General features: G+C 39.0%; 2 protein-coding genes and 1 long non-coding RNA gene across 5 annotated transcripts in view; 2 read left to right on the plus strand and 1 right to left on the minus strand.

The window, feature by feature from the left end:
* Nucleotides 1-20,790: 20,790 nt before the first annotated feature.
* LOC307003774 (uncharacterized protein) lies at nt 20,791-38,163 on the plus strand. Its single transcript, XM_079622565.1, has 6 exons — nt 20,791-21,109; nt 21,180-21,348; nt 25,459-25,651; nt 28,091-28,238; nt 34,309-36,109; nt 36,906-38,163. The coding sequence occupies exons 2-5, from the start codon at nt 21,269-21,271 to the stop codon at nt 35,451-35,453; spliced, it is 1,566 nt and encodes a 521-aa protein (XP_079478691.1). The 5' UTR covers nt 20,791-21,109; nt 21,180-21,268; the 3' UTR covers nt 35,454-36,109; nt 36,906-38,163.
* Nucleotides 38,164-54,153: 15,990 nt separating this feature from the next.
* Nucleotides 54,154-57,190, minus strand: LOC307003793. Its single transcript, XR_013798811.1, has 3 exons — nt 56,127-57,190; nt 54,795-54,891; nt 54,154-54,620 (listed from the first exon to the last, which is right to left on the minus strand). It is a non-coding gene; the product is annotated as an uncharacterized lncRNA (long non-coding RNA).
* A 10,393-nt stretch (nt 57,191-67,583) lies between these two features.
* Nucleotides 67,584-72,089, plus strand: part of LOC307003780 (uncharacterized protein) — an 11,566-nt gene continuing 7,060 nt past the window's right edge. Inside the window, exons 1-3 of one of the 3 annotated variants that reach the window (XM_079622583.1) lie at nt 67,584-67,610; nt 68,030-68,060; nt 71,857-72,010. In XM_079622583.1, coding sequence (XP_079478709.1) covers nt 71,920-72,010 — 91 coding nt within the window. In that variant the 5' untranslated portion in view covers nt 67,584-67,610; nt 68,030-68,060; nt 71,857-71,919. The other 2 variants (XM_079622584.1, XM_079622585.1) reach the window with 2 other exon arrangements.

A 72,089-nucleotide genomic window follows, 5' to 3' on the forward strand; every position in this document is an offset into this window, starting at 1 on the left:
CCTTCAGCCGAAAATGTAAAGAAAAGGAAACGTCCGAAAATGAGCTGGAGGAGGACATAAACTATAGCCGCTGTAACCCAGCTAACAAAAATAAGTTGTCAGAACGTTTTGCTAACATTCCCATTAGGTTAGGAAAACGTTATTTCGGAATGTTTTTTAAACATTGAAAATGTCCAGTTTTTTTAATGTATCAAGAACGTTTCTTCTTGGTTAATATGAACGTTAAAGGAACATTCCATTCACTCATTTTAAAAATGTTATTAAAAGATATTTCTGAATGTTTTTTAAACGTTGGAAATGTCCAGTTTTTTTAATGTATTAACTCTCTGATGGTCTTCATTTGTGTAGACACTCGTGATCTTTGGGGTCTCCAGGGACCCCAGACAATAACGAAGAGCAAAATAAGTAAATTTGTAACAGAAAATTCGTTTTTTTTTGTTTTTTTTTTTACAAATGTAATTTTACTCTGTTTATTAATGTTGTTTTTTTTGCAGTTTTTGGAGGATTTGATATATTTATATAAATAAATGAAAAAAAATTGTTTTAATAGGTTTTTATACAAAAACAGCAGTTTTATGTAAAATTCACTTAATAAAAGACCCACATTTCTAAATATAATTTATGGGGATAACATGGATGATTTTACATGGTTTAGTGTAAAATCTTTGCCCATATTTTGGAAAATGCAGTTTAAAAAAAATTAATAAAATCACTTTAACCACTAGATGGCTATAGAGCTCCACTATATGCTATTTGACTAACTGAAATATATATTTTCACAAGTTGGATTCAGTTGGATTCATATCTAAATATTATAAAATCAAAATTATAACAAAAATAAAATACTTTTTGTCAAAGTTTAGCATTTTTTTGTACTAAAGAAAATGTGTTTTTCAGTAATGTTACATTATGATTAGAATAAAACCTGAACAACATGTTACAAAGAAAAAATTTGGATTTTATAATTTATTTCAATCATCTGTTTTTAATATAATTCTACAATTTGAATCAACATTTCAGTTACTAACTGTAACAGAACAAAAATGAACAGAAATGAAATATTACATATTGAGTAAAAATAGCTACATGACATGAACAACAAAATGGAATGAACTGAATAGCAATAACAAATTTAATTTAGTCAACAACAAAAAAACACAGTAAAGGAACAATACTAGGAACAATAATTGGTGGTCTCATCTCAGTTTACAGCGCACTGCAGGCAGCTATGCATAGTAAACTGCATGACTTCTGCAGACAGGGTCGGAGCAGGTTTGGCACTACACCGTTGCTTTACCATCGGCCAACGAGGTGTCTTTCTTTTTGCAGGACAAGTGGCTACCATCTGCAATATTACAAACACACACACGCACACACTTAGTTCAACTACTGTTTGATTGCAAAATAAACATGACACTCACTTTATAACTACTATTCACTTTTCAATAAAAATAGAAAGAAAGAAAAAATGACCTTATCCAGGTTGTCCACTCCTCCTTTGGATTTGCTGTAATCCAGGATGATCTGTGGCTTCTTGTTGTCTCTGCTGCTCACTGAGGCCTCCCTGTGCAGTGTGCTCAGCAGAAGCACATTTTTACTTTTTCTTGGACAGTAAGACACAAGGGACTGTCTCCATAAAGGTAAACATTGAAGAATAGCGAGCTCTGTCTTTTGTTACTAGCAGGGCAGGTGGGAGCTATGGCTTATTTTTTCGAATTGTCCCGACCATTGTGATTCTCCTTTTTAGTAGCTCCTGGGAAAGGGCATGAGAAGTGAAAAAATTGTCACAGAAGATTGTGTGACCCCGCAGGCCTTCGGTGACATCAAGCATAACTCTCATCCCCTGGTTCTTTTCCGGCTGTCCACTCACAGACTTACCCATGTAGACTTGCATTTGTCAGGCGTAGCTTGTTTCAGAATCACATGCTGCCCAAACTTTGATGCCGTATTTCCCTGGCTTACTAGGTATGTATTGCTTGAATGGACAGCGCCCTCTAAACGGCACCAGGCACTCATCCACCGTGACATTTGGGCCAGGATTGAACATCATCGGCAGACGTTCAACTCATTTGTTCCACAGCAGCCGGATTGCTGCTAATTTGTCATTAGCACGTCGAGCAATTCTTGTTTGCTTGTCATCAAACCTAATGACCCTTGACATTTTCCGGAAGGTTTTCAAAGGCATGACTGCACCAAAAATTGCCCTTCCAGAATCTGGGTGCCATACACTTTGCATGTCCTCACTGTCAGAACGGTAAACCCCAGCAAGAATGACCACACCAATATAGACCTGAATGTCTGCCAAATCCAGATCCGTCCACTCATTAGCTTAAACTCGTCTCCCCTCCACATTTGTAATTTCAACCACAATCTCTTGAATTTCCTCAATCAAAAATAACTCAAAGGTGGATTTGATGTCCTCAGCATGAGAACATGCATACCTTGTCATTTCTGGGGTCATCTGCAGTGCTGTCTTTGAATATTTTGCAGGGGGTGGCAATGATGTCCAGCAAATCCTTCAATTTTTTGAGCGGTAAGTGTCTGGCTCCTCATCAGCATCCTCTTCATCTGAAGTTTCCTTGTCCGTTCTGATGGGATCTTGGTCCTGCTCTGGGTTGTCTCCTGTTTCAGAAGCTTAATTTCTTTCAGAAGTGTCCTCTGATCCAGCATCTTCCACATCTTCATCACTAGAGTCTAAAATATAATCCAGGGTCTCCTGAAGACTGAACTGTTCTGCCATGTTGTAACAGAATGAACTGTGAGCTGCATAAGTCACAGTTATACCTGAGCTGCAGTCACATGACTTTGTTTTTTTTTTAAATGTGCAGAACCAGACAAAATAGTCTGATAGCAGAAAAGGTAATCTGCCTCAAACTCTTTGATCCTGGTATTAGAACTGTGAGTGTGTGTGTGCGTGTGTGTGTAGCATGATAATTTTGCATTGTTGGAAGTGCCACTTTATTTCTGTCATTTCTGTCTATGTGGTCTGCGCTGTTGCTGATTTTGATGATGAATTTTGTCTATTTTGAAGACCACGAGTGTCCCTATTTTTTTCACGCCAACATAAAAAACCGATATCAGTCAAATGTTTTTTGTTTTTTTTTAGATCTAGAAAATGTTGAGCCATAGAAAGTTTCATACCATTTGGACAAAGATAACTTTTTTTTATTTGAGCAAAAGTCATTTGCGGGTTAAAAAGACCCCGAAGACCATCAGAGGGTTAAGAAAGTTTTTTTCTTGGTTAATGTGAACGTTAAAGGAACATTCCATTCACTAATGTTGAAAATGTTATGAAAACGCTATTTCTGAATGTTTTTTAAATGTTGAAAACGTCCAGTATTAATAACGTTTTCAAACGTTACAGGAACATTCCATTGTAGCATTTTGAAAACGTTATGAAAACATCATTAATGAATGTTAAATCATCCAGGTTTTTCTTGGTGTATGTGTGAACGTTATAGAAACATTCCATTCTATCATCTTGAAAGCATTATTTCTGAATGTTTTTTAAACGTTACAATTTCAAATTTATCAATATGCAAATATTCTCCAAACATTGCCCTGGGTACTTCTTCATAAACTTAAGTATCAATTCAAAGCATAACATTAGGTAAAACATTACTAATTATATTGTCAACACCAAAAACTGCAAGACACGCAAACTTTTTGAAAATTTTAATATATTTTACACTTTTCATTCATCCTATTTTCTTTTGTCTACCTTTTGCCAAAGATAAGTGCACTGTAACATAAATCTGAATGAAAATAATGTCATTATTGATATCCTACTTTGCTTTTACATTTTATATACTTAAACATTCCACAAACTGAAACATTTAAAAACATGTCAAAATACATTTTGTGTAAAAAACAAAAAAACACCAATTAAGTGTGTTCTGTGTGTCTTCTGTTCCAGAAAGCTGTGCTTCGGGCTGAAGTGGCACCTTAGATTGTAGCATCTATTAAAACAAAACATAGTATTAGTATATAGTATATTCTGTGTTCAATTTGCATTATTTGATTATTATTTATACAACTACAAAAGCCTTACCTTATCTCTGTGTGGTGCAAACTTCAGTGTTTCTGAAATTAAGTCCTCAATTACTTTCTCCAACACCTCAGTGTGTGTTCGACGACAGGCATCTTAAAATACAGTGAAGAAACCCAAAACCCAAACATGTTACTGTTAATTACAATAAATTAAGCTTAATTAATTAAGACTTTAAGCATACAGTATGTGCAATACACTGCTGATTTCCTCAATACCTCATATACAGTATTTGGCCTAGCTTGCTAGAGTTTGTCTTCAGTGACTTACTATAAAATGTTAGGAATTTGAAACAACTGAAAAACAACTCACGGATGATCACGTTACATAATTCCAGTTCCTGGAAATTCTTCTTTCCTCTGCGGCCTTTTAAGCTGTATTGGGCCCATAGAGAATTTGTTCCCAGTTTTCTCAATACTCTTCTGATGGACTCTCCAGGTGTGTTACCTCCCATGAGGCTCAGACAATTGATCTGAAAATAAATGTAATGCTATATTATGCTGCACAGCAATATCTGAACCAAGAAAAATACAACTTTGTGCATAATTATATAAATTAATATGGAAAACCCAGGGTTGCTTTGGTGTTTGGTTTGTTGTCCTGTGCTTAGCCCACTACACCACTCCACCTCACCAAAGACAACACACAGCTGAAGTTACAACAATGCATATGACACTGTGTTCCAAGTGCAAACTCTTAACAATCATGAAATACTAACCGCTCTCTTTTTGTAGTCTGGATCCTTTACAGTTTTTCTCGATTGCTTAAACACATTTCCATTAACACAAATCCATAACGTCTCACCCAATTCCCCAAACATCCTATTTTCAGGTCAAAATTAAGCTCTACACTCAAAACCATTCACTTTTGCTGAAAAAACAAACTTTGCCCTCAGACAGGACACACAAGCCCTCAAACACACACACACACACACACACACACACACACACACACACACACACACACACACACACACACACACACACACACACACACACACACACACACACACACACACAACAACATAGTCTTACACACTGGTGAGATCAATTCAAAACAACATTTCCAAAACTGTAAGTTATGTTGCTTGTGGCCCCTCAAAAACAGTGGCGGCTGGTGAAAAATATCTTAGGTGGGGCTGTCATATTCAGCCGGTTTCAATAGTCTGGTAACCATGGGAGTATTAGGCCTACTTTCTGCCCTTGGTATGTGTATTGTGCTTTGATGTTTATTTTGTTCTATTCCATAACCCAGTCCCAGTGGTTCTCAAACGTTTTAGAGTTGTACCCCAAGAGGCTTTAATATCCTTGTGTACCCCCACTCTTCAGTCAACCCTTTTTCAGTAAGGGACAATATTTGCCCCCCTAAATCGATTTTTTTCAAGTGCATTTTTACCTTTACAAATACCTTTATAAAATAAATAATGCTTTGAATTTAAAAAAAAGTTAAATAGATAAATATACAATGATGGTAAAAACGAAGTGATGCTTTTAAATATTAAATGAAAACTGCCAGTAGGTGATGAGTCATCGAGTCATTCATTCAGTAACGAAGCAAGTGCTGTATTTATGAATGAATCATTGAATCATTGACTCTAAAGATTCGTTCACAATCATTGCTGTGTGCTGCAGTTCTGCTGTGGCTTTCATTGGAGCTATTCATTTATTGTAAAAATACTGACAACTGTGTTGAAAATGAACATCACTTAATATTAATATTTTGTTTGTTGAACTGTTGTATAAATTTAAAATCAATTTCACTTTTGCAATCGAGTGGATCTTCATATAATGTGATCATCATTAAACACAGGAACTCACACAGTGTCTTTGTATCGAAGAGAGTTTGAATTATATCGATCTCCATGCACAGCCTGTGTCTATATTTGTTCTTCATGCTAGTAAGTGCTAACTTAAATCCCTACTTTTACAAAGGTAACAAACATTGTTGAGAACGGCAGTATAGCGCGATTTGCTGAGGAAGCAATCTGTACGAGACCTGTCATACACGCTGCTTAAATGCAGACAGTTTTGACCGCAAAAGATGAGGTAATTAGGTGTTCAAGCACGAAGTGCTGAAAACCTATTGTAATTGTACCGATTTTTATTATTATTATTATTATTATTCTCCTGTAAAACGCATCGTGCAGCCCAAACCGTAAGTGCTAGAGACTTGAAACTTTGCCACAAGGTAGTACAAAAATCGAGGAGAGGTTATTAAATTATGAGCCCGATTGGCCTATAGGTGGCGCTATAGCAATCAATTGCGCGAAACTGCTCATAACTCCTAGACCGTATGTCGTAGACTCAAGTGTCTTATATCATTGGAAAGCTGACCACCTGACGTAAAAAATGTATATCTCCGATTTCATTTCCGGTATGCAAATTTTTTCGCCATTTTGAATTTTGTCAAAAATCTACTTTTGCAAAGTAGTCCCTGGTTTTTTGCCCGCTCGGAACCAAACCAGTGCAGAAATGTTCTCTGGAGTCTGAAGATCAATAATGATCGAAAAAAAGTTGAAATTTCGATTCACGGTCGCTAGGAGGCGCAAAATTAACGTTGTGGGAGGAGCCTATTTGACTAAAATGCCTATAACTCGAGAACTAAATGAGATAGCTTCACCAAACTTGGTACACATGTGTAGGAGGTCAATCTGAAGTCACGATAAAAAAACCGAGTCGATTGGCCACATGGTGGCGCTATAACACAGAAAAAAACATATAAAGACCTGACCGTTTGTCCGATTGACTTAAAATTTGGTATGCAGTGTCTTGGCCCAAGGACGCATGTATGTTTAAAAGGATATTGGCGTATCTCAAAAAATATGGCCGCCATTGGCCAATGAAGTTGAATTACCTATTAGACAAGGTTAACGGAGGCCAATCAGAACGAAACTCGGTGGGCGTGTTCAACTCATGGCCCCAGAGGTCTGTAAGAGTTTTGAAAGAAATCGGACACTAGTTGGCGCTAACGAGTTTTAAGGCTCTGTAATCACGTGGTGTTACAAATATCGTCACAATATGCATATCATTTGATAGATCTCCTCATGGTAAACATATTTGCCTCAAGAACCACTGCTGTCAATCAAACCGTTTATTAAATATTCACGAATATGTTAAAAACCTACTTCTGCGAACTAGTCCCTGGTTTTTTGCCCAATCAGAACCAAACCAGTCTAGGACAATTCTCTGGACTCTCTAGATCAATAATTATCGAAAAAAGTTCAACTTTTGCAATTTTCATATGAGTATAACGAGTCATTTAGAAAATGGGCGTGGCAAAATACACTCAAAAGCCTATAAATCCTAAACAAAAACTCAAAACTTCCCAGAAATTGCTAGGCCTATGTGTCATAACATGCTGAAGAAGCACGCCGAGTTTCATGGAGATCGGACCATATGTGGCGCTATAACTGTTAAAAAGCTTTGAAAACCATGTATTCCCTATGGTGACTTGCCTGTATTGGCTGTAAATGGTATTTTCCATCTCTGTAATCACGTGGTGTTAAAAACATCCACATAATATGCATATGTTTTGATAGATCTCCTCATACTGAACAACTTTGCCTCAAGAACCACTACTGTCAATAAAATTGTTCATTAAATATTTGCTATTATGTTAAAAACCTATTTTTGCAAACTAGTCATATTGACATAAGTGGTTTAATACTGCCCCCTTCTGGTCACTTGGTCATACTACTCACTAATATTATTCTATAATTCATATTTAGACTTTATAAAATCACTATTTTAACATTTACAATCACATTTTGACAAAATTCATCTATTGGAGTATTACTATTGACAATTGTATCACACAGAGAAATGGGAATTGTTAAAGTGAAAGTGAAACGGAGGCCGCCATTTAGGCCACGCCCCACGCAGTACAAATTCACTCATAACTCGAAAACGGAAAGTCGTTGCGCGCTTAAATTTTGATGGTAAGGTCCTCTCCAGGCTCTTAATCGAAATCTATTGTCGCGGAGCTCAGGAACGCCCCCCCCCGCGAATGTCGAATTCGCGAGACCTCCGAATTTGAACGGCTGTAACTCCCGAACCAGACCACCCCGATCCTTGTGGAATAGCTTGTTGGAAAGGGCCCGTCCCCGCCTAGCTTCGATTCGATTTTGGTGCTATTTGGCCCGGGCATTCCCGAGATATAAGCCAAAAAAGGATTGCATTTGAACGGGAATAACTCCCGGCCCCAATCGCCCACCAACACCGGGATGGTCTCATTACACAGGGCACCTCGAGCACTATCTAAGCTCCGATTTTCAGATTTTTTCGCCTTCTCGTTCCCGAAATATAAGTGAAAAACCAAATTTCCTTCATTCATTCACTTCAACCTGAAGATGGAGGCTGCAATAACACTGTTGTCCACTAGAGAGAGCAGCAGGATTATATTTGTAATCTTTTTATCAGCTTTCAGCATTGACTAACAAACAAATGCTTAAAGCTATATCTTTGTTATTTTGATGGACGTGTAATGTGTGTAAGCATGCATAATGGAGTTAACATGGAAAAACTGGTTTGGTTTAGTGCAAAACACTGGTAAAAATCAAGACTTGTAAAAGTACATGTTAAAAGACTATTAATAAGTAGAATGTCCAGCAGAGGGCAGTAGAAGACCACTTATTGGCTCACTTTCATTTTACATGTATAATTTAGACACTAAAAAATCCCTTCTATAACAATTACTATTATAACACAATCATATTTTGTCAGAGTTTATCACTTAATTTGTTCTGATGCTTCACATAATTGCTAGCAACATGGTAAATCATGGTAAATAACGCTAGAAACATGGTAAATCACAGTAAATAGGGTAAATCATGCTAGAATGTGGTGTATCATGGTAATCATCCTGTAACATGGTAAATCATCCTGTAACATGGTAAATCAAGGTAAACAAAGATAAATCATGGTAAACTATGGTAAATCATGCTAGAATCATATTAAATCAAACTAGAATGTATTCAATTGTTGTAAATCATGCTAGAACAAGGTAAATCATGGTGAATCATACTAGAACTTGGTATATCATGGAAAACTATTTTAAATCATACTGGAACATGGTAAGTCATGGTGAATCATGGTGAATCATACTAGAACATAGTAAATCATTATAAATCATCATAGAATATGGTAAATCATGGTAAACTTTGATAAATCATGGTAAACTATGGTAAATCATGCTAAATGTATGGTAAATTGTAAATCATGGTAAATGGACTTTTCTATCTATTTATGTCAGTGTTTAAAAGCTTGCTAAATACAACTTAATGTCTTAAATGCTTTAATGTGCTCGAAGGCCTTAAAGGCTTGAACACCGATAAATGCTGCTTGCAGCTTTAATTTGTCATGTATTTACAGCATTTAACCTGAGAGAAATGCATGCTCAGTTTAAATCTTATTTTAAGATGAGGTATTAACGTTAAAGCAACGGCAAAATTCAGCATTTTGTTCCCGCACCACCTTCTGTCACCTCACGGTTTGAGAACCACTGCCTACATATCTTTGTAAAGCAAAAAATAATAATAATATTACAAATAATTATTGTTAACCACCCAGAAACAATTTAACACAAACTGCATGATACCAGTGCTCTGTGAAAAAGTCAGTAATTATTTAATGCCATATTACAAGACTGAAGCTTAAACAAAAACAAACAAATTGCACAAACTTTCCATTTGCATTTGAAATTTAACTCAAAAAGTTTAGTTACTTTCTCAGACTGATCCCTCACTTCGGTAACTGTCCATGTTGGATCTGTCCCTGTTGTTTTAAAAAGTAATCACGGAAAGCAAAACAAGGCATTAGCATGACGCATCCAGCTAGCCAGGCCGATAGACCGCTGTCTGATAGGCGCTTGAGCGCGGGCGCGGGCGGACACGCGCAGCTTGGGGCGCTAACAGAAGCGCCCATAGCTGACTAGATTTGAGCTCGCTGATTGGCTACAGTTTATGTCAAACATGTATATCTTAAATCAGCAATTGGCTAAGCTGCTGCACAGACCCGCCTCTCTGGGGCGATTTCTCCAGCGCCCCAGAGCTGATGAGACGTGCACGCAGGTGGAGGAGACGTGTTGAAAAAGCAGACATTTTTAATTTCCGTCATATTTTAACATACTGGGTGTATTTAATATCTTAATCCCACAAATACTGACAATTTTTATGTATGATTTATGTATGCATTTACTTATTTATTTAATGAGTGTGGCTCATAAACTGTGGTCTGGCTCGTGGGGGGGGGCGGCGCCCTAGCGCCCTCTATTGGCCAGCCGCCCCTGCTCAAAAACCTTTTTACATGATGAACACAAAAGACACAACAAATGTATACACTGGCACATTTTTATTCATTTGTTTACTACACAGTACAACACACACACAAATTATTCCACCTCAGCATCCCGTCTTTGGTCTGGGTCAGGCCAGAGAATCTCAGATGAGGATTTACGACCTTCAGGTGAATTTTTTTCTTTGCATGATTCAGAAACAGATTATTTGCAGACAACTGTAAGAAGCCATAGTGTGAATTGCCTCGACTGTTCCCCGAGGTTAAGTGATTATGCCATAAACACAACATTGTCATCTCATCAGAGATAGACGTCTTGATGATGTTTTCTATCAGAAAGAGGAACCTTAAAAAGATACTTTATCAGCTTCAATTTGAAGAAGTCAAAATAACTACTGTTTTTGTAAACAATTTTATGTTTTTTTAAACAATTTTAAGTTTTTTTCCTTTGTGATTTAATAAAGTATTTACAATAGAAAGTTATTAATTTGAAAAATGTTTTACTGAAGAAATGGGGACTCAAAATACTGAATCTACCATCTATAGCAATGACCATCATCAGAATATATTTAACACTTAGATTTTTTTTTAAAGTATTTGCTCTGCATTTGTGTAATTACTATTGTAATGGATATTTTTTTGTCCATCTAGGAACAACGTGATGTAAATATGAGACGGGCCCTCGTCCTTCGTGCACTTCCTGTGCACCTGCGTGAAGATGCCTTCAAGTTCTTCAGGACCTGTAATGTAAGTGTACTGTCCTCACGATGAATCCCTTTGCCTAGCTATTCAATCAGCTTAAACATATGAACTACCGGAATTCCAAAACTACTAGAGAGAATACAATGCTGAATAAAGTCTTATTTTGTGTTATTTTTGGACCAAAAAGTATTTTCGATGCTTCAAAAACTTCTAACTAACCCACTGATGTCACATGGACTACTTTGATGATCTTTTTATTACCTTTATGGACATGGCCAGTATACTGTATATACAGTTTCAATGGAGGGACAGAAAGCTCTCGGACTAAATCTAAAATATCTTAAACTGTGTTCCGAAGATGAACGGCGGTCTTACGGGCTTAGAACGACATGAGGGTGAGTCATTAATGACATTATTTTCATTTTTGGGTGAACTAACCCTTTAATAACGCGCTCAACATTCAAAAGGTAAATAAGGATTTCCCACTGTCATCTCAGACTGAGCTCATGCGTCATCCTCGCGCATTCAGCCAATAAAGTGTAGACCTATGTATTTTATAGAACATTGAGTCTAGTACTATATAAATTACAAAGGTTTATTGGCATCTTTATTTCAAACGACCCGACCGACCGCGACCCGAATATCATAAAAAATATTTTTGGATGACTCGTAACCGCGGGTGACCGCAGGCACCCGCTCATTTTGGATCAACCCACGCATCACTGGAAGTACTGTATAACAATTTAACTTTTTGTAAAAGCACTGCCGTTGTTATCTTCCTGTGAAATGCAATCAGTGAGTGCTAGGTTTCCTCGATCATTCGTCTTGTACAGTATATAACGTTAGTAGTTTTGTTGTAGAGTTCTGGTGAGGTAGCGTATAGTTAACCCTTGTATGGTGTTCGGGTCTGTTTAGATGTCATCTAAATCGTCTCTCACAAATGTCTCCATGTTACAAGGCACGCTCCCTGTGCAAAACTCAACTGTTTAACTCTGGGGGAGTTGTAAAATGAGCCTATTTCCAAAAAAAGTGGAGGATCCCTTTACCCGTTCTATTTCATCAGATACGATCTGTAAACAGGGCTTTAAGTGTAAAATACCGAACTTGTCCTTTAAACATATGACATCACTCAAAGAACTCTACAAGAACCAGGGGCGTATTCCAGAAAGCAGGTTATATGAAAACTCAGAGTGAACCCTGAGATGAGGGAAACTCTGAGTTATCCATTCCAGAGGGAAACCCTAACCCAGGACCAGCTCCTCTGCTTCTGTCGGACATGGTGGAGGTGAGCACCACTTCATGTTCATCTACTCAGCAGGATGTTAGGACACAGATGTGTGTTAAACAGCATCTGTTGGTGGTAAAAGCTACTACAAGTTAAATTATCCACTGAATAAACTTTTACTTTGTTTAATATGTGAAATAAAACCAAAGTGAGGAGCCATCGTGAGACTGTTTTTATATTTCATTTTCAGCCGCTTTAAAATTAAATTAAATAGCCTAAAATAAAACATTGAACAACATTCAACCACTTCCTCAAAGGCTAATATAAAAGAAAGTGATGTTAAATTCAAACTGTAAAGACGACCGCATCTAAAACTCTTTCAGTGATTTTTATTATGGCTGCAGCCAGAAAATGTCTGCTTCCTGTTTTCTCCCCTGTTGCCATGGTGAATCACAGTACCGGAGCTCCATTGATGATGGCTTTTTACTAGTCGTCAGGCACAAGCTCAACTCAGAGTTAACATACTCAGAGTCGACTTACCTAACTCAGATCAGCTGTTCTGGAGTTCAGGGTTAGGCTCAGAGTTTGTTGAACCTCCTTTCTGGAATACCCCCCAGGACCTGTTTATGAAGTTTACTTGAGTTGTTATTCTGCAAACTGACATGTAGAAATTACATAAAAGAAAAAGTATAAAGCATTCCACTAAACACAAAGTATGCTAACAGATAGGTGTGAAACTAACATAAGATATAACCATATGTAAAGAAAATAGTTTAAACATGTAGCTTAGTTGTAGTCTAAGTGCTAAGTGACAGTAATGTCTAGACATCATTAGCATGATTTGTATCCTTGAGGGGCTGAACTCATTCTTGTATTATTTGTGTTTTATAGTCAGCAGATGGTCCAGACCTAACGGACACTCCGGTGGCTCTCCTGACATCGTCACGGATGACACTATAGGAGGATCTTTGTACACATACGCGAGTGGTTGTGTGGCAACAAAACAAACAGTATACCGGGTTGTAAAGACACGACGAGCACTTTCAAGAGAGTTAGCGGGCGAAATCCACAATATATAAGCACTTTAACATCTGAAGACCGGAGGAGGTTTGGAGAGAAGCTCAAAATTTGTATTGGTGAAAAAAATCAAAGTTATTCAAAGCCCATATGAGATCTGGGATGACCAAAAACGTTGGTCCGACTCGCCCGTGTCTTGGCCACCAATCTGCTGGGGAGACATTTATTCTTATTTAATAGAAACCCCTGGACCCTTCACTCATGAAAGATTAAAGGCTTTCAAAAGTCTGGAGGCCTGTGATTATTTTGTTTCTCGAAAAGTTGGGCCGATCTTTTCTGTCAAACAGAAAGCAGTGATCGTGCTAAAAGCAGAGGTTAGACCTGGCCAAGCAGAGTCACAGCGTGATTCGCATCTCCCGTAGGTGATGGCCAAAGAGAACGGCGAAATAATCACTGCTCATTGCAACTGCAAAGCCGGGTAAGGCTTCATTGATCAGTGTTCTTATTTATTTATATATTGCTCTGGATCGCGTGTGGGACACCTGAATCAGAACGCGAAAACATATGACTCGGTTGATTTGACTCAGTTTTATTTTTTTATTCAATCTTCTATAAATACATAGTCACTAAGAATTACCATGAACAAAATGAGCCTCACAAACTCGATCAGAAGCTGCAGGAATCCAGGCTTTCTTCGGAGCGTCCAGGTTCAATCGCCTAATTGCACGCAACCATTTATTTCATTTTTCGCGATCCTTTTCGGAGGGAATTCGAAAAAACTTTTTATCAGGCTACAGGATACTCCACTGTTTTTTCATATTAAACTATGTTATTCCCTTAAGTAAGATGAGTTGATACATACCTCTCGTCTCAGTGCGTGCACTCAAATCGCTCTGGCGCGCGGTGACACTTTGATATCACTTAGCTTAGCCCAGTTCATTCATTAGGATCCAAACAGAGATGAAGTTAGAAGCGACCAAACACCTCCACATTTTCCCTATTTAAATACAGTTACACGAGTAGTTACACGACCATGTATGGTGACAAAAAAATAAAACGTGGCGCTTTTCTAAGCGGGTAAAATGGATAACTATAATGTATGGCAGAATAGCACTTGTATCATCACTCCTGTATTACTGCGCCTGTTTCAGGAGTGATGATATTACTGCGCCGAGTCGAAGTGTTCCCAAGTGCTATTCCAAAACAATCTCTGTTACCTTAAATTTTCCGTTTATCACTGTAAAGCTGCTTTGAAACAATCTACATTGTTAAAAACGTTATATAAATGAAGATGACTTGACTTAAAAACTTTGTTCTAAGAACGTTTTCTCTCAACATTATGAGAAGAACACAAGTACGTTCTAAAAACTTTGTTCTAAGAACATTTTTCGCTCAACGTTACGAGAATGTATTTTAACTCTATAAACATTATAAGAACGTTCCAGAAACATTATTTCAGGAAAGTTTTTTACTAAGATTTACATAACTTTAGTGGAAGTTATGGGAACGTTCCGGTTAGCTGGGAAGCTTCTCAAACTTAAATGTGCGAAAGTAGAAAAGGAGATCTTGAAAATAAAAAGTGAACGCAAAAAACTAGAACTTGTTAAATTAAACCTAGAAATCATTAAATTACAAAAGGAGTTAAAGCGTCTTGGCTACTCCTTTAACATTGTTGAAATGTAGGTCATCATCGACAGTTTCATTGCCAATTGTTTGTTTAAGGCTAATGGTTAAAGTGTGTAGGCTAATTGCTGCATCCTATTCTGTTCATTATTACATTTAATAACTTGTTTGCAACACAGCAATATTTATGCTTATATTTTTATTCTTCTTCAATACAGTATAATTAGTATATTTATTTGTTGTGTGTGCAGACACCATGAAATAAATGTATATATTTTACAAGTATGAGTTTAGGCTACTTTAAAAATAACATATTCGGATGTGTAATTGAATTCACAACTGAGAGATATTAGATTTGAGATACAGTTCACAAGTGAGACGAGGAATACAAATCTACAATGAATGGAATTTAAGTAAATTCCATTAATTAATGAAAAATAGTAGTCTTTTTATTCTAGACAATTTGTGTATGAACTTATTGGCAAATACTGACAGGTTATATAAAATTGTAAATTATGTGTTTTAGTGCAGTTTAAAGGGGGGTCGCACACTGGACGAGAAGTGCCGCGTCGCACAGCGCCATGTCTTTAAAATTCGAACACATTATTCTCTATGAGTGTACACACACCGGCGGCGCCCAGCAACGACTCAGGACAGTGTTCAAAATCCTACCACGCCACAGAGCGCCATTTACATAGTTTTATATTAAATTTACATTTATTTGTCTCAAATTGTTGGTAATATATACCGACTTCACCCTGTGCTGCAATATACATTTAGTTTTACATTCATTTACAGAAATTAGCTGCTTGAATGAAAATTGCTGATGTTATCAGAATTTCAGGTGATATTCTCAATTCATTCAGTTATCGGACGCTCTGAGGTAAAGTGTTCAGACTTGGCAACGATTGTATTTAATTGTACAGTACAATCATAACATAGTACAGACATTATCTTAATTCCATAATTTCCTTAAACATAACAATATTGCTGGCCATAAATTGAGAAAGTGCGCGTCCGGTGTGCGATACCTCGAGTTGTCCAAGACGCAACGCGACGCTTCTCGTCCGGTGTGTGACTCCCTTAAGTGAAATGATTCTGTGTGATGAAACGCCTGACAGTTACACCCTCTTGCACTGGGTCTTGAAGTTGTCTACAGTGCTCTTCCTGCGGGACCTCCTCAATCTCTTCACCTCCTAGATCATCAACTGGCATCTTCCACAGCATGGCCAAATTGTGCAATACAATCCATGCTCCTGTCACCTTTGCTGCTCTCTCTGGCTCCATTGCAATTCCTAACGAGGACATTTGGGGTGTATTCAAAACTTGTACTTTATCTGAAATATTAGCCTAAACTGATAAAAATAAACAATCAAACAAATTTAAATATGCTGCCATACCCCTGTGGAGACATGACCACCTCCCTTTTAAAACAGATTCTTCTTTCCACTGTTACCCGTGTTTTGGTATGTGCACAATTGAAATTTTCCTCTGCTTGTGTGGAAGGGTTTAAGTATGGTGTCATCAGACACTTTTTAAGTGGGTAGGCAGAATCATCCAGCAGAATGCCACTATACTCCCCAGAATCACATTTTTCAAAGATGTTTGATCTTCTTAGGATGAAGCTGTCGTGCTTTGAACCTGGCTATCTAGCAACGCAGTAAAAAAAAAACACAAACTTGAGGCAGTGAAGGGGGCCAGGGCGGAGCAGGCAGTGCAGGCGGCCAGGGCGGAGCAGGTGGTGCAGGCGGCCAGGGCGGACCAGGCGGCCAGGGCGGAGCAGGCAGTGCAGGCGACCCTTCAGGCGGCCAGGGCGGAGGAGACGACCCTTCAGGCGGCCAGGGCAGGGTAGACGACCCTTTTATTAAACCTTTATTTTTACAGGCAAGTCATTAAGAACAAGTTCTTATTTACAATGGCGGCCTGACAAGTGGAATAACCACTTAGGGAAAGGGAAGAAGGGCTAAAATAAATACATTAAATACATACAAGATACAGTTTAAAACACAACACAGTAGACAACAGACACTTATAGGTACATAGAAGTGATAATGGATGATAAAAAAAATAAATAAATAAAATAATAACTATGTAGAGAAGCAGCTGCATATATCCGTGAACAAGGATGATATAATAGTTTTGAATGATGCAATTGAAATGAATGTCTCCAGTTTGATAATATTTTGCAGCGTGTTCCAATCGCGAGCGGCAGCAGATTGAAAAGATGCTAGACCAAAGGCAGAGTTGGTTTTGGGAACGCTTAATTGAAAATGAATTGAGGATCGAGTATTATAAGTGACAGTCTTTGGCTGCAGCAGGTGACCTAAGTAAGGAGGTGAACGGCCGAGAAGGGTCTTGTAAATGAAGGTGAACCAATGAATTTTTCGGCGATTGTGAAGGGAGGGCCAGTTAACAGAAGAATATAGTGCGCAGTGGTGTGTATTGAAAGGAGCATTTGTAGCAAACCTAATAGCAGAATGGTAAAGAGTGTCAAGTTTTGATAGAGCGGACTTGCAAGCAACCCTATATATAGTGTCTCCGTAGTCTAGCATGGGTAGAATGGTCATTTGAATTAGAGTAAGTTTGGCCGAAATAGTGAAAGAAGAGCGGTTTCTATAAAGGAAACCAAGCTTGGCTTTGACCTTAGATTGCAGCTTTGATATGTGGATGGAGAAAGAAAGTGAAGTTTCCAACCAGATGCCCAAGTACTTATATGCAGTGACTTGTTCTAAAGTAGTCCCATTGCAGGTGGTGATGTTAAGGGCAGGAGGTGGCGTAGCACCCTTACGGTAAAACCACATGATTTTTGTTTTCGAGGTATTAAGAGTGAGTTTGAGTTGTGTAAAGGACTGCTGTAGTTGGGAAAAGCTATCTTGCAGGATAGCCTGAACAGTATCTGGAGAGGAACCTGTGGCATAAAGGATTGTATCATCAGCATATAAGTGAATGAAGGAATTACCAACTGCCTGGGGAATGTTATTAATGTAAATTGAGAAAAGTGTAGGCCCAAGGATGGAGCCTTGGGGGACACCCCTGGTAACCGGAAGGGAGTGGGAGAAGAGGTTTTCAAATTTGACACGTTGAACCCGGTGAGAGAGATAATTTGAAAACCAAACCAGTGAGTGATCAGTGACACCAATGCTGCTAAGTCTGTGGATAAGTGTGTTGTGATCCACGGAATCAAAAGCCTTTGCAAGGTCAATGAATATAGCAGCGCAGTGTTGTTTGGTATCTAACGCGGATGTAATGTCATTAAGCACTTTAGTGGTAGCTGTAACACAACCATACCCTAATCGGAAACCAGACTGTGCCCCAGAGATGATACCGTTAACATTGAGATGACTGATTAGTTGTTTATTAAGTTTTTCCGAAATTTTAGACACACACGGCAAAATGGAGATTGGCCTGTAATTGTTTAGGTCAGCCTGATCACCGCCCTTATACAGAGGAAGCACAACAGCTTCTTTCCAAACAGGTGGAATCTCGGCTGTATGAAGGGAGAGATTAATGATGGCTGTTAGAGGAGCCGCAATGACAGGGGCAGCAATTTTAATGAAGAAAGCGGCAAGATCATCTGACCCAGCTGCTTTATTGGGGTCCAGAGCAGTCAATTCCTTCAGGACTTCCCCCACTAAAACAGGCCGGATGGAAAAACTGTGAGGAGGTGCTGCAAGGCTGCAGGTATTAGAGGCTGCAGAGGCTATAGCAATATGGTTTATCGCCTTGGAAACAAGGCCAGAATTTATGAAGTGGTGATTGAAAGCTTCAGCCATTGAATTTTTATTAGTAACAATTATGTCATCTATTTTTATGGACAATGGTATGGTCCGGGGTTTGTTTTCAAGTTTTTTTACTGTATTCCAAAATGCTTTTGGGTTTGCACCACAGAGTGTGAACTGCTCTTTAAAGAAGCCAGCTTTAGCCTCCCTCACCGCTTGTGTGGCCTTGTTCCTGATTTGACGAAATAAAAGATTGTCTTTAGCAGAATGTGACTTGCGTGCTTTGCGCCAGGCTGTATTTTTTTGCTGAAGCAGAATGGCTAGATCACGATTAATCCATGGGCTGTTACGTTTTTTTATGCATATCTTTTTGTTTGGGGCATGTTTGTTGATCACAGCAGTAAAAAGATCTTTAAACAACAACCATGCATCATTAACAGAGGGAATCAGGTTGACTCTATACCAGTTTACATGGGCCAAATCACGTAAGAAAGCTTGAGCATCAAAATGTTTCAAACTACGTTTAGTAGTGATTACGACAGGCTGTTTAACAGAAAGGTGTTTTCTAACATGAAACAGTGGTCGCTGAGGTCATTGCAAAAAACACCCGATAGGTACATGAGTGGTGCGTTTGTAAACACAACATCTATCAATGTGGCCTTGTCACAACTTTTTTGGTTGTATCTGGTAGGTAGATTTACGATTTGATGAAGGTACAATCGTTGCCGCCCTTCAGGCGGCCAGGGCGGAGGAGACGAACCTTCAGGCAGCCAGGGCGGAGGAAACGACCCTTCAGGCGGCCAGGGCGGAGGAGACGACCCTTCAGGCGGCCAGGGCGGAGGAGATGACCCTTCAGGCGGCCAGGGCGGAGGAGACGACCCTTCAGGCGGCCAGGGCGGAGGAAACGACCCTTCAGGCGGCCAGGGCGGAGGAGACGACCCTTCAGGCGGCCAGGGCGGAGGAAACGACCCTTCAGGCGGCCAGGGCGGAGGAGACGACCCTTCAGGCGGCCAGGGCGGAGGAAACGACCCTTCAGGCGGCCAGGGCGGAGGAAACGACCCTTCAGGCGGCCAGGGCGGAGGAGACGACCCTTCAGGCGGCCAGGGCGGAGGAGATGACCCTTCAGGCGGCCAGGGCAGAGGAAACGACCCTTCAGGCGGCCAGGGCGGAGGAGATGACCCTTCAGGCGGCCAGGGCAGAGGAAACGACCCTTCAGGCGGCCAGGGCGGAGGAGATGACCCTTCAGGCGGTTATTTTTGTTGATATTTAAGTTCCTTAGATGGTTTTGTTATGTATTTTGGGCCTTGAAGGGCATTGAATACCACCTTATTTCTTTATTTTTGTTAAACGAAATACTGCTTTATTGTTATCTCATCTTGTTCCTCCTGAACCATCAAAATGTGAAAGGTTTTTTTTAAATAAATAATAAATAACTAATCTTATTGTAAAATGTGTTAATGTTTGTAACATTTTATGTTACAAACATAACACAAACTATGATAACCGTACTTTTTTTTTAAAATTTACATTCATTATTATTGTTATGTCTCACTGGTAAATGAGACATGAGGTAATCTGAAAGCGTTGCGCTCTCCTACACTAACTCTGTAGTGCATTATATCCCAGATTTTCAGTTACAAATATTTTTTTACAGGGAGTATCCAGAGGACTTCAGAAGAGACGGAGGCAAATATTGCTGTGGCTGTTGCTTTTAGCTTGAAATATGCCCCAGACAGGGGGGTCAGAGGTGGCAGAATTTTTTTTGATAATGTAGAACCCGGAAGCGCTGAACTGTGTTTACAACATGAACAGCTTTAGAGACTGACACCAAAGACAATAAATTGAATAAGTAGGTTTTTTTTGTTGTTTGCGTAGAACCCGGAAAGCCAACATGATACAACATGATCTGACACAGATGAGAAAAAATTATTCAATAAAGTAATTATTTATGTTTCTTGTTTGCACACAAAGTATTCTCGTCACTTCATAACAATATGTTTGAATTTAAACATTTCTTTACTACCTTTTCGAGCTTTGAAAGTTGCAATTACGTTGTTGTCAATGGAGGGGGCAGAACGCGTTCAGATTTCATCAAAAATATCTTAATTTGTGTTCCAGAGATGAACGAAGGTCTTATGGGTTTGAAACGACATGAGGATGAGTAATTAATGACTGAAATTTCATTTTGGAGTGAACTATCCCTTTAAAACCTACAAACTGAGAACAAAATAACAACAGAACTGTTGCTAAAAATATTTACATTTTTGTTACATGGTCCTTGTTTTATTCTTAACATAAAATAAATGTGTATTTCAACAAGAATTCAACTGAACACCGCTGATATGTTGTATTACTTGTATGTGGACATTTAAGCACATTTATGATTTTAGCGTGTGAACGGGACTTTTATTTTGGAGTGGTGATATGACGTCACAAGGCTGCGCTGCGCTCCTGCATTTGTTGTGATTCGATTAGAGGGAGAAAGGTTTGTGTTCAAAGCATTTAAAGTGTTTTAATCAATGCAAACCGCTCAGATAATTGTATTTTATCCATAGGGGTAATAAAGAGTAGACGCCGCATTGGCTCAAGAAATGCCATCTTGGACCGGTCACACTCCTAGTTGCGTAGCAGCGGAATAAACAAGATGCCAGAGCACTGTGCAGCATATTCCTGCTCAAATCGGCGGACCAGCGCAAACAAGGCTCGGGGGATTACTTTTCACAAGTAAGATTTGACATTACCGTACTATTGGTTGTATTTTGTGAATATAATATTACCAGAGAGTTGAGAAGGAGCAAGGATCTTTGATATCACTGTAACTTACTGAAATCGTAGCCAGTTAACGTTAATGTTAGCCTGGCTTTGTTTCCTGCACTGGCCCGTATTCACCCGGCTATGAACTGAGACTTGATAAGTCATATTTTACACACTTAGATTACAACTGACAAAAGAATGCTATTGTAGAAATAAAACAAATATTACTGGTATAACAAACATTGTTATTTTACACAAGTGGCACAGACTTGTTTTTTTTTTTTTTTTGCCCCCAGAATTGTATTTATTTATTTTAATATGTATATATATATATATTTTTTTTTTTTATTGTATTTTTTTGCAATTTTTACATTTCACAATGAACAAAATAACAACAAGAAGGGTGCTACAAATACAGATCTTCCATTTGTTTCATACATTTGAGTGAGTTTCATAACAAGTCCATTTCCACCATCGCATTTTACATTTATGTGCTTCCAGTCTCAGGTCATGGGTCATTTTTTCCATTGCAAATATTTCCTCCATGATATTCCTCCATTGGTCTAGACTCAAAGGTTCACTTTTCAACCAATTCCTCGTTATAACTTTCTTACTTGATATCAGCATCACTTTAATTAGATAAATGTCCTCCCTTTTAACAACATCTTTAGTTAACAGGCCTAAATACAGAGTCTGTGGGTCATTCGGTATTTTGTAACCCAAATTTTTTTCCATTTCTGTTACAATAGATTCCCAGTAGGGGTGAATTTTTTTACAAGACCAAAATACATGTGAATGATTGACATTGACATCCCCGCAGAGTCTCCAACACTGTTGGGAGGTTTTTAACTGTTTACTTTTAATGAAGGGTGTAATAAAGTATCTCACCAAGTTCTTCCAGCCAAATTCTCTCCATTGTCTGGAACTAGTAGAAGTTTGTTGTAAAAGACAGATCGAATGCCAATCATTCTCTGACAATTTAAGCTCCAGTTCTACTTCCCATTTCTGTTTTATGTATAGTGAGTCAAACCTATTGCAATTTTGTAAACATTTGTACAGCCTGGATACAGTTTTCGAGGGTAAATGTCTGTATGCCCCTGCGATCATATCTATTAATTCACTACCCTCTTGAGAGAGGTGATTTTCAATGTCTGTATTATAAAAATGTCTTAGTTGGAAATACCTAAATAAATCAGAGTTTTCCAGGTCAAATTCCCTCTTCAAGTTTTCAAAAGATTTAAACTTTTTCCCCTCTGTTAATTTACACACTGCAGTGATTCCCTTGTCAGTCCATCTTGTAAATGTGCTATCCATCTGACCACTTCTGAATTTTGGAGAGTACAATGGCCAGATCAACAATTTACAATCCCCCTCCATTTTATATTTTTTCAGTATATCCCACCAGATCTTAATTGTTGTATCTACTATAGGATTTGGTTCTATAGGTTGGTTAGATGTTTTCTCACCCAACCTCGTTTGTGGTTGGCATGTTCCGTAGTTAAGCTCAATGTGTTTCCATTTGGAGTAATATTCTGACGAGCACCAATAAATTATATATCTCAACTGGGCAGCTAAGAAATATTCTTTAAAATTTGGAAGGGCAAGTCCTCCTCTTTTTTTTCTCTAGTTGTAGAGTTTTGAGCTTAACCCTTGGTCTTGCCCCGTTCCAAATAAATCTACTCACTTGTTTATCCCATTTATCAAATTGAGTTTTTGGTATACAAATTGGCAGTGAATTGAATAAGTACAGCAATCTAGGCAACACATTCATTTTTATCACCTCTATCCTTGAGCTTAAATCCATTACTAGTGTTGCCCATTTTGTCAGGTCTTTTTGTATAACTTCATTAATCTTATTATAATTAGCCTCATATAAAGTGTTTAGTTCTCTAGTCAGATAGACCCCTAAATATTTTATTTTTCCTGAATCCCATTTTAACTTGTAAGCTCGCCTGACTGAGTCTGCTGGTCTGTATTTTATGCAAAGAACTTGGGTTTTTGAAATGTTTAACTTATACCCGGATTTCCCTCCAAAATCTTTTAATAACGTTAAAAGTTTAGGAAACGTATAATCCGGATTGCTGAGGTATATGATAATATCATCTGCAAAGAGACCTAACTTATGTTCATCCTTAGCAACTGTGATTCCTTTAAGTTCTTTACTTTGTCTTATATACTGAGCCAATGGCTCTATAAACAAGGCAAATAGGGAAGGGCTCAGACAACATCCCTGTCTTGTCCCTCTGAAGAGCTTGAATCTTTCTGTTAGGTCGCCATTTATTTTAATTCTAGCCACTGGTTTATCGTATAGGGCCTGTATACATTTAATGATAGTTTTATCAAAACCCATTATTTTCAAAACTGCAAAAAGAAAATTCCAGCTGACTCTATCAAAAGCCTTTTCCGCATCAAGACTTACTAAGGCTGTAGGAGTGCTCTGTTTATTGACTTCATTAATTATATGTAATGTGCGCCGAATGTTATCCTGCGTTTGGCGACCTTTTATAAAGCCCGTCTGGTCCTCGTCTATCAGGTCTGGGAGGAAAATTTCTAATCTTCTAGCGATTATAGACGTGAATAATTTATAATCAACATTCAAAATGGAAATTGGACGATAAGACTCACATAATTCTTTATTTTTACCTTCCTTAGGTATAACTGTTATCATGGCCTCTTTCCATGAGGGAGGACATTTTGCATGCTTGAGTGTCCAATTGAAAGATTCCAACAATAGAGGGGCAAGGTCTTCTTTATAAACTTTGTACCATTCATTAGGATAGCCATCTGTCCCTGGGCTTTTTTTACTTTTCAATCTATTGATAGCTTTATCAAGCTCTTTTTTAGTAATGGGTGAATTTAATGATCCATTTTGAATAGTTCCTATGGAGGGGAGATCTAATTCAGCTAAATAATCTTCAATTTCTTTTTTATCTACTTGTTCTGAATAACTATACAGAGATTTATAATATTTATAAAATATATTTTTGATTTCCTCAGGTTCATATTTTATGTCCTTACTTTCTGGATCTCGAATTTTATTAATTGAGTTCCTTATTTGCTGTGATCTTAATCTTTTTGCTAATATTTTGGTTGCTTTGGGACCAGATTCATAAAATATTTGTTTTGTGAATCTCAGTTTCTTTTCTGTCTCCTCATTTGCCATGTCTGATAATTGTTTTCTAATTCCTTTTATCATTCCAGCCAATTTATCACTCTTATCTGTATGCTGTTGTTTTTCTAGTTTTCTTATATTTTGTTCTAATTCCGCTTGTAGTAGCTTTTTCTTCTTTTTAATGTGAGCTAGCCTTGATATCAGGTTTCCTCTCATCACTGCTTTTATAGTGTCCCATAATATTGTTGGCTCTATTTGTTCTTCCTTATTATTAGCTATACAGTCTTGAATCTCTTTTTTGATTTCTTGCACCGCGATTTCATTATTAGGAATACTAACATTCATTTTCCATGATGTTGTTTTGTTTGGTCTCTCAAGATGTATAGAGACTTGGTATTTTTGGTGGTCTAGCTTCACTATTTCCTGAATCAAGTAACTTTAGCTTAACTCCTTTATTTATCGAGTAACGTTAGCTTGGCCACACGAGCTACACTTTTCTTGTCATGTGAATTAAAATTAGGCAACTTAAAGTAGCTTCCTATGTAGCTTAGTGTGAACTAGCCTAACGTTACTGTTGTGTTTCTTAGCTTGATACATTTGACTGGGTGGTAGCTTTTGTATAGTGAAGCTTTATTCATGGCAGAATAATGTATAGCTTAGCTCACTACAATTTCATTACAAAAAACAAGTAGCTTGCCCAACACTGTATTATTCACATGTAATTCATCCTAACAAAAGTAAGATGTAACTCTCATGTTTCATACCCACCACACTTACTTAAAATAAACGCAACAGGACATCTGACTGCAGAATGGTTTGCAAACACGCTTTTTCACAATTTCAGCAACTTTGGTTCATTATCAACAGATATGCAATAAAATAGGAGTTTTGTTGAAGAAAGGTGCTTGACCTCCGTTGTGAAATGTTTTTTTGTTGACTCTCCCAAATCTTCTGTTTTCTTTTTGAAGGTTTCCCAAGAACAAAGATGCGAGGAAGAAGTGGGAAGTGGCTTTGAGGAGAGAAGGATTCACTGCAAGTGCTTCAACAGTGCTTTGCTCTCAACATTTTAAGCAGGGCGATTTTGATAGGACGGGTCAGATTGTCCGACTCCGAGATGGTGTTATTCCATCCGTCTTCAGCTTCCCGGTTCACCTCCAAAGCGTAGGTGTATCATCACAAGGCTATTAGCATTCATACATGTAAATATTCTATGATCAATCACAGGGCAGGGTATTATGCTTCTTAATTTTAGCTGGACAAGTGCAGGGCTACATCTACCTCCAGAAGAGCTGAAGAAAGTGTGTGTGTGTGTGTGTGTGTGTGTGTGTGTGTCGGGAGGGGGGCTGCTAAATGTCAAGGGCTGGGAGGAGATGGATGCAGAAGAACGTGGTAGTACAGTGTGTGTGTGTGTGTGTGACAGAGTGACAAATATAAAAAGCTTCAAGTAGATTATAATATAATCATAGTAGGGCTGGGAGAAAAAACGGTATCGGTATTTATCGACGGTACACCATTGTCGGTAACGATATAAAAAAATGTTCGATATAGCGATCGATATTTCCATTCAAATGCGCGGGCACGACCACCACTACATTGCCCAAAATCAAATGGCAAGCGTAATGAAAGTGGAACGAAACAGCGCTATTATTTTGTGCTTCAAGGACCGTTTATCAGTTTGGACCGTTTATCATTCATATTTCTCTGTTATTAACGGATCAAACAGCGCTGACGTGGAAACCAGGAGACACATTGTGCCGTGAATGAACTAGATGTAGGCTTTAAGTCCACAGATCTGCAACATTCACCATGGATTTAATGTAGTAACACTAACTATGAGGTAACCATGGAAGTTTGGTAGGAATAGTAAAATGATTTCAAGTACGTCACATCTTTTTCCAGCACTTCAAAAATCAAATTTAAATGTTGTTTTTAATGTGATGATCAAAACATTATTTGTTCATCCTTCACAGATTACCCCCATTTATAAAACTAAGTTTCAAAATGTAGGAAAACTCACACTTATTTAAAACAACTTATCTTCAAGGAAATTTCTTTCTTTTTGCTGTATCGAAAATGGACCTAACCGAAACACCACTGTGTTGTATCGAACCGTGAATTGTGTGAACCGTTATGGTTCCCTAATGTTGATCTACCTCAAAGTTCGCCTTGATTGTTCCACGTTTACACTTTTACATTGCACACATTTTGTAACATTTTATTTAAGTCAAGAGTTTCTTTAACGCTTACTTTTTTTAATCTTAATATAAGACATTTTTTATTTTTGACTACTAAAACTAATATAATTTGTTGTTTGCTTTAATAATGTGGATAAAATAAAAAAACAGTGGTTTAAATTCAAACTACTTGTCTTTAAAATAAAATAAAAGTTATAAAAAGTAAATAATTATTGATGCCAAACAATATGAAACATTATATTGTGATAATTGTTTTATCTATATCGCACAGCCCTAAATCATATATTGTTTCTTCAACTTATTAAAATATCTTGACTTTACTGCCACTATCTGTTTCTGCTTCTCTATCATATTTATAGTGTGTGATTTGCAAAATACCTATCATAGCCAACATCACATATCATAGGGTGACCAGACGTCCCCGGTTTCAGGGGACAGTCCCCGTTTGTGGTTGCCCGTCCCTGGCTAAATACAGAAAAAACTACCCAGTTTTGTTTTTGAAGACACAACATTAGGTTTTTCAATCAGATTGATAGTTGAACTGGAAATGTCCCCTTTTTTCCTGGGATTATGTTCCCAGTTTTGATCTCGGACGTCTGGTCACTTTTTATCATATATCAGAATATTCTATTACTGTTAAGCCCACTATGAATATTAAAATACAGCGAACCATGTGTCCTGTATCATAGCTACACTTTGCAGCAAAAAAAACTTCAGTGAGATATGATTAATTAAATGCGCTGACAGCTCATGTTGCACCTGCCAAACAGATTACACTGAGTGGAGCGGGTGACCGGTTCAAGATGGTTGAAATGGAACGTCTCGTCAGCGCAAGTAGGCAGTAACGGTTGATGCGGCATCTACTCTCTATTAGATCTATGGTTTTATCAAACTGTTAAATTAATATTTTATCATTGAATGTAACATTTTAATGCTTTATAATACATTTATGAACTTGATTCTTCCGTGAGTCAAGCGCAACCATTCGTGAGGAAAGGTGCGTCTTATTTCTCTTCCTATATAGTGAATCCGTTTATCTTAAAAATGAATCCGGCGGTCACTGGCAAGTAGTGATGAGAGAAACTGAGCTTTTTATAACTCAAAAAGCTAGTCAAAACGATTCACTGATTCGAATCGCTCTAATCAACGCGCACTGACGTCGTCACCCGCTGGTCAGAAAAGTTGAAATGGAACGAAAAACCAAAACAAACCCAAAGTTGTGTAATATATTAAATATGATCCATTTACGGTAGTAATCTAAATCATAACAAAATATGTATAAATTGTAATCTTTTAGGTGTATGTTTTGAGGTGCGCTGAACTACTTGAACTAGAGCTGATTGAGAAACACAGATTTAGTGTGGATTTTATTTGACTTTCTGTTAATTATTCTCATCTTAAACAGAACAAACACACAGGAAAAGTCCTGGTGAAGCGACTGACATCCACGTCACTCACTGTTATGAAGATGGCGTTGATTAAAGAGGAGAGTGAAGACATGAAGATTGAAGAAACATTCAGTGTGAAACAAGAAGAAACCGAGGAACAAACAGGTTGGTTTCATTCGCAGGGTTGTACGCATAGCCTACTTTTCTTTTTCTTTTTTAGGATCACTTGTGTACAGTCACTTATTCAGCACTTACTCGGTTGACTGAATAGAATACATAAAAAAGCAGCGTAACTCTTGTCTCCGTATAAATGCATTTTGGGAGATTTTACCTGCCGTGAAACTGCCTGTTTTAAATGAAATCATGCAACTACAGTTACTGCTACTACTTGGACATAATATTACACTGTTGGTATTTTTTAAAAAGAGCACCAACATGGTTTGTACTGCAGTGTGGGCGGGCTTTTATCTCTTTTCCTAAACCGAATATGAAAATGAATATTTTTTAAACAACTGTTTTTAAACACGCACGCAGAGCAACAGATTGTTAAAAATGGTGGTTGAAATAAAATTCTGCGTGGAGTCAACCAATCAAAGTGCTGCATAAACAACCAATCAGCATGTTCGGCACCCAAGTCCCACCCCCGAAAGTTTCTGAACTCTGAAAAAGTACTACCTCGCCAGCAGGGACTTTCAGAGTGGGACATTTTTACCTGTAACTTCATTTAGGCCTCATCCACACTACTGCGTTTTAGTTTAGAAACGGAGCATTAAAACGAATACGATCTCCGTCCATATGTTTTAGCTGCATATTAAAATTTATCTCCGTCCACATTAAAACGACTGAAACCGCGGATTACGTGACCATTCACCAACACTGGGCATGCGCATGCCGGTGTAAACAGGCATGTAGGCAGTGATAGCATTGTAAAATGCATAATTTACTTGCACAACAGCTGCTAGCAAAGATATCAACGTCAGTAACGCTTGTAATTCGTTGTCCATGTTGCAGTCACTAACGTTACGTAGTCCAGGCTGTTTTATGTTTTCTTCCCGGGGACGGGTCATGTGATGGGTGGCTGACGAATCAGGGAAGGATACGCCATGACTGATGACACCCAATCATAGAGCCGAGCGTGAGCCTCTGCGTCATTGTTTCTAAAGTCCTCCGTTTTGACCGTCTTCACTAAAACGCCCTGCGGAGATTCAAAACGGGGTCGGCAGCGTTTCTAAACTTCTCCGGTTTAGGTCTTCGTTTTTGCCATTTTAGTCTGGACGGGAGTTGCAAACATAGCAAAAGGTCTCTGTTTCTAAACGAAAACGCAGTAGTGTGGATGGGGCCTTAGACTCTGGTTCCTGCAGTCGAAACACACCAGGGAAAGTTGCTATGGTGGTAATGCGGCTTAATAAAATAAAGTATTGATTGATCATCATCGTTATTATATTTACTACAGCTGTTTTGTTACTAAATGGAGAACTGAGACTAAGGGTGCACTGCTTTCACACTGGCAGTTTGGAACGGGGCACGGTTCGCATGAAAAATCACTAATGTGAACGCTGGCGTGCAGACCCAGGTGCGCACTGGGGTACCAAACCCGAGACTACCTAGAGGAGGTGGTCTGAGTTCAGTTGCACTTGAACTAAGCCGCGATTCATGTGAATGTGAAAGCAACAGACTCGGCTGTGCACTTGTTCAGGAAGTAAAATAACCTGATTACGATGTATTTAGTTAAATAAAACATGTAAGTGTTGATGATTTACCTTGGATACGAGCGAGAGTGAGTCTGCAGTGTATTTGCGCATAGCGCGTGGAATCAGGGCAACAAATTAGCAGAAGACCACCTTATGCGACACACGCAGTAAACGTGTTGTTCACTCAGCTGCGCATAACACCACCAAATTAATAAAAACTATATATTGACCCGCGTCGTTTCCTATCGTGCACGTTTGCGTTGATTTAATATTCACACGAACGCACCAGGGTTCGATATAATCAAGTTGAGTGTGAAACAAGACCAACGCTGCGGGGGAGCCGGGAACAATCGGGCTCGGGCCGCAGCAAAAAAAAGCCCAATGTGAAAGCCCCCTAAAACTTATCAATAGCCAAGTGTAGTCGATATCCAAAACACTGAAGTTGTGTCTATTTGTTGAGTGAAGTGGCTTTTACCATGTTTGTACCACTATCAGCCCCCAGGAGGCGAGTGCTTCAATCGTTCCTTCATAAATAACTCCACCTGTGTGGTCTTCAGGAAAGTAAGCCGTTTGGAGGCATTCGCTCTGAATATTCCAGCCTTGAATAGTGAGGCTCGGATGTGAAGTAGAGGCGAAGAATTGTACATTTTGCAGCTGCCGCTTTATCTTCTCCCTAGTCTGGGGATCGCCGTCTGCGGAAAATGTTTTCGGCCAGGTAGCTCGTATCTGGAGTCAAGGTTGGCTTCTTAACGCCAATGGAAAGCATGTCTTTTGCCATGCAATATGCAACTGCTTTTGTGATCTCTTTTTTTTTTTTTTGGTGTAAGCACGCATGGGGAAATAGCGATATAATACTTTGCTGGTTAGTGTCATTGGAGCTTGTAGATTGTCCACATCCACTAACACTCATCTGGGACTGTAATTTCGTAGCTTCTTCGGCTTCTAAAGGATGACATTGTTCTAAATGATAAAACAGGTTTGTGGTGGTGCCCGTCTTTGCCGATGGCAGGAGTCCCGATGGCAGGAGTCGTCTACACAGTTAGCAATGCACGTCGCTCTGTTTTATGTCAGATCGCAAATAGGCAAAATATCTCCACTGAACTTAGAGGCCCCCTGAAATCAAAATGTACGTTTTTTAACTTTGTGTGAATATGTTAGCCTTAAGGTTATGAATAAGTTGGTGTGTTCCAAAACAATGACACAATTTGCATTTAGGAGATATAAGCATTCAAAATTATGGATTTTTATGACATCACTGCAGACTTCAGCTTCTAATCACATGTTCTGTCCATCAAATGCTCTCTAGAATCTAAAGTGTCCCACCCCGTAACGTTACTTGGCTCAAACTGATATGGTCTGACTCCAAAACACGGTTGGTCCATTTTCGTCCTCGGTAGACGATTCTGCCAAGTCAGTAGGGTTGCGTATCGAGAACCGGTAACACATTTCCAAAAACCAGGGATTCGATAAGACGCATGCATATCGATTCCTGACTTTGGGGCCGTTCACATTTCGCGTATTTTGCGCATGCAAATTTGTTATTTCAAATGTAGGTGCGCAGCGAGATGAAAACATCTCAACTTTTCAGAATGCCGCAAGCGCACGCAGGTCATGTGACAAAAAACAACCAACCGACAACGACAGACGCCACGGGAGCGGGAGCATTTGTGGAAAGAAGGTGAAAGTGGCGCGGCCGTGCTTTCCACGCGTGTTAGACGCGATATGTGAACGGCCCCTAATTCATAATAAACTGAGAATCTATTTGGTTTAAAATCGTTTTTGTTTTGTTTAAAATGGAGATCACGATTACATACATCAGACGACTACACAGAATAACATGTTCCAGACTATTTAATAAAATAAAATAAAAACTAATTTGAATCATTAATTCAAATGTTTTAAACGAATGAATTCAGTCTCATTCATAAATACCTGTTTACTTAATGGATGATTGACCGTTTTTTAATGAATCTCGAGTCTTCTTGAATAATGATTAAATGAAAAAAAAAAAAAAAAAAGTCGATTTTTGCCACCTACTGGAGTAATAATGTAATCAGCACAATCTTTATTTGATAAGACTCTTTTCACTTTAGCCATTTTATTAGTTATTTCTTAAAATTGGCAAGAATAAAAGGAAGAAATATTTATTCTTAAAGGTCCCATGACATGGGGTTATTATATTATTTTATAATGTTTCCTGGTTTGCCCTTATAATGTTAGTATGTTTTTTAGTTAAAAAATAGTCATAATTTAGAAACAAAAGGCATTGTTCCTAGCCCAGTTTTAGCCTCTGATTTGAACGCTCTGTTTGAAGGGGTGTGTCTGTGTGAGACTTCAGTGTAACCGGCCACTGCTGTGATTGGCTGACATGCTTGCATATGAAATAGCTACTTATTACATGTGAAACTCTCTCGAATACTTTTACTACAGTTATTATAAGTTTTTACTATTACAGCTATCGAGATTAACAAATCGTCAGAAGTTTTTAAAGTATTTAGATCTATTCCCATCATATAAAATGTTGCCGTGATGAGCATTGCGCAAGCAGATGACAGTCTGTTGTTGATCGCGAGAATGAAGATCTTATCATTGCAACGCAGTTTCTGCACTCTCTCTGCTTTCACCAATGCAAACACGATGATGTAAATACAGTAAGAGCGATCATGTGCAGTGTAACGTGCGTCATTGATTTCATATCGAGTTTGGCAAGTGTCCAGATAAACTCGATCGCGCTGTGTCCATGAGAAAATGAGCTAGGAAGTAGGAATGCGTGCGCGCGATTCTTACAAAGATTGTTCTTTGATCGCTTTCTGTATATAATTTATTCACAATTTAAATACGATTATTTTCATCCTACTAAAAGAAACGACGTGAAGTTGATATTTTAGTCACTGGCTTGACTTACTGAGGCATAAACAGCAGTATTGAACGATTTGAGAGAAAGATTACCTGTCTGAACTTGAACAATTACACATCAGAAAGTGTTGCTTGGTAGCTCGATCGATTTATTTTCAGACGTTCGTCGAGGCCAGCTCTTTATTGACCCAAGTTGAGGAAACAGTCGTCGGTGAAATGTTTGCCGCAGACATGCAAAACTTTGGGGAGTTGTGTCGGCGCATTTCCAGAGAAAATGAAATGAATCCACTGGTTCTTCTGGGGCTTGGATGAAGGAACTAAAAAAAGGCTTCGGTGTTCATTTGTACATCCAATTATTGAGCAATTATTATGCTTCACTCGTTCAAAAACCATGATATCTCCCGTGGACAAACTAAAATCGCGCGCACGCGTTCCTGCTTCCTAGCTCATTTTCTCCTAGACTGGAAATATTCTCTGGGCGGGCAAAGCAGAGAAAGGGGAGGTAACATTTCCTCCGTATGACATCATAAGGAGGAGATTCAAGATCAGCCCGATTGAGCTTCCAATTTTTCAAAGGCAGAGAAAGATAGCAAAAGCTCGATTTACACCGATTGAAATTTCTAGAAACTTGGGGACCATATACAGTCTAGGGGAACTCATATTAATGTTAAAAAACCTCAAAAAGTGAAAATTTCATGTCATGGGACCTTTAAAGTATTTGCCCTTTTCCCCCAAAAAATATATTGGAATCGGAAACCAGAATCGATAAGAACCAGATCGATAAGCGGAATCGCTAAAATTGTAACGATACCCTACCCTACGACTCAGTTGGTCTATTGGAACCAATGTATCATCAGCACTCGGATTCGCTTTCAAGGTGCCGTCAAGTATGACTTGCAGTCTGTGAGGTAAACTAAACGCGAAAGGCTGTTTGAAAGGCGGTAGGAGCCTTTCAATATGTCCCGCTTTAGCTTCCTGTTTCAGTGGAAATTACGTCAGCACATCACACAAAGCTGCGCGTTCCAAGGCACTTCAGTGGGCCTTTAAATTACCTTTCTTCCTTCGAGCTGGTTGTGGGCACTGCACTTTCTTCACTATTGTTCACTAGTTGGTGCTGCAGGTTGTAATGCCGTAATAATAACAGTATAGTTTCAGCGATATGCGTCTGTTCATTCATTCTTGTCAAAGTTACCCACCGAATTGACAACACGCTGACGTCAGACGCACGTCCGTTTACAAACCAATCAATGTCAAGATCCCACATAGATAATGACGACAGGATTCAAGTATGTCATGTAAAGTTCTTTAGTGCGCTTGCATGATTGCAGTGTGAAACCAAACCAAAACTAACCGAATGTATAAAAACATCAACTTTGGTGCAGACTTTCAAGTGTGAAAACGCCCTAAAAGTTCTCCTCAGTTTTGTTCCTGTCACCTGGATTAGCTAATTAGCACAATTTTTCAGCCAGGAGATACACCTCTGCTGAGAGGACACTGTTTTTCTAAAAAATGTATTAGGGGTTTTAAAACTGCTAGTTAGAAAGCTTCTGGGGATGTGTCTTAAAGAAAGCGAAGAGCTGACAATATTGAGAAGTGTGCATGCTGTTGGTTTTGATGATTTGTTTTGATGTCTGTTGCTTTGTGCCAATTAAATGTGGTTCATTTGTATTTGTCTTTTTTCAACTTAGACCTGATGGTGCTTAAAGAAGAGAGTCAAGAATTGAATGAAAAGGCAGAGGAGGAAGAGGAAGATCAGGATGAGAGTCATAATGATTTCACAATTAGAGAAAAATCTTTTAGTTGCTCACAGACTGAAAAGACTTCCTCACCAAAAAGGGGTCAGAAGACGGTAACCAGAAGTTATTTCTCTTGCACTCAATGTGGAAAGGGTTTCAATCAACTTGGAAACCTGAAAGTCCATATGAGAATTCACACTGGAGAGAAGCCTTTCACCTGCCAACATTGTGGAAAAAGTTTCACTGAAAAAGGAAACCTCAAAAAACACATGAGGATTCACACTGGAGAGAGCCCTTTTACCTGCCAACAATGTGGAAAAAGTTTCAATCAAAACGACAGCCTTAAAGCTCACATGAGAGTTCACACTGGAGAAAAGCCTTTTGCCTGCCAACAATGTGGGAAAAGTTTCACTCAAAAGGACAGCCTTAAAGTCCACATGAGAATTCACAATGGAGAGAACCGTTTCACCTGCCAACAGTGTGGAAAATGTTTCATTCGAAAAGGATGCCTTAAAAGCCACATGCGAATTCACACTGGAGAAAAGCCTTTCACTTGCCCTCAATGTGGAAAAAGTTTTAAACATAGAGCAACAATTAATTCCCACATGAAAATTCACACTGGAGAGAAGCCGTTCACATGTGATCAGTGTGGGAATACTTTCAGACATAAAGTAAACCTTAATACCCACATGAGGATTCACTCACGAGAGAACAGTTTTACATGCCATCAGTGTGAAATGATTTTCACAGACAGTGATCACCTTAAGAATCATGTAATAACTCACATTGGAGAGAAGCCTTTCATGTGCATTAACTGTGGAAAGACTCGCTCAAACAAAACAAACCTTAATGTTCACATGAGAGTTCACACTGGAGAGAAGCCTTTCACCTGCCCTCAATGTGGAAAGAGTTTCACACTTAAAGAAAGCCTTAGGACGCACATAAGATCTCACACTGGAGAGAAGCCTTACACGTGTCTTCAGTGTGAAAAGAGTTTCGCATATCGAGCGGACCTGAAACGCCACTTGCAAACTCATTCTGGAGAAAAATTACAGGAAAAGGAGCAATTTAAAAAATCAACTATGCAGACCATTTAATTGTGGTCTACTAGAAAGATTATTTTGCCATTAGAGATACACCTGAAAGGTCAGATGTGAGACTCTATTTTTGTTCTTTGTGTGGAAAGAGTTTTAATTCCCTGGAAATTGAAAGTGTCACCAGAAAAATATGTATCTGTGTGAATCTATCTATCCATCTATCATTCTTCAGTGAAAATAATAAGTTTGTGAAATACTGAATGTATCTGGATTTCTGCATTGATTACTCATAAAATGCGGTCTGATCTTATATTGAACTCAATTACAGACTGACACACATGACTACACCTAATAACTGTTGTGGCAAAAAAATTTAAACATCACTGCGTAAGAGACACTCAAATTTATAAAAAGAGAAGTATTTATTCTTGCAAGAAGGTTCAGTCGCCACACAGTTGTTACGCTGCGGGGTGAGTGAGACATTAGACAGGAAGCAATGGGCAGCCTTTATACCATATTCAAGGTCTTTCTCCAGCAGGTTTCTTTCTGCCATGCCCTCTACATATAAGAGACCCATTGTTATATAAGTTTTTGTTTATCACTAAGTTGTCACTTAGGACCACCAAAAGTCAATACTAAGGTCAAAGGTCCTGTCCCATATGCTCCTATAGTGTCACACTCAGCCACTTTCCCAGGTACCCAAACATGCATATACAGTGCTATGCATAAGTTTAGACACCCATGCTAAAGTTGACTAAAAAGAGGAATAAAATATAATCTTTTGGAAATTGAACTTAATGCCTTAATTTAAAAAAATAGGAAAAATCTAACCTTTAAGGACACCAATTTTCTTTGTGAATGAATAATGTATCGTACATAAATAAATGTTCTTCCTTAAAATACAGGGTGCATAAGTTTGGACACCCCTATGTTAAATTCCCATAGAGGCAGGCAGATTTTTATTTTTAAAGGCCAGTTACTTCATGGATCCAGGATACTCTGCATCCTGATAAAGTTCCCTTGGCCTTTGGGATTAAAATATCCCCACATCCTTCACCATACCTAGAGATTGGCATGGTTTTATTTCAGTTAGCATAATAGCTGGTTTGATTTGCATTGAGAGATGATCTTATGGAAAGTACTCCATGCCAATCTCTAGGTATGGTGAAGGGTGTGTGATGATGTGGGGCTATTTTAATTCCAGAGGCCAAGGGAACTTTATCAGGATGCAGAGTATCCTGGATCCATATAGTAACTGGCCTTTAAAAATAAAAATCTGCCTGCCTCTATGGGAATTTAACATAGGGGTGTCCAAACTTATGCACCCTGTATTTTAAGGAAGAACATTTATTTATGTACGATACATTATTCATTCACAAAGAAAATTGGTGTCCTTAAAGGTTAGATTTTTCCTATTTTTTTAAATTAAGGCATTAAGTTCAATTTCCAAAAGATTATTTTTTATTCCTCTTTTTATTCAACTTTAGCATGGGTGTCTAAACTTATGCATAGCTCTGTATTTTCCCGTTCACACACAATACGAACAATAGAAACACGTGACTCACACTACTTTGTAATATCTACTAAAGATCAATGAAAATCAAAAATTTCCATAACATAACAAACAGTTGTACCCTACATATTTTGATTGAATACATTGAGTAATGCTTCACAGTGCAGGGTGGAGATAAAAGGGGTCATGAATTTTGAAATCTAAATTTCTTTGATCTTTTAACATGATCAAATATAACATAAGGTCATTGTACTATATAAACATCCTGTAAGTTTCAGAACTCCAAAACTTGCTTGTTAAATCAAAAACAGATTCATTGAATCCAAGCTCAAAGTCTAATTACACTGTATTCAGCACAAACTCTGCTATAATAATATGTGAGCAGTAGGTGTAAAAGTTTGTAGTTTTGAGAAAATTACATTTATGCATGATTAGTGAAAGAAATATTTAAGTCGCTGAAATAAGGACGTATGATTATCATGGCTGCTTGCTTCTTGCACAACTTTGCTCTTGGAGCTGTGAATGGCTGTGATGAACACCCAGAGGGATGTCCAAGAGAGGAGGATGGCAACGAGTAGTTACGACTATTGTCATCTAATAAATGTCTATTGACACCTTTTAAACAGTTTGTGTAAATTTTCTTCCCCTTTAAGTCGTACCTAGAACTGTCCTAAACCTAAAACCCACAGAGTTAGGCTAGATAGATAATACTCTCCTAACATAACTTTATATTTTTTCTTAGTAGAGTAGAATGGTGCTAGCCTGGCTCCGCCCTCCTACGTACTTCCGCTCAATTTTAATTTTCCTTTAGTACTACGCCTGGGATTGCGGTATATTTTTGGGTTTTCTCCTATCAATTTTTTACCGGTCCAATCAGCGAACAGAGGGAGTGGTTGAGAACGATGACGTGGTCGTGCGCTAGTTTGAGTTGACATACGTCAGGAGACTCACGACCAAACGTTAGCGATTGGTTATGGCAGATCCAATAGTTTTAAACTTCAACAGAGTACCCGCCTTCAAGGAAGTTAACGCTTGTCAATGGAGAGCGGCCAGACTCTCTGTACAAATGAAATGTACGAGAGTCTGGTAGGACCAGGCTAGAGTGGTGCTACATCATGTGATGTAATGTTCATGTATTTCTAGGTGTTGTGAAAAACAAAGTGTTAAACCGTAACTTAATGCTTTACAGGCCAGTGAGATGTTTTTTTGTAGCTGAAAAGACTAGTAACCATGACAAGGCTTGGTTAATATTAAAACAATATTTTATTGAAATTATTGAAATTGCACAGAACTGTGCTTTGTTTCCTTTTTTGTGGTCATTCACAAACACCATCCTGGCAGTCTGGGCCACTGACAAAATATTATTATATTAATAATATTATTTATATAAATAATAATATTAATAAATAAACTGTATAACGACATGTAAACATTTCAACCCATACCAACATACATTAACATTAACATGAGAATAAAAATAATAATAATGTTTTGCCCATCTAGGCAAGCAACCTCTGGAATCTCTCCTGGGATTCCTTCATTTGTGCTAGCGTCTCAGCGTGGCGTTTTTGGGAGGCCGCTTGGGATGCTGCCTCGGACTCCCTAAGATATCCCAACAGTTCATCCTCCCTCTGGCGCTTGCGCAGCCTTCTTTTGGTGTCAGGGGTAACAGTGGGGTGAGGAACACAGGAGGACGGAGGAGGTGATGGAAGGCTGGATGGAGCTGGAAAGGGGAATTGGTCAGACGCACAGGTGAGGGAGCGCTAGTGGACTGTGCAAGTGAAATGTCTGGTGCAGACACATTGAGCTGTAGTGCATCTGGCCTGCGCACATCCAGGGCCATAGTTGTTCCTGGGAAGACGATATCATGGTGACCTTCCAAGAGGCCATCCATCTCAGCATAAAACTGAAATTTACTAGCGTCCCTCCCTGTGGATGAATTGTTGTCCTTTGCTTTTTTGAAGGCCTCCACCAACGTGTTCCATTTGCGAGCCACCTTGTCTTGCACAAAGGTCTGCTTGAAATGGTGGCTCCGCTTGCCAGCAATATCCTCCCACAGCAGTTTCTTGGACTTCCTGGCCAGCTTCAGGCGCTGGTTCAGGTCATGGAATTAATAAATAAATGAATGAATGAATGAATGGAGGCATTTATATAGCGCTTTCATATGTACTACTGTACACCCAAAGCGCTTTACAATGATGTCAGGGTCTCTTCTCAACCACCACCAGTGTGCAGCATCCACTTGGATGATGCGACGGCAGCCGCAGTACAATGGCGCCAGTGCGCTCACACACACCAGATACAGGTGGAGAGAGGAGAGAGAGATGGAGGGACCTGGGAGGACCCTTACCCTCTGCCTCTATTTGCAGCCGCATGAGGTCAATTAGGAACAATGCTTGGTCTAGGGCTGGGCGATTAATCGAAATCGACATTCAGAACCTATAATCGATCAAATTTTCCCAGGTTGATTATTTCGATTACTTTCCCTTTAAAACACTACCGCGTGTGGAGTCACGTGACCCCGCTCCCTTACATTACGTTATTCCGCCGACATGTCGAGCATGGAGAGCTTAATCACTGAGACAACTGAGCAACAAGAGCAGCTTGTACCAAAGAAAAACGCAGTCTCTGCAACAGTGTATTTTCATTACAACAACCTGTTGTTTACATTGATACATTGCACATTAAAATATTTGTTTACAGTATATGCAAGAAATGCACTGTTTAAAATATTATTTACAGGATATACAAGAATTATTTTATTTAGAAGAGATACGGCTTATTTTCTACTTTTAATAAGAAAAACATTGAAAGTAATTTATTTTGTTTCCAAAAGTGCAAGTTATTTATTTTTACTTTTTTATAAGAACAAAGTGACTGTTCGTTTTAGCCAATGTGTGCTTAAAGTTGTATAACATTGATGTTCAATAAATAATCATAGATAGTAGATAGTGTGTTTCCTTCAATTATTTTAAAATCAAGTAATGCACCCTTCATTCAAAAATCTCTCACTTGTAATATGTGAGCATATTTACTGTAAAAAACTTGTCAGTGAACCATGAGGGCAAAAAAATACAAAATAATCTGTCACGAACACACACAGGAACAGGTAGATCCAATAGCAGTGTTTATTTAAAGGGTAATCCATACTCACAATCAGTCCAGGCAAGGGTCGAAATCCAAAAGGCAATCCAAAGAACATAAGACATACACGATCAACAGGAACGGAAGTGTGGGGACAATAAACAAGGACTCCGTGACAAACACTGAAACAGACAGGGTATATATACACAAGTGCAAACAAGGTGACGAGAAACAGCTGAAGGAAATTAACAATCAGTGACAGACAGGATTATGGGAAATGTAGTGAAAATGCCTAGACACCGTGAAAACTGAGACCTTTAGTGTTAAACCCAGGGAACCACCAGACACTGTGACAAAATCGCACTAAAAGATTTTAGCTAGGAGTGTTCTCTTAAAAGTTATTCACAATGCCTTTCAGACCTACTCTTAGTAAGGAAAAATGACAACTCCTAAACTAAGAGTGAGTCTTCGTTGCTATGGATGACGTCAATTACCACATCTAAATATGGAATTGCTATGGATGACGTGTCCTACACAAAATAATAATAATAATGTCATCGAAATGAATAAAAGTTATTCACAATGCCTTTCAGACCTACTCTAAGTAAGGAAAAATGACAACTCCTAAACTAAGAGTGAGTCTTCGTTGCTATGGATGACGTCAATTATCATGCACGAGCTTCCTCGCAATGATCACGGTGATTGGTTGTTAGATGACAGGGCCATCATGCAAAATATAACACAGGACATAACCAATCATGGAATTACGACATCTAAATATGTCTGTGTCCTACACAAAATAATAATAATAATGTCATCGAAATGCATATATAATGACATGTTTGTGCAGGCCCCAGTGAAGTGTAATTCTAAAAAGGCAGAGAGAGAGAAAAGTTGTGAATTAAATTAAATTAAATCAAGGTAGCCTAATACCCTAATGAAAACCGCTACTTGCCTAATAATGAAAAACGACACTTGCATTAACACTTGCTTGGTTAATTGACATCCTATTAGCCTAAATAGACTACTAAAAGCAAGGAAATGTTGCTCCTATTGAAGTAATGTAATAGTTGAATGACGGTGGATTATGAACTCGCCAAAACAGAAAAGAAAGCCCAACTGGACGAAGGATCAGTTACTGCTGCTGGCCCACCAACCATCAATGCACTCTGTAGACCCCATATTATTCGACAGTTCATAAGTTTTCCTTTGGACATTCGCAGCTCCAAAGAAACAAAGCCAGCTTTATGGATATTGCCGGTGTGCCCGGAGTGGTCGCTGCTATAGACGGGACACATATTAAAATAATTGCACCATGTCAGGATGAGGACGTGTTTGTGAATAGAAAGAAAACCCACTCCATCAATACCCAGATTGTGTTCGATGCAAACTTCACAATTCTCGATGTTGTTGCAAAGTGGCCCGGATCCACTCATGACTTGAGGATATTGATGGAGAGTGCTCTGAGGCAACTGTTTGAGAGACGTCATGTGCCAGCTGGATGTCACTTGGTGGGGGACAGTGGCTATCCCTGTAAGTCATGGCTCCTTACACCTTACCTCCGCCCACAAGTGGGACCACAGTTAAATTACAATAGGTAAGTGCACATGTTGGCTATATTATTTAGGTGCCATAATTCAATAGCATGACCACAATGTCAAAGCTTATTACAAATTATAGTGGTGGCTCTTGGTGTTGTTGGTTAAATCAATAATGTTTACTGTTCCTTGGTGCATGTTTCAGAGCACACAAGAAGACACGCAGTCTGGTGGAAAGGGGGATTGGACAGCTAAAGCGACGTTTCCATGTTTTACATAGTGAAATCCGCCTTAGTCCAGAGAAGACGAGTAAAGTGATCACTGTGTGTGCGCTTCTTCACAACCTGTGTCGGCAAAGGAACATACCACAGACAGGAGATGATGATGAGTTTGACGATGATGATGGTGATGACAATGAACACAACCAATTTGTTGATGAAGTGGAACAATGTGGACTGGCATTCAGGGATCACTTTGTCCATACTGTTATGGAAATTTTACATTTAGATATGTTTCTTTTACTTTTAGATGGGTACAACTTTTATTAACGATGAAGATTCATTTTTACTCATAAGCATTTAAAAGAATATAATCAAAAGCACATTATTAAAGATATAAAACTAAGTTTTTATAAATGTATCAGTTAGAACAAGCTTGAAGGAACAAAATGTTCACTATGTCATGTGAAGACTATGTGTGAAAAATATGTGCGCAGCTTTGATCGAACTAAAGATAGACGAGATGTGTGAAAAAGAGCAGCAGCAAAGAAACAGGAAACTTTTGCAGACATGACGTTGCTCAGACCAGTTAGAATTTGGGTTGGACATGAGATAATGAGCTAAGACATCTCCATTTAAGGTAACAAAGGATTTTTACACAGGGTGTGTTAGGGTATATAACCTTGGCGAAAGGGACTAGCCTTCGCCTTCTCATGTCAGATGCTCTCTGCGTGAGAATGCCATGGGCCTTCTCATACTTAGACACTGTCTGTATGTTGAACGTCTTATTTCATGCATGAAATAAAATACTTTGTTTAATCTCTTGAGAATCGACTTTGTCTCCTTCATCCAGGTTTTAATATTGAGTAATTTTCCACAACAAATGGCGACGAGGATGCGATTGCAAAACCGATGATCGTCGTGAGGGGAACAGTTGACTGGCCATCCCGAGAGAACACTCTACGGCTCAATATCCTCAAGCTTGAGGAAAGAGAATTGTTCAACTCCTCACGACGACCTAGGTGGACGCAATTAAAGAACTCACAGACAGTGAGACTCACAAGACGGTGAGAGAAAATTTAAATTATTCACATGGTGGATAAGAAAATTATTTGCGTATTGAATATTTTTTCTAAAAGGGTCAGAGTTTTGGAATAAGCGTTTCCAAACAGGGTTTGAGAATAAGCCTAAAAGTAAGTTCTCAAATGCCATGTGTTAATTCTTCTCTAAAAGGGCCAGAGTTTTGAGAATAGGTCTGATAGAAAATTTCTCAAACACCAGACAAGGTGCTCGTTCGAAATAAGCTGATAGTAAGTTTCGGACATTAGAGGAGGCACTTGTTTGGGAAAGACCTGCATCGACGGAGGCAGGCAATTTTGAAAGTCCTAGATTGACGAATTTAGGCAGGTCGTGGTGGCCACGCTGAGAGGAGAATTAACACAGTAAATATAGTGCGTGGTGACCACGCGGGGGAAGATATTTAAATACGCAAATATAAATACTGTTGATTAAGAAGAAGGAAAGAGGAAAATTTATAGGTAAATATAAAGTAATAAAATAATAAATAAAAATACGCAAATATGGATTAATAAAATTAATTAATATAGGGAAATTGAACAAACAAAATTGTCTAAGTAAAAATGGGTAACGAAAATTCAAAAAAGAAGGATGGAGAACAGGTTGATTTCTCGAAGGGTTCATAAAAAATAATGGACAAAGCAATAGGAATTTGGTATCATGAATATGTGCCGTATTTAAAAGAGCAATATGGGTTCAATGGGGGTTTAAGCGTGTCACATTTGACAAAAACAAAAGCAAAATTGGTCTACTCACGTTGTCAAGAGGAAAGACAAGACACATAGAGAAACGCATTATGCAATCTTAAAAATGACATATCTTTGAAAAATGACGTCTGACATTGTTTCTTCTTCTCCCTATTATGGCATTGTTTTTTTTTTGTTTGTTTTTGTTTTGTGAGAATAAGAGAGGAGGACAGGATGTATCCGGCTCATCTTCCACCTCCTCGCAATCCTAACCAGATTCCAGCAGCCGAGGCAGAAGGACGGGGTCAAGCAGTTCCTAACGCACCACACGAACAACCACCACCGCTCTGCAGCCCTCCAGAAAATGAAAGTAAAGACTTTGTTCTTGGATGGATTGGACAGTGACATTTCAAAAGCAATTCAAAAGAGCTGTGTCGGATGGCAACTGGCCTCGACAGCAGAAATGAGACGACACGCAAGACATCATGAAAGTGCAGCGAAAAATCAACGCAGCCAAGCAAGACAAAGACCTCATGTTGGCCCTGGTGACAATGCAAGGTGTGTATATGGGCAACAACGACTCCACCCATCACCAACAGAACCAGAGAGGCAATGGCAGAGGAAGAGGCAGAGGACGTGGTCGTGGAAAAGGACCAAACTGTCAACAACAACGCCAAGAGCCCTATGATCCAGACAAATGTTTCAAATGTGGACTTAAAGGACATTGGTATAATGATTGCCCACACGGCAAAGGCAGGAATCAGGCGGATTGAAAGGGGGAGGAGGGGGTGAGCGACGGGGTTCCTGTCTCTCCAGCAGATGAGTATAATTTACCTTTATTTTCTGATTATGCTCTATGCAATGAAGACTTGCTTGCTAGGGTTTTTCTATAAGGCTAATTTTTCTTTACCCTTGATAGAAATGACTGTTAATGACGTATCTTTACTATTTCTGCTTGACACGGGAGCTTCCAATTTTGTAATTAAAGCCACAGAGTTTGAAAAAACAATTCCACTCTCTGGTAAGACGACTTCTTCCAGAAGTGCAACTGGTCATGTGGTCATAGAACCATATTCGAAAACCCTTGAGTGTTCAATTGAAGGGGAAAAATAGAATAAAAAATTAAGCATTGTTTTTTAATTACTAAGTTATGCCCAGTGAATTTAATGCGAAGGGATTTACTTTGTAAGTAGGGTGTTTTTGTTTACTGTGGTGATCAGGGCTTATCAGCTGACATGAGAATGACGCATGAAACTGAAAGCACAGAGGATTTTTCTCTGTTTGTATATGAATGGCAAATTTCTGACACATGTCTGACCACAAAGCGGCTCATGACAGAGTGTTGCCATCTTCTGAATCTATGAGAGACTCAGATTTACATTGCACTTCTCATGTAAGCACTGATCATGATGATGAATATGCGCAGCGATGATTTAATGTTGACATTGATAATGTTGACATAGAAATTGTGACGACTGACTATGTGTATGGGACTGACCAATGGTGTGTTTTGAATGTGAAATTGACTGACAAACAGACAGTGTTTTATGACATGGAAAATGCACAAGCCTCATATCGCTGGCCAAACCAGTGAAGGCTGAATGGCGTGACGCGGGTCCCTTCATGGCCAGGTGCCATGAACTGACCGACTGGGTCATAATAGATAAAAAAAAAAGAATGATCTGCCAAAATGAAGGTACCAAAAATAGCCATGTCATGAAACACAGAAGTTTGAGAGCAGTCACAGTGTTGGATGAGGAAGTGAAACTAAACAGACTGAGTTTAACACAACTCCCTGTCATAACAGACGGGTTGGAGAGAGTTTCCAAAATGTTTATGGGCTACTGATAAAAAATGATGTAGGTCTGATTGCAGATTGTGAGCCGATTCAAATAAAGACCAAATCCGACTATAGACCAAAAATAAAATGCAGTATCCACTAAAAAGGAAGTGGCAGTTTGTAAGTGCCAGGCTCATACTTCGGGTAGTGATGACGTTTCTAAGGAAAACAGGGTGTCAGAGTTTAGCAGCGAAGGCTGTAGCTCGACTTCCTGTTCGGATAACCATAGCAATACGGCTGAATGAGGAACTAGGTGACAGAAGCGATGCAACAACAACAACGCTTCTGCCTATGATAAAGAGAAATGGAAGAAGGCAGGCCGTGAATATAAAAATGGACAATGGGGCCCCAGAAACAAATGGAGATGTTTACTATTATGCAAAATAACTGATTTACCAAAGTTTTTTTCCACAGTGGCAGCAGATTTTTGCAGCAGATGTTTGATTTGTGGTATTAACAATGTGGGCAGGGGTCAGGCAATGAGACAGGGGGGCATCCCAGGCCGCAGAGACCATTCTCAAATGTAATGCTCGATTATATTGAATTATCAAAATCTGACAAAAAGAAATACTGCGTAGTGGCAGTCGACATGTTTTCAGAATGGGTAGAAGCCATGCCAACAACAAAGGCAGATTAAAAAAGGAATGGCAAAACTATTCCTACAAGAAATTATCCCACCATGGGAATTTCAAATCCTGAAAAATTATTAAGTGGCAATGGTTCACATTTTGTAAACAGTGCAATTTCAGCAGTTGAAGCATTCCTGGGTACATCCGGAAGCGGGAGGAGCTAACTTACATGAGAATGAGAAAGAGGGGACGCGCACAGCTCTCACCATTTGAGATTCTGTTTGCTCGCCCACCTCAGATGGACTGGGAGGCACGAAATCCTCGAACATTGCCTGACACCACTATTTGTGAGCATGACATGTTGCAATATTGTGTTGAGCTGGATAAGGTGTTCTGTGATATCTCAAAACAGGTCCAGGCAGCAGTTGCAGAGCCAGCTGAGACGGCCCTGCACAGCTTCCGAGGAGAGTTCGTGTTGATAAAGGATCTGAGACGAAAGCATTGGAAGAAGAAAAGGTGACAGGGACCATTCCAGGTATTGCTGACAACTCAAAATGCGGTGAAAGTCGAGGATCTAGCTCATGCGGTAGCTGCAACGGAAGAAGAATCCCACTCAAAGCTAACGAGTGCCAAACAGAGATCAGACTAACCAGAGACGTGGCATCCCGTAGGTTACCAATTTGAAAACCACCGTCACTGGAGAGCAGACGAATCAATAGTAAGAGACGATTGTGCAATTTCAGGAGTGGTCAGAACTGTATCAAGGACTTTGTGGAACTTTAACGGCGTGGGCATTGAAATAACCTGTCTGATCATATCAACTAGACCTGCCCTGAGACCAAAAATACATCGAGAAACGGGACTGATATCGTTCAAACAAGAACATTTTCTCGCCTGACAAGGTTGTAATGTGTGGCAATAGGTCACTAAATCTTATCCTCTTAATTAGTGTGGCTGTAAGCCTAGCACGAGATGATAGCATATAGAGGTGAAAATGACAAAGGGAAAATGGGGTAAGACCATGTATTTTTGTAAGGATCCATGTCAAGGGCAATATGTGTACGGAGGTAATCAGAGTTTTTGGAATTAGAAGAAATCACTGAAAATTTAGGAGAATTAATAGGGTTAATTCCATGTACTATGTAGAAATTACTGAATGTGAAAATTCTATAGAAATCAAATTATCTCCAAAGAAAGTCAAAAGTCAGAACCCATCAGAACACAGCACTAGAGACTTTGACAATGTATGGGCAGTGAAACCGCAATTAGGCGACGTATGTTTATGTAAATTAGGGACCCAACAAGGGGCAATAATGGCTGGTACAGCACACTGTAAAACCACGATAATCATGAATAATAACAAATGTATAACATCTAATGGTACAAATATCACATGTCCAGGTGACGACGATGACCTCGGAGAGACAACAGCTTGAACAGTATGTGCACACCCTTCCTAAGAAATGGATGGGGTGCTAATATCCAGGACTTTTAGATGTAGGAACGGAGGTTTATTTGAAAATATGCAAAATGTTAGTAACCTCTTGTTGTTTTAATTTGACTGACGTCTTTCAAAAAGTATCAGACATAATAGAACACATGAAAATGGCCGTAGCTACTCCAGATGAAATGTCATCTTCACTAGATAATTGGTTCTTGGGCCTGCAGGGGTGGACGAAATTGTTAATAAGTACGATTATGCCAATCGGATGTTTGATTTTCATTTTGATTTTTCTTTTAATGATTCCATGTTTAATGAATTGTATTTCTAGAATCACGGCTAAGGCAGTGACTGCCACAATGATGAGTATGAGAATGAGTCCAGGGGAATACACAACAGTGATAAGTAGAGCACCAGAGGACGAAGTTAAGGTGTTAGTGGCTGATGATGATGAGGATTATGAGAACAAGAGCGAACATGAGTTTGACTAGGAAATTAAGTAACCATGGAAAAATTTACCTGTTGTAAATTACTATGCATATGAAAAAGTAAATGTCAAATTGTGTGTATGTTCTTTGAATGAACATATGGGGGATTGTTATGGAAATTTTACATTTAGATATGTTTCTTTTACTTTTAGATGGGTACAACTTTTATTAACGATGAAGATTCATTTTTACTCATAAGCATTTAAAAGAATATAATCAAAAGCACATTATTAAAGATATAAAACTAAGTTTTTATAAATGTATCAGTTAGAACAAGCTTGAAGGAACAAAATGTTCACTGTGTCATGTGAAGACTATGTGTGAAAAATATGTGCGCAGCTTTGATCGAACTAAAGATAGACGAGATGTGTGAAAAAGAGCAGCAGCAAAGAAACAGGAAACTTTTGCAGACATGACGTTGCTCAGACCAGTTAGAATTTGGGTTGGACATGAGATAATGAGCTAAGACATCTCCATTTAAGGTAACAAAGGATTTTTACACAGGGTGTGTTAGGGTATATAACCTTGGCGAAAGGGACTAGCCTTCGCCTTCTCATGTCAGATGCTCTCTGCGTGAGAATGCCATGGGCCTTCTCATACTTAGACACTGTCTGTATGTTGAACGTCTTATTTCATGCATGAAATAAAATACTTTGTTTAATCTCTTGAGAATCGACTTTGTCTCCTTCATCCAGGTTTTAATATTGAGTAATTTTCCACAACAATACACACTTTGGGTAAATAATCACACATGCACAAATGAGTAAAGACACATTTTTGCTCAATTTAAGTGTGTTTATTCCCTTTGCATTTTTGCAATCTTTAGAGTGTAATATTCAGACTTTAATTATATTAGCCTCTCTTTTGCATCAAGGACCCTTTTCTGCCTTCTTAACACACGCATTTCCATTTTCATCTTCTTTTCTTCCAGGGGTGATGGCCTTGCACCAGCAGCAGGACTGAGGGGAGAGGCAGGTGATGGGATTGTGGAAGAGGAAGAGGTGCTGGAAGAGGAAGAGGTGCAGGAAGAGGAAGAGGTGCAGGAAGAGGAAGAGGTGCAGGAAGAGGATGATGACTTCCACCTGAAGGACCTGGGATTCCATTTGGCCTGTACACATTGTATAAATTGTAGCCTGTATAAATTGTAGCCTGTTAAAACATCTTATAATTTGTAAACACAGTTTTTTGTGTGGGTGGGTGGTTTGCACATAATGATATTGTATGTCCTTCATTAAATATCACCAAAAATGTACAAGTATTGCAATCATTGCATAAACATAGCCTACCCCTCTATTTTCCATTAGCATCTGCATTGCCGGATCAGTTGCACCCTCAAGGCCCGTTATGCTGGTGTCTGACCCAATGACACTATTACACCACCGATGCAATGTGGCTCAGTGGCTTAGGTGCTGATCCTCCTCCTTAACACATACATGGAAAGTTTCACCAACTCAAAAGCATTGCCTATAACACTTAAAAGCACACTTTAATGTAAGCATATTGTTTATGACATTTGTTTCATAATTCATTACATTCATGACAAGCAGGAAGTTTTTAGAATTACATGAAACAATAATGATATTATAAATTTTATATTATAGGCCCACCTGTTGCCGTGCTTGCCCGTATAAAGGCTGCAATCTCAATCCTCGACTGTGATTGTAGCGCATACCACCGCCTCTCGCAGTCGTCCGGGGTCCGCGACACAAGCGGGAATGCTGCATTGATCTGCAAACAAATCCTCTCCCATGTCTCACGCTTAGTTTTGCTTGATATCCCAGTTGCCGAATTTCCCTTTTATTATGTTTTTTTTTCCCAGCACCAACTGGGCCAGCAGCAGTAACTGATCCTGCGTCCAGTTGGGCTTTCTTTTCCGTTTTGGCGAGTTCATAATCCACCGTCATTCAACTATTACATTACTTCAATAGGAGCAACATTTCCTTGCTTTTAGTAGTCTATTTAGCCTAATAGGATGTCAATTAACCAAGCAAGTGTTAATGCAAGTAGCGGTTTTCATTATTAGGCAAGTGGCGGTTTTCATTAGGGTATTAGGCTACCTTGATTTAATTTAATTCACAACTTTTCTCTCTCTCTCTCTCTCTCTGCCTTTTTAGAATTACACTTCACTGGGGCCTGCACAAACATGTCATTATATATGCATTTCGATGACATTATTATTATTATTATTTTGTGTAGGACACAGACATATTTCGTAATTCCATGATTTGGTGCGTCTGTGTTATGGTTTGCAATGCATGATGGCCCTGTCATCTAACAACCAATCACCGTGATCATTGCGAGGAAGCTCGTGCATGAGAATTGACGTCATCCATAGCAACGAAGACTCACTCTTAGTTTAGGAGTTGTCATTTTTCCTTACTAAGAGTAGGTCTGAAAGGCGTTGTGAATAACTTTTAAGAGAACACTCCTAGCTAAAATCTTTTAGTGCGATTTAGGAGTACTCCTAGTGGTAAGATAAAATTCTTTGTGAATACGGCCCCTGAAGACAACGCGAAAACTGCTTGTCCACCTATCTTGGTGTCTGGTGACCCGCGATACTCATTGGTGCCTTCAATACCTGCAAACTTGGTCAGTACCTCTGCGCCGCCATTACACGCACTTCTACACACGCATGCACCCACTCGCATAGCTCACATTCTGTGTGCTTATTTATAATTGTTGTTGCCCGTTAAAATTATTGTTGCTGTTGATTTAATGTTGGTGATTTACCCCGAACTTAATGAGATGTTTATCCAATGTTTTCTTTTTTCTCTTTTCTTTATGGACTTTTTTTTTGAATGAATGTGGACACGAATCTGCAAACGTGGATAGCGTGACGCGGTCGGTTCCCGGCACCGATCTCGATGACCAGAGACCGCTACTGTGAACTTTACTTCTTATTGTGTTTTCTTTTTTTTGGTCCATTTCGTTTTTTTTTTTGAAAAATAAATATCCCTTGCGAACTGACCTTTTTTCTGGGATTATTATTATAATTTGTTGTTTAACAGGTGGTTACCTTTTCTGCTATCCTGGGTTAAGTAAATTTTTTGACAGGTTTAATCCTGTCTGGCGCCCGAAGGTTTTTCTTTAAAATAATTTATTTAAGTCGGGCCACCACCGTTATAGGTTCTGCTGTTATTTATCTTGTCCTGAGTTGATTACTGATTGATCCCCACTTGTGCTAATTGGGTTAATTATCTGCACCTGCTCCTCCCAAAACATCATAAAGTGTAATAAAAATCTAACTTACAGATTTTGTCATCTCACTTACATGGAAAGTCATGCAGATGTGAGACCCTTTAATTTATTAAATTTTTGATGCTGATAGAATTCCGTAACAAGTATAACTTTATAGGCATGTTAAAGTCCTCCTGTAGTCAATTTTATAGCTTTTTTTTTTTTTAACTATTCATGCCTTAAAACACCTTGAATGTAATTCTACACCCTTGCCTCATTTAATATATGCGGTTCTATGTATATGCATATTAGCCCTGCCTCCATTCACTCACAGCAGCTCAGAGATCCACTCGTACATAAGTCTTGCCGGGAGGGCAAATGACCTATGGCTAAGCCACGCCCCCAAACGCGATGAGCCAATCACAGTGCTCATAGCTAACCCAATACACTCGGACATTCTCTGCTTCCACATCCATTGAAATGCATTGCAGTTAGTCAGTTTTCATTCGTTTTTATGTTTTTTCTTGTCATTTTAAGATTAAAATGGTCAAACGGTGTGCATGGGGCAGAGATGCTCACAAGTCTCTGAGCTAGAGTCCAAGTCAAGTCTCAAGTCTCTGAGCTAGAGTCCAAGTCAAGTCTCAAGTCTCTTTATTATAATAAGTCTCTGGTTATAATAATTGTTGCATCACGACGTACAGTGACCCATCCAGGCTGCTTAGAACACTGCATAGCTATATAAGAAATTCAAAGCATGTAATATGTTATTATGACTCCTTTATCTATTAGCACAGTGGTTCCCAACCTTTTTTTGTCTGAGACCCCCTTTTTCCCTAGAAAATATTTTAGGCCCCCCCCCCCCCCCCCCCCCCCCCCCCTCACATTTAATGATATTATTGCTCTTGTAAGCTTGCAGCAAGGATGACAAAATATGTTGTTTTCAAACAAACGCTATGTTTACTATAACCAGATATGTTTATGCACAAATAATAGCCTATAATATTGAAAATACAATAACAAAAACATCAGTAGGACCTTTGTCATTTAAAAACATATGCCTAGGAGTAGCCTATAAATTGGGCCTATTTGAAATGAAATAATACAAATATTCACACTGGTGTGTAGGAATACTTGCATGTTATTTGTGAGGCTTTATCAATGTGAGGCTTTATTTTTGGCGCTATAGCGAGCGATAATAAACTTGCGTTTATTAACAGAATGCTGCGTCTCTCGGAAGAACATTGTAGCCGGAACAAATTCTCTCTGTGTACGTCTATGACGAGTCACGCAGGTCCTGGGCTACTCCGCAGCGGCAGCGATCCAAACCAGTGTAAAATAGTCTTATTATAGGACTACCATAGTGGTTCAGGATAAGACAAAAACACGGATTGGAAAATGGATTCATGATGAACTCACTCATTATATATACATTTTGAACAGAAAAAAGTTAAGGACTTTTATTTAATGCTAATTGCTCAAAACTTTTCAAAATATGCTGCGACCCCCCTGTTGGTAACCGATGTATTAGCATACAGTATCAGCTTTGATTTTGGTATATAATCAGTGTAAACAGGCTATTGCAACATGACAAAAACACCAAGAATGCTTTACTTTCTGTATTTTGCCTTGTAGCATAAACACACAGTACAGTACAGACCAAAAATTTAGGTTCTGAAGAAAAAGTGCTCCCTTGTCTGTCGCTGAATTACAATGAAAGGCCTTGGCTCCTATTGTGCTGGCTCTGTGGGGCCATATGACCAAATATAGAAAATGTGTAAAACTGTAAAACAAATTTAGTGCAAAACATCACATTGTAGCTAAATGCAAAACACTATTGCAACGAACCAAACGATGTGACAGTGCTGGTCAGAATTATTTGCCCCCTTGGTAAATATGATCAAAGATGGCTGTAAAAAATAAATCTGAATTGTTAATCCTTTTGATATTATATTTAAAAAATTAGCAAAAATCTAACCTTTCATTGAAGTAAAATAATTGAAAATGGGGGGGGGGGGGGGGGGGGGGGGGGGCTGGGGGATCACATTATGAAATAAATGTTTTTCTCCAAAACACGTTGATAACAATTATTTGCCCCCTTTTATTAAATATGTTTGCAACCTCCTTTTCCCAAGATAACAGCTCTGAGTTTTCTCCTATAATGCCTGATGAGTTTGGAGAACACCTGATCAGAGAGATCAGAAACCATTCCTCCATTCAGAATCTCTCCAGATCCTTCAGATTCCCAGATCCATGTTGGCGCTTCTTCTCTTCAGTTCTTCACTCATCTTCTATATGGTCCAGGCCAGGGACTGGGATGGCCATTGCAGATGCTTGGTTTTGTGCTGTGACCCATTTTTGTTTTGATTTTGATATTTGTTTTTGGATCACTGTCCTGTTGGAAGATCCAAACATGGCCCGTTATAAGATTTCTAGCACAGTCTGTTTAGATTTTTTATCTGTTGGTATTTGATCCAATCCATGATGCCATGTATCTGAACAAGATGTCCAGGACCTCTGGCAGAAAATTATGCCCACAGCATTAAAGATACAGCAGAGTATTTCATTTCATTTTTATTGGAGGATAACCCCTTGAGATGAAGCATCTCATTTTCGAGGGGGTCCTCAAGGTAACACCAAACACGCCGGGGGATCGCCATGTGTATTTCATTTTACACATGGGGTACTTTTTTTTATCCCTGTGTGCACCAAACCCATCTTAAGTGTTTGCTGCCAAAAAAGCTTTTTTGTTGTTGTTTCATCTGTCATGGATCTGGGAATCTGAAGGATCTGGAGAGATTCTGTGTGGAGGAATGGTCTCTGATCTCTTGTCAGGTGCAGATTTATTTTTTACAGCCATCTTTGATCATAATTACAAAGGGGGCAAATAATTATACCAGCACTGTATACTATCCACAAAAATTAACACACTACACTTTCTTATGATAGAGAATCCTCAATTATTTGGATAACACAACATTCAAACGCTCAACATTTTTAGAGTGAATGTGAAGCAACTGACCAACTTATGGCATGTAACTTAAGAACAAAATGTTTAGAAATAATAAAATAAAAAATCCAAAGGATGAGAGACTGGTTAACCTTCGCTAGTTAACACCTATGTATGGGCCACAAAACATTTTTGGCTTCTAGGCGTCCTTCAGTGGCCTAAGAACTAGAAAAGTCTTAAGCAACAGAATGGTTACATTTAAAAAAGATCAAGCTTAACAGTGTCTTTGCACTAAGTCTGGCTCGGTGAGGGCGCATTATAAGGCCTCCATGACTAAATACCCTTTCCACTGGTGCACTTGTGGCAGGAACTGCAAGCAGTTTCATAGACACAAGATAAAGCCTTGGGAAGACCTTTGCATGCTTTTGCCAAAAATCCATACAGTCAACTTCTTCTTCAGAGCACACCTGAATGTAGCGAATGACCTCATCTTTGCAGGATGTGTGATGATCTGCTTTTTTCGTGGTACTCTTCTTGCGGTAGCCAGAGAAAAGCCGTGGAGTTTTAGCAGGTACTAGTTGCTCCTCCTCATCTTCTCCACTGCTGCTCTCAGGTATGGTGACTTTCTGAGCCTCAATCAAGAGAAGGTCTGAAAATATTCCCACAAAAATTATGGTTAGTTACAATATTATGATGTTAATACACTAAATGCACAGTGGTGATGATTAAGTTATGAATCAATAAAAAGTAAGACAAGATTTTTATATGTTAGATGCATAATGTGATGATAATCTTTTAAATCTGTTAATGTGTATTCACCTACCTATCATCATCTCCTTCACCTCACTCTTGACTTCATCTGGTGCCTTCATCTGGTGCGAGGACATCTTGTTCTAGCCAAAAGAGGCAGAATGATGGGTCTAGTAGTGCAGACAACATGTAGACCAGGGGTTTTCAAAGTGGGGGCCGCCAGGGGTGCCGCAGCATGTTGAAATTTTTTTTTTAAATTATTATGAGAATTGTTATGAAATAGCATTGTAATAATTTGTCGCATAGCCTATCTGATCATTATACTTTTAATGCTAATCTTTTAGAGATTAGGAGACCGGCCAATCAGTCTGACATATATGCCAATTTTATGCCGGTCAAATGCACTCGGGCGCTGCATGATTAACATCGCGCAACATCAGCATCACACGTGCACACGGAACGCACATGTAGGAAACCTTGTGAATTACGGCCGTTTCACATCGCAAGCGCGAGCAACGCGTGAGCAGCGCGTATTTTTTTTTAGCGTGGCGTGCATGTTAATCAATGAGTGCATTCACACCGTGAGCAGGAGCGTCGCATGAGCAGCAGTGAAGCGGGGGTTTCGTTGCGCTGCTCACGCTTAATTAAAGTGAAAGCTCACTTTTGAAGGACAAAATAAATATGATTTCACACATAAAATGCACATTATTTGCATTGTATAGTGTGTTTTAACAAGAACTGGAGTATGTCAGAAAAGAAAATGAAGACTCAAAAATATAGATATATTTATGAAATGTACCCATTTAAACTTGTTTTTATTATTCAGTTTGGGTAAAAGTATATGGTGTTTTATAAATAAAAAAAATAAAATAAAATATTTGTGTGTGCTGTAAAGTGGTTAGAAAAAATAAAATCGGAATCGGCTAAAATCTGTTTTGGCAGCTCAAACTCAATGAAAAATCGGAATCAGCCTAGAAAATGGTAATCGGTGCATCTCTATAATCGTTCGGATTGGCTGGTATCAAACACCATCACATAATCTGTTGTTAACAGATGTTTTATTTATTTATTTCGACATTTGCCGTAGTATTGTCGATGGGTTCAATAACACATCCTGCAAAAGGGGGGCCTTAGCCAGAACCTCGTGGTATTTGGGGGGCCTTGTCATGGAAAAGTTTGGGAACCCCTGATGTAGACCATATATCCAAATGGAAGCTCTACGGGGGGTTGTGGTGTTTCATCCATTCTGACATATGATGTTTTATTAACAAAGTTTGGGAAGAGCACGTTCAGATAATTAACGCAAGTGGAGAGCACTCAGCAATCAATGGTAAGAGGTATATATACACTCAGCAGTCTCACCTCATTCCATTGACAGTTTTGCAGCAGTTTAGTAGCTTCTTACCTCTCAGCTCTGCTACAATATCCCAACGTCCAAGCTCTTCCTCTGACGAAGAAGCAAACTTTGCCAGGGATGCACCTGCGCTTTCCACCGATCCCACGACCATACCTCCTACGCCGGACGTCGCACCTGAGCCCCAGGCTTCTTCACGCGGCCGCACACCGGCCCGAACAGCCCTGCGCTCACCAAGACGCCGTGGCCAGTCTTCACCGCCCCCCGGCAAGACTTCCTTCTTCTTCCCCGGCTTTCTCCTACCGCTCGGCCGTCCCGACGATCCCACCTATCGGGAAATGGACCGTAGCTGGATTAAAACAAGCACTGGGGAATTCAGACATATAAGCTTCGCGAAAAATGAACAAGGCGGAGCTTTATGATCTGTACGTTTCCTTAGTCAACTCCCAAGACAACCCACAGGCAGAGCAAAGCCCGCAGAATCGCCTGCCCAGTCACCACCGCCATCTTCCCGCACAGGAAGAATCGCCTGCTCCGTCCTGGAGTCCAAGATGGCCACCCTCCCACCACATTTGTTGGTATATTTGTTGGTATATTTGTATGCCACTAGTCGCACCTAGCGGGAGGGGGTGGGTTATGTCACGTTCACCGCCTGTCTCTGCACTACATTCCCCAGAATCCTCTTTGGCGCACCTGCAATTACTCTCCCCTGAGTATAATCACCTGCACCTGTTCACAATCAGCAGCCTCATCAGCAAGCTCTATAAAGACACTCACCATAGCCCCAGTTCTTGGTCAAGAACTCCAACAGGAACAGACCTTGATCCATTGTCTCTGATGGATCCAGATTTCCGAGAAGTAACGTATACTTACATGTGAAGCACTAACCTCTGTATCATTGTTCTGCTGTCTCCAGATGTCCTGCTTGATTCCATGTTAGCTGTGATCCTGCATCCTCCTGAGCTTCCTGTGATTCCTCCAAACTTGTTTGCTAGCGACCGCATCTGAAAGGGAAAGGACAAGTATCAATGAACTGTGACTGCTTGACATTAACTAACCTGAAGAGAACATGCTCACCTGTTGTCTGCCCCACACTGAGTGATCTTCACCGTATACTCACCCTGCACTCTTGTTTGCTTGAATAAAGCTGTGTTTGGATTCACTTACCTCTGTCTCCGTGCCTGTATCCTGACAACGGCAGTACAAAAGAAAAATAAGATATCAATTCTAAGAAGACGCTTTTCAATAAACCAAGAAAAACAAAAATAATTAACGTACAATGAGACCTTGGCCAAAGAAAACGAACTCAGTAATAAGACAGAATCAGACAACTATAAATACATCTTTAGCAAGCAAGCAAGCAAACTTTATTTATAAAGCACTTTACAACGACCGAAGTAGCCCAAAGTGCTGTGCAAAGCAAAATATAACACAACACAACTAATTTATTATAAAATACATAGTGAAAATAAAAACATATAAAACAAACCATAACATGCAAAATGTCAACTCCCGGTGTTAAAGGCCAAGGAATATAGATGAGTTTTTAAAAGAGATTTAAAGTGAGTTAGTGAAGTGGCCTGTTTTACCGGCTGAGGCAGGTCATTCCACAATTTTGGAGCTGCCACAGCAAAGGCGCGATCCCCTCTGAGTTTACGTTTTGTTTTTGGCACGTGAAGGAGCAGTTTATCAGCTGACCTAAGAGAGCGAGTGGGTGTATGAAGATGTATTAACTCAGAGATATAAGACGGGGCAAGACCATTTAATGATTTAAAAACAAATAAAAGAACCTTAAAATGAATCCTGTACTGTACAGGCAGCCAGTGAAGCGACGCCAAGACGGGTGTAATGTGCTCATATTTACGTACTCCTGTCAAGAGACGTGCTGCAGCGTTTTGCACCATTTGAAGACGAGCTAATAAAGACCCACTAACCCCCACGAGAAGTGAATTACAGTAATCCAGCCGGCTAGTAATAAAGGCATGGATTACTGTCTCAAAATGTTGTCTTTCTAAAAAAGGCTTTACTTTGGCCAATTGCCTCAGCTGGAAGAATCCTGTTTTTACTACTGCTCTAACCTGGCTGTCGAAGTTAAGATGAGCATCAATTTTAACCCCCAGGTTAGTGATGACTGGTTTAACATATTGGGCCAAAGCACCCAGCTCAATGGAACTAGTCCCATTAGTACCACCAAAAATCATCACTTCCGTTTTATTTGTATTAAAACTTAAAAAATTAGTAGCCATCCAGGCTTTAACATCGTCTAGACACTCTATTAGCGAACTGACAGTGTCATTCTTTTTAATCGGCATGTACATCTGACTATCATCAGCGTAGCAGTGAAAAGATATGCCATGCTTCCTAATTACTGAGCCCAGCGGTAGCAAATACAGTGAAAATAGAAGAGGACCCAGAATTGACCCCTGAGGGACCCCACAAGAGAGAGGTGCAGAAGAGGACTCATAGTTCCCACAGCTTACACAGAGAGTTCGACCTTTCAGATATGACCTGAACCATTCAAGCGCTATGCCTTTTATGCCCACACAATGCTCCAATCGAGAAATCAGAATTTCATGGTCCACCGTATCAAATGCAGCCGTCAGGTCAAGAAGCACAAGAACAACATAATTACCAGAGTCTGTAGCTAAATAAATATCATTAAAAACTTTTAAAAGAGCAGATTCTGTACTGTGTAAAGATTTGAAGCCGGACTGGAATACCTCAAGAATATCATTATCTTTTAAAAAAGCCATTATTTGATTGCAGACTATCTTTTCAAGGATTTTTGAAATAAAAGGTAGTTTTGAAATAGGCCTAAAATTAGCATTAGCAAATTAGCATTTAACTAAATTAGTTTATCTAATGAGATAAACTAAAACCCCCCGTAAATGCAACTTTTAACTACATTGAAAGCAAATGAACGGAAAGGAAAAGAAACAACTTAATCAACCAAATTATAACTTTAAAGAGTCAACCACTTCAGTTAAGTTACATTCAAACCGGTTGTAATACTAGCCCACATAAAACAGCTCAAATTTGAGCCGTGGTTGCCCAGTAGCCGTGAAGGCAGAACGAGTGTCGAGTAGAGTTGCTGATACAATGCGATATGCAATACAATGCAATACTTTTGAAATGCAAAGCATGCACGTTAGACAAACAGCAGTCCAGGACTGGTGTGCAGAAATCGAGTAAAGTGGCTGGTACAATGTTAAAAACATACACATTAGGAAACAGCAGTCCAGGCAAAACAGCAGCTATAGTGAATGAATGCTCTGTGGCTGAAGTCAATCTCCAGTTGAACCAGCCCGGTTCCTGTTATTTATAAAAAAAATAGTTAACCCCAAACTAAACAAATAAATCCTCCACCATGTAGCCTACATAACGATCAAGCAGCGTTTTGTATCAACCCAGGAGGCAGCTCAAAAGGTACAAACACTACAGGTAGCTTTCGGTAACATCCGCTTTTGAATGCGTTGAACGACGGGGTGGAGGACTGGCCCGCCAACCGCAGATCTACGAGTGTTCAATACAACATAATGGCAGCTGATAACAATGGAATAAGGGCAGAGACAGCAGAGCCGCTACTTTACCTGTAGCGCAGCAGCAAAACAACACGGAGTGAGTGACCCGGAAGTATGACCTGTGGCAGTTATTTGCCAAAAGAACGGCAAGTAGTTACGAGTTAAACTCATACTGCAACAATTGTGTATCAACATGAAATATTCATTAAAAATCACCTACGTGCTTTAATACTGCATATTTATACCCGAGAACGTTTCCACAGCGGGGACGTCTGCCAATTCCACCAACTGCGGTAAATGTAGCCTATAATTTGTATTATTTAAAATGACTTTTAACATTTAAAAACAGACGTCTTCAAATTCCAAAGCTTGTAGAAAGTTCCTATTGGCAATACTGACTTAGGCTACAAGTGACTACAAGTGACTTAAGGCTACCAGAAAAAGTAGCCTAAGTAGCCTGAGTAAATTAACTGATCTAATAAAGTGATTCATAAAAACATATAAATATCAGTTGAGCCTATGTTTCCTTTCTTCACTGACACAGATGAAATGAAAAGACTATCAGTCAAAGTTCAGTTTTAGGAGGGGAAGAAATAGGGCAGGATAAGGAGACTGGGAGAAAAAGAAAGATGAAGATGAGGATTGAACAGGTATTGACAAATAATCTAATGCCCACTGACATGGTTTTAAAGGCCATTTCTTATCTTATTTTTTGGCCTTAAAAAGTCTTAAATTGCACATATGTAGGTCAGAGAAATCCACATTTTCTCAGGGGAGCATGCACCCGAACCCCCCTAACTACCTCGCATTTGAATGCCTGTGTCTGTGGGGTGGTGGTAATGTTGGGCTGGTGTGGCTACAGTGCCAGGGCAGAAATTTTGTCCCAGTCCATTTTCAGTCCAGTGAATCTTAACATATTATCGTCATCATATCAGTGTAGATGTAGATGGACCAAAATAAAATAAACAAATTAAAATATCAAGTAAATAAGTATTGTTATAGTTGGTGCCACAGTGACACTCTTGTCCCAAAAAGTATTGCTACACCATGATACTCAATTCGCTCTGTGCACAGGGTGACGCGACGAAGGTTCGAAATCTGTGTGGTGGGCAGGGGGACTTCCGGTTTAGGTTACTACCGGTATTTCCGATGTAGATGTTGTTGAAGAGTAAGTGGCAAGCTATCAGTGAGTATTGTATGTAAAATGTTAACAGTAAATAAGAAACGTATTACATATCAGTATCAAATTGGCAACTCTAAATTACATTGTAGTGTTCCTCGATGTGCCATTTCATCAAGGTATAATTCTGAAGTAAGTTTTCATCGTTTTCCGCATCAGCCTGAGGTACGAGCTCAGTGGCTAGTCAAGATAAGACGCGATAACTTCACTTCTACAGATTACACCCGGGTCTGCAGTCGACATTTTAAGCTAGAAGATTTCATCACAACAACCACAGGACATCGAAAACTTGTTCAAGGAGCTGTGCCATGTCTTTTTGAGTGGAACAATTTTTGTTTACCAGTGCCAAGGTGCAGTGTTTGGGAGCGCTTCCCTAAACGCCCCTATCCCCGCCGGACCCCCTGTCAGAGACTGCTGGCTCTGATTGCGAGAAGGAAGTTACGCTGAGTCTTGTATGCTCTCAAAACAGTGAATGAGATCCTCTCTTTGCTCAAAAACTGTATTAATGGCACGGCTATGAAAGTTCCATCTGACATTGCTGGATCTTGGCAGTCTATGGGCAACCACTTTATCCAGAAAACATGTCCGCTTGGGTGACTTAGAAAAAAAGCTGGCAAATCCACCAATGTTAGAAAAAAAAATTCTCGTCTTGGATATGCGAGACGTGGCCTGCTGCATAATCAGGTTGAGCTGATGAGCGTAGCAGTGGATATAGTGGGCATTTGGATACACATCTTGTACTTTTCTCTGTACACCTGCAGTGGCACCCCTCATCACACTGGCCCCATCATATGCCTGGCAGATGAGCTTACTTTTCTGATCCTCAGGGATAGAAGCAAGACGCTCTTTTAGTGCAGGTGTAATGAACTCAGCTGTAGCTGACTGCAGAGGGATGAACTCAAATCTTTCCTACACGTTATTTTTGTCGTCGATGTAGCGCAAAACAAGCACAAGCTGGGCCAGTGTGGTAATATCTGTGGTTTCATCTGCCTGGATTGATAAAAAATGACTTGTCTGGACTTCTTTGATTATTTCTTCTCTTGTAACAGATAACATACAGTCCAGAAGCTGGTTCTGTATAGTTTTCGACGTTCCCTTAAATACAGTAGCACTGTCAAGATGCTCTTTCAATGCTCCATCAAGAGAGGCAACAAAATCCACCAATCCGCAAAATATACCAGGGTTATCTGAGCTCTCACTCTCATCATGACCACGTAAAGCCAACTCAAATGCTCCACAAAACTTTACACAGTCTATCCTGGACAGTATGTGTCGATTTTTTGTCACCTATTCGTTGTGCCTCCTAATGCCAATCCTGTAGCCTTCGTCTAGTTGTTCCGCAATGCTTACTTTGCCCAAAAACTTTAGTTTCATGCTATTCTCAAGATGGCTGTGGCTACTTTCATGACGTTTGCATTTGTCAGATAGATGTTTGAGGTCACTTACCCCCGTAGTTGTCCACAAAACTTCAGTGCCGACACTTTGAAAAAGAAGACAGGGAAAACAAAACAGGGCATTGCTAACATCACATCCAGTCAGCCAGCTCCGTTTCTCGTAACAAGCACGGGTAAAGCTCCGTTTGTAGCTTCGTCCTCTGTCACCTGCCTGCTGCTGGATGTGTAAATCTGGTTGTTCCGGTCCGAGATCCTTAATCTTTTTTTTTTCTTCAAGCAAAAGTCTTGAGAAAGTTTTTTTTTGTAAATAACAGAATTTGGATTAACTGCTGCCATTGCGTAATAAAAAGTGATCAGCCTAGTAGCAAGCAAGGTTATTTCCCGCCACGTACAGTTGAATGACAGGTGACGAGAACCAATCAGATTGGATAAAATAACATGTATCCAATTATGATTGGCCAGGGACGCAACGACTTGCGCCCCGAGGAGGATCTTTAAGAAACCAATCAGAGACCAGCTTCAGGTCACATGCTGCCCGAGAATTTGTGTACTCACATAGACACCCATGTGTCCGGCGTCCCTCGCCCATGAAACGTATTGAAAAACATAGTAAATAGTTAATCGATTAAAGACAGTTTTTATTAAATTCTGAGGCTCTTACTACCAGCCGGCACATGAGTAAACTATTTTTTTTATTTTATATTTCATTTTAATATAATGTTTTTACACATGTTAATTTCTGAAATGTTGATGGGGCGGCGCCCCCAAATGTCAGTGGGACACACACTTTCTGTACTACCTTCTTGGTTCCATCAGGCTGTGGCTACCAAAAGAGGTTGTACAAGCTCACTTACCACCAGAGTTTTCCCCATACGCCGACACACAAGTGGTGCTGGACTGTACAGAAATATTTTGTCAAACACCCTCATCTCTTGTTCTGCAAAGTGAGGTGTTCTCCAATTACAAGTCACACACCACTTTCAAGGCCATGATTGGCATTGCCCCCCATGGTCCCATCACATTGTCTCTCCACTGTATGCAGGTTCTATGAGTGATAGGGAAATTTTCAGAATTTCAGGGATTACAAAATTACTCACAGCTGACATGGCAATTATGGTAGACAAGGGGTTTCTTGTGGATGCTCTTGTACCCTGCAAAGTTTACCGGCCTACTTTTCTGTCAAAGAAAACTCAGATGAGTAAACAGGAAGTTGAACAAACACAGTCCATCGCCCGTTTGCGGGTTCACGTTGAAAGGTGTATCCGGAGAGTTAAAGGCCACATCCACACGAAGCCAGAGCTTTCCCTATCCGATGTTTTTTTTGCCTCGTTCTAAAAAAGAATTCCGTAAACACGGCGTCGTCTCAAGAAATATCTGCGTACACACGAAACCACTGAAACCGACTCAAAACGATGTAGTATACATCCCAGACCAGTATGTGGCGCTGTAGTTCTGCCATATATTTATCCTATTTAACTTCTGATGATTTTGCGAACTTCTTTAGCAACAAAACAACAACTATCAGCAGTCAGTTCTCAGCTCCACACACACAGGAACCCAGTCCAACCTCTCCAACTGCCAAAAACCTTCTCTCCTCCTTTTCTCCACTAACCGAGGAAGAAGTATCTAAAGCTCTCCAGTCTACGGTCTACTCTCCCCTCACACCTCCTACAAGCCATCTCTCCCACACTTCTACCAGCACTCACACACATCATCAACTCATCCCTCCACACTGGCACTTTTCCTACAGCATTCAAGCAGGCTCGGGTAACTCCACTGCTTAAGAAACCGACATTAAACACATCACTCTTAGAGAATTACAGACCTGTCTCTCTCCTACCATTCATTGCGAAAACACATGAACGAGTTGCCTTAAACCAAGTATCATCTTTCCTCACTCTGACCAACCAACTAGATGTAAACCAATCTGGCTTCAAGAAAGGGCATTCAACCAAAACTGCATTGCTGTCAGTCACAGAAGCCCTACGGATCGCAAAAGCTGCCTCCAAATCATCAGTTCTCATTCTCCTGGATCTGTCTGCTGCCTTTGACACTGTGAATCATCAGATCCTCCTGTCCACCCTCTCATCACTGGGCATCACAGGAACTCCTCTCCACTGGTTTGAGTCCTATCTCACAGGTAGGTCCTTCAGGATCGCTTGGAATGGCGAGGTATCCAAAGCACATCAACTGATTAAAGGGGTTCCTCAGGGTTCAATTCTTGGACCGCTCCTCTTCTCCATTTACACCACATCACTGGGACCTATCATACAGGCACATGGCTTCTCTTACCATTGCTATGCTGATGACACCCAGCTCTACCTCTCATTTCACAGTATCCCACACAGTATCCCACATGTATCTCAATATTATAGAGCAATATTTCCTTGCTTTAACTAGTCTATTTAGGCTAATAGGATGTCAATTAACCTAGCAAGTGTTAATGCAAGTGTCATTTTTCATTATTAGGCAAGTGGCGGTTTTCATTAGGGTATTAGGCTACCTTGTTTTAATTTAATTGAATTCACAACTTTTCTCTCTCTCTCTCTCTGCCTTTTTAGAATTACACTTCACTGGGGCCTGCACAAACATGTCATTATATATGCATTTCGATGACATTAGCCTACTATTATTATTTTGTGTAGGACACAGACATATTTAGATGTCGTAATTCCATGATTTGGTGCGTCTGTGTTGGTTCGCATGATGGCCCTGTCATCTAACAACCAATCACCGTGATCATTGCGAGGAAGCTCGTGCATGAGAATTGACGTCATCCATAGCAACGAAGACTCACTCTTAGTTTAGGAGTTGTCATTTTTCCTTACTAAGAGTAGGTCTGAAAGGCGTTGTGAATAACTTTTAAGAGAACACTCCTAGCTAAAATCTTTTAGTGCGATTTAGGAGTACTCCTAGTGTTAAGATAAAATTCTTTGTGAATACGGCCCCAGATATCTCAAAGTCAAAGGTGCATTTTGCATTATTTTTCAAGTTAGCTACTACGAGTTAGAGAATGCGGTTACTTTAGGGGTTAGTAAGAAAGTAAGTTAAACATAACATAATATAAACAGCAAAACAACTGTCTCAACAACCAGCTTCTGGGGTTTCATATAGGAATGGTAGGTCTACTAGAACACTAATAGGGCAGGCAAGTGTCATCATAGTGTTACCTACTGCAAACGTTTGGCTAGCTAGATAGTTGTCTAAGATGTTCAACTTGTTTAGGTAATTATACATTTGTTTGCCAGTTTAACCCATCATTGCCAAATTGAAGCCCCAGAACATAACTGGAACAGAACTGGTTGGATCAGATGAACAACTGAACTGTCTTTCATCCTACTCTGATGGTGTGAGGTTTCTCATGTTTCCTCAAAGATCTATGACAGGTAGCACGGATGCTGACTCTCCCTGTCTGTAGATCTTTACTTGATACTGGGGATAACCAAATACTGTCAATACATGTAACTGAACAACACAAGTCATTTGTATATATTTATATTTGTCAGATAGTAAAATTAACATATAATAAACCACATGTGACCAACCACTAAAATGAACCGTTTAATGAGTATTTTGTAAAGGTTACTTTCTAGCCTAACGTCACCTAGCATCATCGCTAACGTTAGGGCTACAGCTAGCTAAAGACATAGCATAACTTACCTTCATAATTGTCAATGAATGAAGAGACGTACATCTTGAAAGCCTTTTCCCTCTTGCTCTTGGGAGCCGATGATGATGCTTGAATTATTCGGTGTACGTCGTTTATCCTTGGCAGATGTTGAAGGGATCTGGTGTAGAAAGCCATGTTTATCTGGTCCTAGTTTATCAACTAGCGAATATGTTGTCTCACGGTGAGTCATTTTTCCCTGTTGCTCCTAAACAAAATTTGAGGGTTCCCCCACCTGTCAAATCCCACTTTAACCACTGAATGTAGATTCAGTTCATTGTTCATTAAATTACTACATTGTTTAAATTACTACATTTTTTGCTAACTGTTATTTTGTACATTTCTTAAATACAAAACTTAGACAGTTACCTAATAACAGAACACTCTAAATAAAGCAATATAAAACGGTTACTCCATAAAAAATATTCATTGTAATATTTATTTTATTCATAAAATAAACACCAGCAACAAAAATATTAAATTATTAACACATGTATTCCTCCGCCAAGAAATGTAGTTCCAAAGAGGTTGCTAAGCTACACATGCAGCAACAAAGAATCACAAAAGGCAGTTGCGCAGTAACACTAATGTAATGCGGTCACAGGTGTGTGTTTGTTGAGTAATTTACAACGGCTTCGAACGTGGCTCAACCAATCAGAATCAAGGACTGGAACTATCCGATTTATAAATTGTAATATGGACTGTATCGACATGTTTCAGCTCTACAGAAGACGACAGTGCCATCATCCGGTTTATCTGAACATCAACATATTAGCTTTGTATCTCAAAGTTTTTACACAATGATTGAACTTGAAAGGCTTCTCTCCGGTATTACATGATTTCACTTTCTTGTAGTAAAACTCGTTTCACATTAGTGACATTTAAAAGTAGGGATGCACCGATACCACTTTTTCCAGAACGAGTCCGATACCGATACTTTCATTTTTGGTACTCGCCAATACCGATAGCATATAACCGATACCTGCATTTTCACTGCATTTGTAATTTTTAAATATTGGTAGAGAAACCATAAGAATATAAATCATATTAGTTGGCTTAATTTGTTCAAATAAATATTTCCTTCCCATGCTTGACGATAACTGTAGATCAATGCTTGCTTGGACTCCCGTTCAAGCAATAAGCAAACCAGCTAAATGAAAAGGAAAACCTGTCAGTTGTGTCGTCACTAGTACCTTGATAGAGGATCTTAAACTTAAACCACTAGTATTTTATTTCTTTATTCATTATTTACTTAAATGCGTTTTATATTATTTCTTTATATTTTCTTTATTTTTGTGCTATGATGCTTGTCTGTTGTCTAATTAAGACATTTCATATTTTGTACCAGGACATTTATGGTTGTTTATATTGTTAAAAAAAAGTTCTTGGGGGAGAAAAAGCTGTGCAGTCACGGTTTAGACTAACTCAAATTCAATTAGTCATATACCTTTAAGTCCATAGCCATATTACTCAGTATCAAATTAAATGCTTTTAAGTAGCCTAAAATTTACAGTATACCGTTTTGCTTTTTAGACAAATCTCACACTTTTTTTCTTTTTCATTAGAGGTTCTTAATATTTTCAACACATCATTGGACAACATTAAATTAGGTATTTCACCAATAATTAAACATCTCTTTAATTATTTGTTTATTGTATGTTCATTTCTATCCACTTGTGTGATTTTAGACTGCAGCGTCTGAACGGGACTTTTATTTTGACGAGGTGACGTCATAAGTGCGTGCCGCTCTCCTGTATCTGTTTGGATCTCTTATATACACAGGTTTCTTGTATACAAACAATACCGGATGCGCGCGCATCCAAGAGGCAAGACCGCTATATTTTATGCCGAGTTCTGTAAAAGAACATTGTAATTAACGTAGATTTCGCATTGTTTGTAAATTCTTGTTGACTCAATAATAAACTGCAATTTCAGAGTTGAATCTGTTTGCTTGTGTTTCATTTGCATATTAATATAACATTATGTAAAACGTTAGTTAGTTGACTAGTATGGAATTGTCCAACTAAGTTTGCGGATCATAAAAACACGACATACCCTATGCATTTAGGTTAGTTTACAGCACTACAGCTCCGCGTTATCTCTGCTTCTGCTAGATATAGCCGTAAAGACTGTTGCTTTCTGCCTCTTAGATGCGCGCGCATCTATGTGATGACGTTGCACAGAAACCCGTGTATACTATGGATTGGATTCGGCTGAAAAAAGGTTTGTGTTCTTATACATTTAAAGTGTTTAAATTAATCCAACCCGTTCACGCAATCTTAGATTTTAATTTATTTTTAATATAAAATGTAGTAATAGTTGCTCAATGTAACAAAGTAATACTTTATTTACCATTAATGAACGTTATTATTTATGAGTAAAGCTAATGTACCAGGGTCGGCGCCAGGACATACTTTTCCCTCGATGTGTCACTGGGGGGGCCTACCTCTCCCACCCTCAATAATAATACACCCACTTTTAATAAAAAAACACATCATCATGCCATCATATACCCGACGCGACGATACAGAGCAACGCTGCAGACAGCATTCTCATAAATAATAAGGACCAGCACTGGCTATAATCAAATCAATCAATCATATTAGTAACAAAGACAAAAAAGCAAAAACACAATCCTACCTTTAGAAAAGCTTCGCAAAAGTCGACGAGTGGAAGTGTTAAACTTTCTCAGAACGAGGTATTTCCATTCGTTTGCATATTTTCTTTGTAAGGTCCCACACAGGCGAAACTCGAAAAATTTGAATATAGTGCAAAAGTTCATTTATTTCTGTAATTCAACTTAAAAGGTGAAACTAATATATTAGTAGAGATATATTATTAAATATATTATTATATACTAATATGTTATATAGACTCATTACATGCAAAGTGAGATATTTCAAGCCTTTATTTGTTATAATATTGATGATTATTATGGCTTACAGCTTATGAAAACCCCAAATTCAAAATTAGAATATTAAAAAAAAAAAAAAAAAAAAAGGTTTTCATAAGCTGTAAACCATAATCATCAAAATTATAAAGGCTTGAAATATCTCACTTTGCATGTAATGAGTCTATATAATATTAGTTTCACCTTTTAAGTTGAATTACTAAAATACATTTTTCGAGTTTCACCTGTAGGCCTACTCCGTTTGTAGGGCGTATTTTTTTTCCGTACCAATGTTAACGCCGCCTTCACACTGGCCGTTGAAATCCGATACGGCTTCGAAGCGACCGGAAGTCATTCATTTCCTATGGAGATTCGCAGACCGCATGCGAATGGGTCCGAACGAGTGCAGTGGAAAAAAAATCGTGTCAGTTGGTCATCCGGATCCATTTAACTCTTGCGAAAGGCTACGGACGATTCCTATCCGCCAATTCCAGCGGAAGTTAGCGTTGCTATGGTACTGATAAACAAACCTGAATTCTTAACTTGTAATAAAATAATGATTTTATAATGATAAGTTGTCATGTCATTTTTTAGGGCACTTAATACAATTAAAAATGTATAATTAAATATTGTGGCCGTTTTCCCTCACCCGTCTCATTCACATACAGCCAGAAAATTCCATGATGGCAAATCGTCGGCTGGTCAATGCTCTTGCTGTTGCTCTCCTGTACTGGAGACGCAAGCAGAAAAAGAAGAGATCCGTGTGGGTGAAATACTACCCGGCGGAGAGGAATCAACCCGTCCGACGCTTTTCAACGGTGTATACGATGTCCGCTGGGGGCGTATTGCGAATTACGGAGCTGATTTCAACTGCCAGTGTGAAGGCGGCGTAACTTCAAGCCGTGCCTTTCCACTGCACACGACAAACTACAGCCGTCGGACCGGAAGTCATTTATTTCTCATGGAGAGTCGTACGGGAGCTGCGGGGAGTTCCGATCATGCGGAAAATTCGGATCCGATTTGAGCTTTGGATCCGTTAAAATATCTGAACTTCTGCGGCTAGACCGTATGCGACCGGTCGACCGGATGTGATGTATTCTAATCAAAACTATGAGCTAGAATTATTATTTTCTTTTCTTTTTACCAATATGTTAACTCTTTAATGATATTCTGTAAACGCTATTTCTGTGAAATGTCGGTTATTAATAATTGTGGCAGAAAAATATATATTTTATTAATAAATCAATATATATTTATATTGATTAGCTCTATAAAATCTACTATGTTTTTATTTTAGATGTATTGAGGGTCATTTGTTTTGTGAATATATTCATGCTTGCATTACATTCATTAAAATCATTAATTTTATTATTGTGAATAGCCGAGTTGCTTCACGACCAATTTCAAAGTTCCGTGCGACTGACACAAGGGGGGCGAAATGCGACAATCGTATGCGAATGTAATCTCACCATAAATGCATTTATTTAAATACTACTATTTTTCACAGTCATCGTTTTACTTTAAGACCGGGGTAAAGCAAGAAAAACTACAATTTACTTTAACAAGGCGACATAATGAACGACACTCGTCTCATTCGTGGAGGTGGAATGGAAAAATAAGTTCTTTGTGACATGCAATATTTATTGTATAAAGATTTAAATTATACAAAAGAAAAGGTATGAGTCTGCTGTCAATTTTAAGTTTTCATTTAAAATGTATGCGATTTTAATATAGCCTAAGTATAGGCCTACATGGTTAAATATTTTATCACTTGCTTGAGCAACTTAATCTATATAATCTATATAGAAAAGTAATGCATTGAATAATATGTTGTTTAAATTGTGTTTAAACGTGAATACGTCTATTAATGAGTGTATGCTGACAAAAAAAAAAAAAAAAAATGCTGATAACTTCTGGATTTGAAATATAAATAGTGAGTAAATGTGTTTGTGGTATCAGTTGCACTCTGCAAACTCAGCATATGTGAAAGCACTACAACGCGTGCTCCTGTACTTGCATACGCCCTGCAAAACTATTTTGTAAATTAATTTAGTTTTACCATGATTAAATCAGCTTTGCTATATATATATATATATATATATATATATATATATATATATATATATATATATACACAGGTGCTGGTCATAAAATTAGAATATCATCAAAAAGTTGATTTATTTCAAGAATTTAACTTAACAGGTGAAACGAATATATTATATAGACTCATTACATGCAAAGTGAGATATTTCAAGCCTTTGTTATAATTTTGTTGATTATGGCTTACAGCTTATGAAACCCACAAAATCAAAATCCCAGAAAATTAGAATATTACATGAAATCACACAGTAATACCATGGTCATTGAACCAGGTTTTGGTTCTTTTGGCAGTGTGGGCAGGTGCAAATCCTGCTGGAAAATGAAGGAAGCATGAAGTGCTCTGGACATGTCCTGGTAGACGGCTGTGTGGACTCTGGATTTAATAAAGCACAGTGGACCAAAGTCCTCTTTTCTGATGAGAGCAAATTTTGCATCTCAATTGCAACTCCAGCAGATGACATGGCTCCCCAAACCAACACAGACTGTGGAAACTTCACACTGGACTTCAAGCATCTTGGATTGTGTGCCTCCCCAAAAATTTGCTCTCACTTTGCATGTAGCTCTCTATATCAGTTTATGGTAAACCCGAATCCTCTCAATGGCAAGTAGTGATGGAGAAACTGAGCCTTTTGAACCAAATACTTAAAAATGGTGAATTTATTCAAAGCGCTCGAACTACCACGCGCTGACGTTCACGTGCTGGTCAAAACAGTGTAAATGCAACGAGAAACAAAGCATGAGTAATGACAACTATGATTATTAGTATAATATATTAAACGTATTTATTAAAATATCAAATGTAAACAATAAATATTAAGTGTCTGTGTAGTATGTATTCTTTTATTACATTTTAATGCAAGTAGGCTTTTTTAGTCTAATCAGGTGATTTAAGTCCATTAACTCTCTCTCTCTCTGACTGACTCTCTTACCAGTGCGCTGAACTACTGAACTAGAGCTGATTGAGATTTAAACCCAGAGATTTAGTGTGGATTTATTTTTCTTTCTGTTATTTATTCTCATCTCAAACAGGACAAACACACAGAACAACTCCTGGTGAAGCGACTGAGATCCACGTGACTCGCCATTATAAAGATGGCTTTTATTAAAGAGGAGAGTGAAGACATAAAGATTGAAGAAGTAGGCCTATTCAGTGTGAAACAAGAAGAAAATGAGGAACAAACAGGTTGGTTTTCTTTTGAACATTTTTGAATAAAGTAAATGTTAGTGATAAACTTTTCAATTGTTGTCTATAAGGGATTTTT

Source organism: Phoxinus phoxinus, assembly GCF_949152265.1.
Source record: "Phoxinus phoxinus genome assembly, chromosome: 9".
Classification (NCBI taxonomy): domain Eukaryota; kingdom Metazoa; phylum Chordata; class Actinopteri; order Cypriniformes; family Leuciscidae; genus Phoxinus; species Phoxinus phoxinus.

What these genes read in the sequence shown, in the direction of transcription:
- LOC307003774 (XM_079622565.1), top strand. Translation starts at nt 21,269, where the DNA reads ATGCCAGAGCACTGTGCAGCATATTCCTGCTCAAATCGGCGGACCAGC. An exon ending in TCCCGGTTCACCTCCAAAGC is followed by an intron (nt 25,652 to 28,090) that starts GTAGGTGTATCA and finishes CATCTTAAACAG; the next exon opens with AACAAACACACAGGAAAAGT. An exon ending in AGAAACCGAGGAACAAACAG is followed by an intron (nt 28,239 to 34,308) that starts GTTGGTTTCATT and finishes TTTTCAACTTAG; the next exon opens with ACCTGATGGTGCTTAAAGAA.